Source organism: Bufo bufo, chromosome 5 (assembly GCF_905171765.1).
Source record: "Bufo bufo chromosome 5, aBufBuf1.1, whole genome shotgun sequence".
Classification (NCBI taxonomy): domain Eukaryota; kingdom Metazoa; phylum Chordata; class Amphibia; order Anura; family Bufonidae; genus Bufo; species Bufo bufo.
The window spans coordinates 337,893,674-337,965,762 of NC_053393.1; positions in this window are offsets into that span (position 1 = coordinate 337,893,674).

Sequence of the window (72,089 nt, forward strand, 5' to 3'; positions counted from 1 at the left end):
TCACAGTGATCGCGGGCGGGTCAGAGCTCAGATACAGCTCCTGCCGGCTTCTCTGGTTGCCTAGCAACCCCAGCACGCCGGCTTCACTGAAGCTTCAGCGCTTCGCTCCCTGCGCTGACAGTGAAAGCCGATCACGTACATGCACGTGGGGATGTGGTGAGGCACCACATTCCCCCACGTACATGTACGTGATGTTGTGTGAAGGGGTTAAAAAGTCCTTGTAAGATTTCATTCTGAACACAATTACAAATGTACACTAAATTCCCTAAAACCCTTTACAGCATTGGGGGTTGAATAATTTTGAACACAACTGTATATGTATGTAGCATGTATGTACGGACAGCAGAACCCATCAGCTACACTATATCACTATCTAACATACACTGACTATCTCCCACTAACTATCTGTATTATCTATATATAAGTTAACTAACTAACTAATTTAATGACACAGGAAAGCAGAGAGCACAGAAATAACAATTCTGTTTCTCTCAGATCTGCAAAATACTGCATACAATGGCTGCTGGGAAGGTTCTTATATAGTAAGGGGTAGGCAACTTTCCTATTGGTTGCTAGGGATGTTGCTAAGCTCAGACAAAGACATTGCAGCCTTCTCATTGGCTACAAGCAAGAAAGGAGGTTACTGATGAAAAAAAAAATCTAGAATATTCAAAATTCCGAATATATATCACTATATTCTAAATTATCACAAATTCTCAAAATGCCGATATTCACGATTAATATTCGGTATTCGAATATTTGCGCCCAACACTAATCTTGAGGACAGGCTATTCCCTGCAACTGGTAGGAATCCCTAATTGCCGATTTTATCCATCTGGCTAAAGTTGTCTTAGAAGTTGTTGTTTTTTTTTGTTTGTTTTGTTTTTGCCCTTGTTTCGGCCGGAAAATTGTATGAACCAATTAGTGTCTTGCCTAAATCCACTGGTAGCTTCTAAATAGATCAGAAGAACACCTGACATCTAGCAAGTGGAAGCTTTTTTCCCTGTCATTTTTTAGATCCGCACAAAAGGTATTTAATATAATTTCCTGATTTAGATGGAACGTAGAAACCACCTTTGGTAAAAAGGTTGGATCTAGCCTGAGGATGACTCTATCATTTAAAATTTTAAGGTAAGGTTCTCGGGTGGTTAAGGCTTGAATTTCACCTAACCTACGGGCTGATGTTATCGCCACAAGATAGACCGTTTTTTGGGATAGATGTTTCAAAGAGCTATCTTGCATAGGTTCAAAGGGTTCCTTTATTAAACCATTGAGAACTATTGTTAGGTCGCTTTTATAAACCTGCTTATCCATCTATTTTCTGCCAGAAAACTGTTTAGAAACCAGCTCAAGGCTGCTATCTGGACCTTTAGGGTGCTTGGTTTAAGACCCCTATCAAAGCCATCCTGTAGAAAGTTCATGATTTCCCCCAAATCCGGAATCAGTGGATTTCGATTTCTCAATGCTATCCATGAACAGAATTTTTTTTCCAAATTTGATTGTAGATGACAGCAGTTACTTGTTTATGGCCTTTTTGAAGAGTTGATATTACATTGTCCGAAAACCCTTGTAATATTAATAAGTCCCTTTCAGAAGACACGCTGTTAACTTTAGCCTGCCTATTTCCGGGTTCCAAATTGGACCCTGAGACAGCAGATCTGGTCTCAGGGGAAGCGTTATCGGATCTTCAAAGGCCAATGAGGTTAGTACAGGAAATCACGCTTGTTTTGGCCAGAACACAGCTATTAAAATCACTTTTGATGACCCCATCCTGATTTTTCTCAGAATAGCCGGAATTAGAGGGAACGGGGGAAATAATAGGCCAGCTTCATATCCCATCTCTGGGACAAGGCTTCTACCACAGTCAGATGCTCTGCTGGGTCCCGGGAGAAGAAGGAATTTGTTTGAGTATTTTTCCATGTGGCAAAAAGGTCTATTTTGGGATATCCCCACTTCATTGTCAAATCCAGGAAAACCTGTTTGTTTAGGGACAACTCGCTTGGGTCTAGGTAATGCCTGCTGAGAAAATCTGCTGATTGATTTTTTTGACCCTTTTAGGTGAACTGATGAAATTGATAGGATCTTCTCTTCTGCACAAGATAAAATCCTGTTTGAGAGACTCTGAAGTAGAGGGTATCTTGTCCCCCCTTGGTGTTTGAGAAACGCCACCGTCGTCATGTTGTCCGATAAAATTCTTATGTGCTGACCCAGCAGAAGATCTTGACCCCGTTGCAGAGTCTCCCAAACTGCTATTAGTTCTCGGTAATTTGAGGATTTCCCCCTTCATCTCTTGATCCCAAATTCCTTGGTAGAAACATAGAATGTGTCGGCAGATAAGAACCATTTGGCCCATCTAGTCTGCCCAATATACTGAATACTATAAATTGCCCCTGGCCCTATCTTATATGAAGAATGGCCTTATGCCTATCCTATGCATGCTTAAACTCCTTCACTGTATTTGCAGCTACCACTTCTGCAGGAAGGCTATTCCATGCATCCACTACTCTCTCAGTAAAGTACTACTTCCTGATATTACTTTTAAACCTTTGCCCCTCTAATTTAAAACTATGTCCTCTTGAAGCAGTTTTTCTTCTTTTAAATATTCTCTCCTCTTTTATCGTCTTGATTCCCTTTATGTATTTAAAAGTTTCTATCATATACCCTCTGTCTCGTCTTTCTTCCAAGCTATACATGTTAAGGTCCTTTAACCTTTCCTGGCAAATTTTATCCTGCAATCCATGTACTAGTTTAGTAGCTCTTCTCTGAACTCTCTCCAAAGTATCAATATCCTTCTGGAGATGGTCTCCAGTACTGCGCACAATACTCCAAATGAGGTCTCACTAGTGCTCTGTAGAGCGGCATGAGAACCTTCCTCTTTCTACTGTTAATGCCTCTCCCTATACACCCAAGCATTCTGCTAGCATTTCCTGCTGCTCTATGACATTGTCTGCCTACCTTTAAGTCTTCTGAAATAATGACTCCTAAATCCCTTTCCTCAGATACTGAGGTTAGGAGTGTATCCCTGATTTTATATTCTGCTCTTGCGTTTTTACGCTCCAGGTGCATTATCTTGCACTTATCAACATAAAATTTTAGTTGCCAGATTTTTGACCATTTAGTTTTCCTAAATCCTTTTCCATTTGGTGTATCCCTCCAGGAACATCAACCCTGTTACAAACCTTTGTGTCATCAGCAAAAAGACACACCTTACCATGGAGGCCTTCTGCGATTTCGCTGATAAAGATATTAAACAATATGGGTCCCAGAACAGATCCCTGAGGTACCCAACTGGTAACAAGACCATGGTCTGAATATACTACATTGACTATAACCCTCTGTTGTCTGTCCCTCAGCCACTACCTAATCCATTCAACAATATGGGCGTCCAAGCTCAAAGACTGCAATTTATTGATAAGCCTCTATGTGGGACAGTATCAAAAGCCTTACTAAAGTCTAGATAAGCAATGTCTACTGCACCTCCTCCATCTATTATTTTAGTCACCCAATCGAAAAAATCAATAAGATTCATTTGACATGATCTCCCTGAAGTAAACCTATGCTGTTTTTCATCTTTCAATCTATGGGATTTTAGATGTTCCACAATCCTCTCCTTAAGTATGGTTTCCATTAATTTCCCCACTATTGATGTCAGGCTTACTTGCCTATAGTTGCCCAATTCCCCCCTACTACCTTTCTTGAGAATGGGCACAACTTTTGCTAATTTCCAATCATCTGTGACGACTTCTGTTACCAGTCATTGGTTAAAAAAATCTGTTAATGGTTTTGCTAGTACACCGCTAAGCTCATTTAATAGCTTTGGGTGTATCCCATCAGGCCCCTGTGACTTATTTGTATTAATTTTAGACAGCTGACTTAGAACTTCTTCCTCTATAAAGACACATGCATCAAAAGATTTGTCTTCCTTCCTAACTGAGGTCCTTTTCCTTCATATTCCTTTGTAAAAACTGAACAGAAGTATTCATTGAGGCAGTCAGCTAGTTTTTTTTATCTTCTTCCATATACCTTCCTTCTTTTGTTTTTAATTTGGTAATTCCTTGTTTTAATTTTCTTTTTTCATTTATGTATCTGAAGAATGTCTTATCACATATTTTCACTGTCTGAGCTAATTTCTCTTCTGCCTGTGCTTTAGAAGCTCATAACTTGATTGGCCTCTCTCTGCCTAATCTTATAAATTTCCCTGTCATCCTCTTATTTTTGTGAAGGGTGTTTTCTTCACCAGGGACATAATTCTTCGGTCATCCACCACAGTTGTTTTCCATGGTCTTCCAGGTCTTTTGGTGTTGCTGAGCTCACCGGTGTGTTCCTTCTTTTTTAAGAATGTTCCAAACCGTTGTTTCGGCCACGCCTAATGTTTTTGCTATCTCTCTGATGGGTTTATTTTGTTTTTTTTTCAGCCTAATGATGGCTTGATTCACTGATAGTGACAGTTCTTTAGATATCATCTTGAGAGTTGACAGCAACAGATTCCAAATGCAAATAGCACACTTGAAATGAACTCTGGACCTTTTATCTGCTCATTGTAATTGGGATAATGAGGGAATAGCACACACCTGAGAAGCCAATTGTCCCATTACTTTTGGTTCCTTAACAAGTGGGAGGCACATATGCAAACTCTTGTAATTCCTACACTGTTCACCTGATTTGGATGTAAATACCCTTAAATTAAAGCTGACAGTCTGCAGTTAAAGCACATCTTGTTTGTTTAATTTCAAATCCATTGTGGTGGTGTATAGAGCCAAACATGTTACAATTGTGTCGATGTCCCAATATTTATGGACCTGACTGTATATTCTCAGATGCCATTATAGACTCAAGTGCGAGCATTTGTAGACAAAACTCTGAGCTTGTCATTTCTTAACCTATGTGCTTCTGACATCTTCTGGCATTGTTCCGGGGGCAGTCGGACTGATGAATTATTACTCTTTTGCCCCCCTATCCTAGTTTAAATGCTCCTTAGTAATTACGTTGAACTGTTCACTGAAGACATTTGTTCCCTTGAGAGAAAGATGCAAACCATCTTTCTTGTACAGTTCTTTTCCATTTCAACTAGAGCTAACATGAGACAAAGTCAAACCCTTGGTTCAGACACCATTCACCAAGCCATACATTGAATTCCTTAATGCACATCTTCCTGTGATGCTGAAGGTTATGCACAGGCAAAACTGCAGAGAATGAAACAGTCGATGCAACCTCCCGTATATCATTACCAAGTGTGTGAAAAGCTTCCTTCACCTTTGAAACTTCATTGCAAGCCAGATCATTTGTCCCAAGATGGACAATAATATCCACCTCCCTTTCCTGCTTTGCTTGCGTAACAATATTAAGGATATGTTGTCTGTCCCTGCTAGAAGTAGCACCAGGGAGACATCTCACAAAACCATTTTCCTCATACTTCACACCTCTTATGATAGAATCGCCCACCAACAGCTGCTTACGATCAGTCCTCACCTTATCCTTTTTGTCTTTAGCTGCAGTCTTGCATACCTTAGGCATAGGAGATGACTGTTCCTCACCCACTGTGCCTGAGCCATCCTCCATGTTGCTCTTGCACTCTGAAAGTGCTGCAAATGAATTATGGAGAGCCACAGACTGTGGACAGGTCTTCTATCAACAACTCTAAGTCTACCAGAACCTACAGTAACCTACAGAGGGCCTCTGTGGCAGTGGCATTGCAACATTTAAAGCCTGAGTTTGTTTAACAGTCAATTTACAAATCTCAGATTTCAAAAATGCAATTTCCTGCTGCATTACGGAGAGCAGTCTACAGATCAGACAGCATCCAAACCTCTGAAGACTGGAACATGAAATAAAAGCACAATAATTCCTGCACAGAACCAGGTCTGCCGTTTTAAAGAGGGGAAAAATTTTAAACAAACAAATCTTACTTTTTTAGATTGTTTCCACCTCCAGATTTCCTCCTGAGTATCTCCTGAATATCTCTAATGCACTTAGAAATGCTGCACTGAGAATGATGCAAGCTATATTTCCAATCTTTGCCCCCCATCCCTGCTGACTGGCATCTGTTTTTACAACAATATAGGGTCTTTGGTTCCAGGGAAATCCGTTTGACAGGTTGTCCATATTCTTCCACCATTCCAAAGATTCCTGAGCGTCTTCTTTTATGAGAATTTTTTTATTTAAGGATTGATGGTTCCCATCCCAAACAGAGGATTATCCTCTGAAGTGATTTTTCATGATTCTGGCTCCATGGCACTGTCATGATACAAGCTGTCATTAGGCCTAGAACGCTGTGTACAAACAGACACAGGCGCAACTTGGCAGAGAGTGTGGGTCACAAAAGGGTTGACGCGTTTCTGTGCTTATGTTTTGTGCACTTCATCAGGAGCCAAGGAGTATAGAAAAACACCGGAGAACAAAATCCTAGTGCCATCCTAGTGCCGAGGCTCACACTAGAGCCACTTAGCACGCCGACTCTCAACCTAGAGAAGTGTGGCTTAGCCAGGCTTTGTTCTCCGGTGCTTTTCTATACTCCTTGGCTCCTGATGAAGTGCACAAAACATAAGTACAGAAACGCATCAAGCCTTTTGTGACCCACACTCTCTGCCAAGATACGCCTGTGTCTGGTTGCACAATGGCCATACCAATGGCACACGTATACTGTCTTTGAGTTGGGCAATGTTTCTATGTATCACCACTAGTTAGTGCTGATGCTTGACTATCCATTAGCCACATCAGCAAGTCATTATACTGGTGCGAAGTGTGGCACCAATTTTTTTTACTATCCTCAGAGGGTGGCAAGGTGCACCGCCATCCTTTGGGTGATAGTCCAGTATCCAGCCGACAAATCCACGCTAATTACTGAGCTCGGCACCCCATCCCCATGGGCATCAGTGTCATGTACCGAGAGCCCAAGGCAGGCCTTCGGGATGTCTTGCAAACACAAAACAGACAGATACAGAGCAGGGACCAACAGAATACTTTATTACACATGTAATAAAGGAACATGACAGTAACATATGCAGGTTAGGCAATAGTGGTAGAACTACCACAGAGCAAAGTACACCCAAGAAAGCAAAGAGCCAGTGAGTCCCGTTCTTCACAGAGCCCCTGGTGGTGGGCATGAACTGGGCCGAGGGTTCACTGGTCACAGCTCCAGGAAGGTCCCGGTAACAAGCTCAGGACATGGAAGAGATGACAAATGGGAACCAGTACACTAACAGATGCCTGGACCCCATGTGGAATGGAAGCATGGTGGTCACTAGTAATGGCCTTGCGGTTCGCTGCAAACTTTGTGCGTTCGCGATCAGCCGAACATGCGAACATATGGCGCGCCATATTCCTTTACATTGCGTTGAACTTTGACCCATGACACATCCATCAGGTGGGACAGGACAGCCAATTGAGACGTTTCATGGACATCCCCCCAATCATATAACAGAACTCAATCTGGCAGCCATTTTACATTATGTGTGTTTTGCCAGTGTAGGATAAGGTTGCATTTTGGAGAAGGGACAGGCTGTGAGGAACTTGGGGGACACCAAATGCCAGCTAATAGTGCCACAAAAGTCTATTAAGGACTGGTAATGTTGTGCTATCGATAGGTGTGATACACAGAGGGGTGTGATATACGGTACTTATAATATACTTTCTAACATAGAAAGTATATTATAGTGCATTTGTATGCTTCCAGAAAATACTGATTGAGTGCTGCAATCTATCAGCTTCCACAAAATAGTGATTGAGGTTTTCCATATACCTGAGTCCACAATAATTACTGCTTGAGGGTGATATACCAGATTCAACTAACAACTGATTGAGGCATGCCATATATCAGCTTCCACAAAATAGTGATAGAGGTATTCCATATACCTGCGTCCACAAAATTACTGCTTGAGGGTGATATACCAGCTTCAAATAACAACTGATTGAGGCCTTTCATATATCAGCTTCCACAAAATAGTTAGAGGTTTTCTATATACCTGCATCCACAAAATTACTGCTTGAGGGTTATATACCTACTTCAACTAACAACTGATTGAGGCCTGCCATATATCAGCTTCCACAAAATAGTGATAGAGGTTTTCCATATACCTGCGTCCACAAAATTACTACTTGAGGGTGATATACCAGCTTCAACTAACAAACGATTAAGGCCTTCCATATATCAGCTTCCACAAAATAGTGGTAAAGGTTTTCCATATACCTGTGTCCACAAAATACAGATTGCGGGTTTTGATATACCTGCTTCAACTAACAACTTATTTAGGCCTTCCATAGGTATATCAGCTTCCACAAAATAGTGATAGAGGTTTATCAAATACCTGTGTCCACAAAATTACTACTTGAGTGTGATATTCCAGCTTCAACTAACAACTGATTAAGACCTTTTAAATATCAGCTTCCTCAAAATAGTAATAGAGGTTTTCCATAAACCTGCGTCCACAAAATACAGATTGCGGGTTTTGATATACTTACTTCAACTAAAAACTGATTGAGGCCTGCCATATATCAGCTTCCAAAAAATAGTGATAGAGGCTTTCCATGAACCTGTGTCCAAAAAATTACTTCTTGAGGGTGATATACCTGCTTCAACTAACAACTGATTGAGGTCTGCCATATATCAGCTTCCATAAATATTGCTCTTCTCTTGAGACTTTGGCACAGGGTCAGTAAGGGTCGGGCAGGTGCACCAGGTCGGAGCCTAAGTGGGAAGTTGGAGAAGGTGCGTGTGATTACGTCAAAGGACGCACCAGAGTTGGTTGAGTGGCTCACTCAGCCTTCCGCTTCTGCACCCTCCTCATCCTCTGTATCTGCACCCTCCTCACTTTCTGCTGTGTGCACCCCCAAAGACACCACCACCATAGCCCCTCCACTCTAGTCAGAGGATTTATTTTCCCATCCATTCCCAGACCTTACCGATGAGCAGCCATTCTTGGCATCGGATGAGGAAGAGGAGTTAGCAACGGCCGCCACTCAGTGGTCTGACGACAGTACCCAGATCAGCCCGAGGAGGGTGGTCCCCGCTGTTGCTGCCTACTTCGAAATCTCTAATGTCAGAGGTGGTGAAGGTGACGATGATGACGTGTAGATGGACATCATGTGGGTGCCCACTAGAGAGGAAGAGAAGGGGAGTTCAGAGGGAGAGACAGAGCAGCAGATAGGGAGGAGAAGGAGGATAAGAAGGCAGAACTCGCAGTGCACAGGAGGTAAAAGCACACTGCAAATGTATCTGGAGCAAGCCATCTACCATGCATGGTCACATCTTGCACCGGCACATGGCTCCACAGTGTGGGCTTTTTTTAACATGTCAGCTGCTGACAATAGTGTTGCCATCTGCAGCGTGTGCTGTCAACGCTCACCTAGGGATGACCACCTTAAGAAGGCACCTGGCCTCCCTTCACCTAGCCCAGTGGGAGAAACGCCGTCAGAACCCACAAAGCCACACTACCGACCATCCTGCCTTCTCTCCTTCTCCTCTCTCCTCCTATTTGTTCTCCACTCCACTTTCCACCGTGCTGTTGTCGCGCTCATCTAGCACAAGGCAGGCTTCAGTGGCTCAAATGTTCGAGCTTAAAAAAATGATGACGCCGGATAATCGTCTTGCCCAACGGGTGACCGCTGGCTTGTCGGAACTGCTAGCCTGCCAACTACTGCCATATAAATTGATGGACTCTGACGGCCATCAAGCATGTAACCCATGGCACCCGTGTGGATTTGGTGCTACCGCCAGGGAATTCATGAAGGGCTGCCTCTTCTTCTCCTCCTCCTACTCCATCCTCCGTCTTCTCCTCGGCTGACTCCTCCTTTTCCACTGCTACCGCCTCTTCCGCTGCACTCCCCAAGCTCCCCAGAAACTATTTGAAGTGACAGGTGAGACGTTGCCATGCTGTGCTGCGGCTGTTGTGCCTGGAAGTCAAGAGCCACAGCAGTCCTGCACTGCTTTCAGCTCTGCGGTCACAGACCAATCAGTGGGCGCTCATTTTGACAGTTGGTAAAGTGGTGTACGACGACAGTGCAAATCTGATGAGCGCACTGAAACAGGGCAAAATGACACATGTGCCGTGCATGGCACATGTCTTGAACTTAGTCGTGCAGCAATACATTGCAAAATACCCCGGGGTCCAGGACGTCTTGCGGTAGGCCAGGAAAATCTCTGGCCATTTTAGAAGATCTTACACGGCCATGGCTCGTTTTGCTGACGTTCAGCGGCGACACCACTTGCCTGTCAGACGTCTGATTTGTGACTGCCCGACGCGCTGGAACTCCCCCTTGTATATGCTTGATAGGCTGCTCCAGCAGAAACGTGCCGTTAACGACTATCTGTATGAACTTTGCAGCAGGACAGGTTCTGGGGAGCTTGGTTTCTTTTCACCGTACCAATGGCTGCTCATGCGCGACACATGCAGACTTCTGCGGCAATTTGATGAAATTACCAAACTGGTCAGTCGCAGCCAGGGTGCTATCAGTGGAATCATACCTTACGCCTTCTTTCTGGAGCGTGCATTGCGTTGTGTCATTGATCAAGCTGTCGAGGAGCAGGAGCTGGAAGATGAGGAAGTGGCAATGCTGAATGAATTCCCATGGGGTCTACTCCATCTGAGAAAAGTCAGCAGGAGTCTGAAGAGGAGTAAGAGGAGGTTGGTGACTGAAGGGAGGAGGAGGAGACGGAGCAATAATAACAGGCTTTAAACCTTTAGGGGATCCCTGGTGTTGTCCGTGGCTGTTGGGAGGAGGCCGAGGACGACATTCTCGGGGGCGATGAGCAGGAGCCAAGGCGCTCCACCGCTTCCAATTTAGTGCAAATGGGGGACTTCATGCTCCAGTGTTTGAAGAAGGACCCTTGTATAAAAAGCATAAAGGGCAAGGACCTATACTGGGTGGCAACGTACTTAGACCCCCGATGCAAACACAAAATGGCGGACATATTACCAGCATCACAGAGGGCTGTCATAATGCAGCATTTCCAGGCCTTGCTGCGAGAGATGCTGCATTCTGCTGTTGCAGGCACTGGCAGAGGAATTTCCACACACAGCGAAACAGATGCGGGTACCAATCCTATCGCGCCTGCAAAAAGAGGATGGTTTGAAGATATGTTGGACACTTCGGATATGTGATCATTCTTTCAGCAAACCCATTGACAGCTCCCCCCCCAGATATAGCCTCAGGGAATGCCTAGACCGACAGGTGTCCGACTACATCGGGTTAACAGCCGATGTGGACGCTCTGAGAGCAAGGAACCCCTTGACTACTGGGTGTGCAGGCTTGACCTATGGCCAGAGCTGGAACAATTTGCCATGGAACTCTTGGCTTGCCCCTTGACGAGTGTCCTGTCTGAAAGGACGTTCAGCGCAGCAGGGGGGATCGTGACCCATAAGTGCACTCGCCTAGCTCACGACAGTGTGGACTACCTCACATCTTTAATAATGGACGAGGCATGGATCTCAGAGGAATTTAACACCTGTGATGACCACATGTAATTGAATTTCCTCATGCCAGCCCACACAGAACAAAGAATGGTCCTGTACTGGTCAACAGTTACATATTTATCCTGTGACCGCCTAATGTACCTCAAGCCACAGAATCCAAAATTCTTTGCTGTCAGGTGAATGCCTATTGCCTAATTTTTGGGGCCTATACTGGCTAACCGTTACATATTTCTCCTGTGACCGCCTAATGCACCTCCAGCCACAGAATCCAAAATTCTGTGCTGTCAGGTTAATGCCTGTTGCCTATTTTTTGGGGCCTGTACTGGCCGACAGTTGCATTTTTTATCCCTAGCCACATAATCACACCCCTGTCTCACTCCTCTGCCTCTCATTATGGTGGCGTATGAACCACATTCACCATAAGGAGCTTTTAATGTCACAGGGTCATGTGACTGTGCCCCCAACCCCGTACTGTGTACCTCACCCCGTACTGTGCCCCCTTATACCCTGCATTGTGCCCTCTTACCACACCCTGTGCAGTGTCATTTCGCATTGAAAAAAATAAATAAATGGAGATCGCAAATTCAAATAATACATCTGGTATGTCACTGTCCATGTTGTGGAACTATTTGTGCCCTTCTTGTAATTATTTCTTGGCTGCAAATATTAGCTGAAGGTTTTTCAGGTTCGTCTGCCATTAAAATGAATACGACCCGCCGCAAACTTGCGGTTCGCGAACATTTGATTGTGTTCACGAACCATCCCGGCAGATGTTCATCCATCACTACTGGTCAATGTATGACGGTGATATCCAATAACTGGATTGCTATAACTGTATCCCTTTCCCTGCCCACGCCATCCTTTTTTAGATCTGGTATGAGCGGTAAAAATATGCAGATTGCGGTGCTAAGGACCTTTGTGCCACAATCTGTGTCAGAAATATGCCTAACATATATGTATTTCTATATAAAAAAAATTACCATCTAATTGTAATATTATTCGGGGGTAGGGCTAATATCTTTATATTAAGTAGATTCTAGTGTATTATATTGTGCCCTGTATTTCCCAGTAGAAAATGATCCTTGGGAAACACAGTCCTCATCCCTGACCATCAGGACCAGGTAGCGCTCTGTCAGTACATGGCGGCCTCCCCTCTCCACCACGCTGCTCAGCTGTGTACTGGTGCTTATTCTGACACTAGGGCTGGGTTCGCATCCTATTTTTGCCATCCATTAAATGCATACCAAAAATATATGCGTTAAAAGATGCCTCAGACTGATGCCGTACAGTGGCGTCCGTTCACCGTTCACAGTTCCATTGTGGCAAAAAAAAATTACGTTAACATGCATTTTTTTTTATGGACTCTTCCGGATACAAAAATGTGGAGTGCTGCACATTTGCATACATCAAACCGATAGGAAATAAAAAATTTCAGGGCACATTTTTGAGAGTTATCCTTTTAAGACGCATAAAGATGGCCCCTGATTAAAATACATATTTTTGTGGGAATTTTTGCCAATGATCCCACTCTGGTATATCACTGTCCATATTGTGGGACTATTTGTGTACTTCTAGTAAGTGTTTGCTGGCTGCAAATATGACCTGAAGGTTTTTCAGGTTCTCCTGACATTAAAGTGAATGGGGCCCGCCATCCCAGCCGATGTTCGTACATCACTAGTGGTCACAGGCAGAGCTGCACACAGACTAGAAATCCTCTCTCCGGAGAACCCAGGAGCCCTCTCACGAAGGCAGGAGATACACAGGACAGGGCCAGAAGCAGTAAGGCACTGCATGCAAGCCATGTAACAGACTGGATCAGAAGCAGTTTAGCACTGCCAAGCTATCAGACTCAGTTATAGCACTGTTAGGCTAAACATGGAACAGAGTGGATCAAGACACAGAACAGGTACAGAAGGTCAGACAAGGCCAAAACATCAACAACACTATACCAGGCGACACCACATAGAAGGGCAGATGCAAACCGCCCTCGGTCAGCAGCAAGTGGCTACACACAGCAAGGCAAAAGACAGACTGACCACAGGCCCCAGAGCTCACAGGTAGAAAGAGCTGAATAAGGAGGACACCTGATAAGCCACACTCAGGAACAGATCAGCGAATGTTAACCCCACCAGAACCAGGATTAATAAAAAGCACAAGACATGCAATCACAGGTGTCAGGTCACACCAGTCACAGAATGCTGCAACCAGCATGCCCTAAACGACAGCCAGAATACACAAGATAAATACGGAAATACGGAAACGGAATGCACACGTGGTACCTTTCACTGTTTTTGTGGACCTATCGAAGGGAATGGTTCCGCATACGGTCCGCCCAAAAAAACTGAACATAAGTGGAAAAAAAATATGTTCCTGTGCATGAGCCCTAAGAATGAGGATACAGGGCTCTTTACTCATTGTGTAGTGGTGTCCTGTAGGAAGATGACATGGATCGCGGTGAGAACACATGGAGTCTAGCTGTGTAGAGGATGGTGCAGGATGTAGGACCTTGTCGCATTGATGGGATTGGTGTAACCTATACCAGTGTTAATTTTTCTTACAGGATACTTATTATCCAGGAATTCAAGTGTAGACCATGTGGGGCAATTATGTGGGTATTAATCCGTTCAGGAGTATCGCTTTGCACGGAACTGCTATTTTTGAACATAGTCAGGTGAACATGTAAACGAAGAGAAAGTTTTGATTATTCTATTTTATTTTATTTATGAGTGTTTTACATATACAGTACAGAGCAAAAGTTTGGACACACCTTCTCATTCAAAGAGTTTTCTTTATTTTCATGACTATGAAAATTTTAGATTTACACTGAAGGCATCAAAACTATGAATTAACACATGTGGAATTATATACATAACAAACAAGTGTGAAACAACTGAAAATATGTAATATTCTAGGTTCTTCAAAGTAGACACCTTTTGCTTTGATTACTGCTTTGCACACTCTCGGCATTCTCTTGATGAGCTTCAAGAGGTAGTCCCCTGAAATGGTTTTCACTTCAGAGGTGTGCCCTGTCAGGTTTAATAAGTGGGATTTCTTGCCTTATAAATGGGGTTGGGACCATCAGTTGCGTTGAGGAGGAGTCAGGTGGATACACAGCTGATAGTCCTACTGAATAGACTGTTAGAATTTGTATTATGGCAAGAAAAAAGCAGCTAAGTGAAGAAAAACGAGTGGCCATCATTACTTTAAGAAAATAAGGTCAGTCAGTCAGCCGAAAAATTGGGAAAACTTTGAAAGTAAGGGCTATTTGACCATGAAGGAGAGTGATGGGGTGCTGCGCCAGATGACCTGGCCTCCACAGTCACCGGACCTGAACCCAATCGAGATGGTTTGGGGTGAGCTGGACCGCAGAGTGAAGGCAAAAGGGCCAACAAGTGCTAAGCATCTCTGGGAACTCCTTCAAGACTGTTGGAAGACCATTTCAGATGACTACCTCTTGAAGCTCATCAAGAGAATGCCAAGAGTGTGCAAAGCAGTAATCAAAGCAAAAGGTGGCTACTTTGAAGAACCTAGAATATGACATATTTTCAGTTGTTTCACACTTGTTTGTTATGTATATAATTCCACGTGTGTTAATTCATAGTTTTGATGCCTTCATAGTCATGAAAATAAAGAAAACTCTTTGAATGAGAAGGTGTGTCCAAACTTTTGGTCTGTACTGTATGCATATGAGTATTTCAATGATTGAGCAATATTGAAAACAGGCCCATAATAATGAGGAAATGTCATAAGGGCATTTTTAGCAATGAGATAAAAAGTGAGAGGATGTGACGTGGTGATAAATACCGCCCATACGCGAAAGTGAAACTGAAATGCTGCAGACGAAGCAGGAGTGAAACCCGGGTCGGGCTTTATCATATGTTCTATGTGATGTTTAAGATTACGATTTTATAAGTATAATAAAGAAGTGTGAACTATTTTACATGGGGGTCTGTGCTATGTTGATACTCTCTTTGAAGGCGTTAGAAGCATACCTACTACCGCTCGGTTGGTTCAGAGACAGAAGCTTCGAAGAAGGAAGAATAAGGAGGAGATTGGAGGAAGCAGCATAAAAAAAACTGTGATTTTTGTGCTACCTCTAAGCTTTCCTTTATTGCAGCACGGACCCTAACCCCTTTTTATACATTTGCAATGATGAATATGCCTTTATGTTTCTTGGTAAAAAACTGGAGGAAGCAATAGGGTAACTGCACACATTACAGATTACAAGCGTATTTTCAGCACATATTTTCGTGTGGAAAGAACACGGCATAATGGCGCAGGCACATGACCGTTGGGTGTTTTGTGGTCCTCAAATTGTAGATCCGCCATGCAGTGTGCATTTTGCATTTTTCGGAACCGAACGACTGGCTCTTAATAGAACAGTCCTATCCTTGTCTATAATGCGGACGATAATAGGACAGGTTTTATTTTTTTTGCAGAATGGCCATGTGGATATATGGACATGGAATTGACACAGAATCATTTCCGTTTTTTTTGGAGCCCCATTGAAGTGTATGGTTTCACATATGGGTCGCAAAAAAAAAAAGCGGACGGAAAAAAAATATGCGCTCGTGTGCATGAGTCCTAAGACAGTACCAGCAACGTGGTATTAGCGCTAAAATAATCGTAAGACCCTATTTTGTGACTTTTTAACTGCCTGTGCGCATGGATGGTTTTTTATGCCGTCCTTGCCACATATGAGATGCCCTCTAAGGCCACTTAATTACAGATGCCGATCTAGTAGCTAATAGCTGATCTGTTTCCGTCTGGGAGGAAATTAAAATAATTTTCCACAGTTGCATATGCAAATGAGTAGATGACATTTCAGCATTCTATGACATCACAGCGTTACATGGTATGACAGAGTTCCATGACCTAGCATGCTGTAGTTCTAGTGTTTTCTTTTGGACTTTATAGCTCAATTGATGTAAACGACTCATTTCTACACTCAAAATAAATTAATAACATAAATAAATAAATAAATAAATAAATAAATGTGGATAAATAGAACTGTAAAGAAGGCAATAAATGACAAAAATAAAGCATTTAAATCACTAAAACAGGAGACTAGTGAGGAAGCACTGAAAAACTATAAGGAAAAAAAATGAATATGTAAGAAACTAATAAAAGCGGCCAAACTAGAGACCGAGAGATTAATTGCCTAAGAGAGTAAAACTAACCCTAAAATGTTCTTCAATTATATAAATTGTAAAAAGTATAAATCTGAAGGTGTCGGCCCTTTACAGAGTCATGAGGGGGGAGTATTCACTGAGGAAAATAAACTGTCAGATGAAATGCAGAATGTAAAAGTAAATTCCCCATTAAAAGTTCCCTATCTTACCCAGGAAGAAGTACAGCGGTATCTTAAAAAGTTTAAAATAGACAAATTGCCAGGACCGGATGGCACACACTCCCGTATCCTAAGAGAATTTAGTAATGTCATAGCCAGACCCTTATTTCTGATATTTAAGGACTCTATACTGACAGGGAGTGTTCCACAGGGTTGGCGCAAAGCAAATGTGGTGCCAATATTTAAAAAGAGTCCCCAAACAGAGCCCGGAAACTATACAGTTGCAAGAAAAAGTATGTGAACCCTTTGGAATTATATGGATTTCTGCACAAATTGGTCATAAAATGTGATCTGATCTTCATCTAAGTCACAACAATAGACAATCACAGTCTGCTTAAACTAATAACACAAAGAATTAAATGTTGCCATGTTTTTTATTGAACACACCATGTAAACATTCAAAGTGCAGGTGGAAAAAGTATGGAAAAAGTGGAGATGGAAAAAGTATGTGAACCCTTAGATTTAATAACTGGTTGAACCTCCTTTGGCAGCAATAACTTCAATCAAACGTTTCCTGTAGCTGCAATTCAGACGTGCACAACGGTCAGGAGTAATTTTTGACCATTACTCTTTACAGAACTGTTTCAGTTAAAAAATATTCTTGGGATGTCTGGTGTGAATCGCTTTCTTGAGGTCATGCCACAGCATCTCAATTGGGTTGAGGTCAGGCGTATTTTCTTCTGTTTAAGCCATTCTGTTGTTGATTTACTTCTATGCTTTGGGTCGTTGTCCTGTTGCAACACCCATCTTCTGTTGAGCTTCAGCTAGTGGACAGATGGCTTTAAGTTCTCCTGCAAAATGTCTTGATAAACTTGGAAATTCATTTTTCCTTCGTTGATAGCAATCCATCCAGGCCCTGACGTAGCAAAGCAGCCCCAAACCATGATGCCCCCACCACCATACTTAACAGTTGGGATGAGGTTTTGATGTTGGTGTGCTGTGCCTCTTTTTCTCCACGCATAGTGTTGTGTGTTTCTTCCAAACAACTCAACTTTGGTTTTAGCTGTCCACAGAATATTTTGCCAGTACTGCTGTGGAACATCCAGGTGCTCTTGTGCAAACTGTAAACATGCAGCAATGTTTTTTTTGGACAGCAGTGGCTTCCTCTGTGGTATCCTCCTATAAAATGCATTCTTACTTAGTGTTTTACGTATCATAGATTAGCTAACAGGGATGTTAGCATATGCCAGAGACTTTGTAAGTCTTTAGCTGACACTTTAGGATTCTTCTTCACCTCATTGAGCAGTCTGCGCTGTGCTCTTTCAGTCATCTTTACAGGACGGCCACTCCTAGGGAGAGTAGCAGCAGTGCTGAACTTTCTCCATTTATCGACAATTTGTCTTACCGTGGACTGATGAACAGCAAGGCTTTTAGAGATACTTTTATAACCCTTTCCAGCAGAACTGAAATTGAACTCAGCGATCTACATAGATTTAGTTGTGTGGGTGCAGTGCACAATCTTTTTACCCTGCCCTGAGCCCAGTGACAGAGAAAAATAACTTTTATCCGTCTGTTAGGTGGGCGGCGGCAGCCATTTTATGCAAGCTCAGTGCACCAGCACTGCATATGTGCTTTTGTGAAATTCAAATCCAAGCTTGAAATACTGTAATAATAATCTGGGTTTAAAAAAAACACCCATTTTTGGCAATGTCCTACATCTGGTGCCTTTGCAGCATCAGTCAGTGTGCAATTTAAGCTAGAAATACAGCTATAATTTTCTGGGTTTTAAAAAACACCCTTTTTTGGGCAAAATACTAAATTTTACAGCCCTTGCTGCATCTGTACGTGTGAAATTCAGGCGTTATATACTGCTGTCATATTCTGTTAGTAAAAAAAAACACCCATTTTGGGCAAAATACTTAATATTGCAGCCTTTGCTGCATCTTTGATTGTTAAAAACAATCTTGAAATTCTTCAATAATTTTCTGGCTTTTAAAAATCACCAATTTTTGGCAATAAACTCAATCTTTGGCCTCAGCCGCATTAGTCAATGTACAATTTAAGCTAGAAATACAGCTATAATTTTCTGGGTTTTAAAAAACACCCTTTTTGGGCAAAATACTCAATTTTACAGCGCTTGCTCTATCTGTACATGTGAAATTCAAGCGTTTTATACTGCTGTCATATTCTGTTAGTAAAAAAAACACCCAATTTGTGCAAAGTACTTAATATTGCAGTCTTTGCTGCATCTGTTATTGTTAAAACGAGCTTGAAATACTTCAATAATTTTCTGGAATTTATTAAACACCCATTTTTGACAATACCCTCCATCTTGGGCCTCTGCCGCATTAGTCAGTGTACAATTTAAGCTAGAAATACAGTTTTATTTTTCTGGGTTTTAAAAAACACTCAATTTTATAGCCCTTGCTGCATCTGTACGTGTGACATTTAGGGTAAAGTTTTTAATTTTGCAGCCTTCGCTGCATCTGTCATTGTGAGATACACCCTTAACATACTGCTGTGCTATTCTGGTATTAAATAAACACCCATTTTGGGCAAAATACTTAATTTGCTGCCTCTTTTGCATCTGTACGTGTGAAATTCAAGCGTTATATACTGCTGTCCTTTTCTGGTATTAAAAAAAACACCCAATTAGGGCAAAACATTTTGCAGCCTTTGCTTCATATGTCATTGAGAGATACTCCCTTTAGATACTGTTGTTCTATTCTGTTATTAAAAAAACACCCATTTTGGGCAAGATCCTAAATTTGAGAAATATGAGGAGAACGTCAAATAAGGGACGTGGCCCCGGTCGTGGTGCTGCGGTGGAGCTCCTGTTGCAGGGAGAGGATGTGGTCGAGCTGTGCCAGCAACAAGCACAAGTGAAACACCTTACTCAGGTGCGAGTAGGCACCCGTCAAATCCAGGTGTCCACTCAACTCTATTTATGAGTAGAGTTGAGCGAACACCTGGATGTTCGGGTTTGAGAAGTTCGGCCGAACTTCCCGGAAATGTTCGGGTTCGGGATCCGAACCCGACCCAAACTTCGTCCCGAACCCCCTTGAAGTCAATGGGGACCCGAACTTTTGGGCACTAAAAAGGCTGTAAAACAGCCCAGGAAAGAGCTAGAGGGCTGCAAAAGGCAGCAACATGTAGGTAAATCCCCTGCAAACAAATGTGGATAGGGAAATGAATTAAAATAAAAATTAAAAAAATAAAAATGACCCAATATCAATTGGACAGAGGTCCCATAGCAGAGAATCTGGCTTCACGTCAGCAGAGAATCAGTCTCTTCATGCCATAGCAGAGAATCTGGCTTCATGTCAGCACAGAATCAGTCTTCATGTCATAGCAAAGAATCTGGCTTCATGTCAGCACAGAATCAGTCTCTTCATGCCATAGCAGAGAATCTGGCTTCATGTCAGCACAGAATCAGTCTTCATGTCATAGCAGAGAATCAGGCTTCACGTCACCCACCACTGGAACAGGCCACTGTCACACATTTAGGCCCAGGCACCCAGGCAGAGGAGAGAGGTCCCGTAACAGAGAATCTGGCCTTATGTCAGCGCAGAATAAGTCTTCATGTCATAGCAGAGAATCAGGCTTCACGTCACCCACCACTGGAACAGGCCACTGTCACATATTTAGGCCCAGGCACCCAGGCAGAGGAGAGAGGTCGCGTAACAGAGAATCTGGCTTCATGTCAGCACAGAATAAGTCTTCATGTCATAGCACAGAATCAGGCTTCACGTCACCCACCACTGGAACAGGCCACTGTCACACATTTAGGCCCCGGCACCCAGACAGAGGAGAGCGGTCCCGTAACAGAGAATCTGGCCTTATGTCAGCGCAGAATCAGTCTTCATGTCATAGCAGAGAATCAGGCTTCACGTCACCCACCACTGGAACAGGCCACTGTCACACATTTAGGCCCAGGCACCCAGGCAGAGGAGAGAGGTCCCGTAACAGAGAATCTGGCCTTATGTCAGCGCAGAATCAGTCTTCATGTCATAGCAGAGAATCAGGCTTCACGTCACCCACCACTGGAACAGGCCACTGTCACATATTTAGGCCCAGGCACCCAGGCAGAGGAGAGAGGTCGCGTAACAGAGAATCTGGCTTCATGTCAGCACAGAATCTGTCTTCATGTCATAGCACAGAATCAGGCTTCACGTCACCCACCACTGGAACAGGCCACTGTCACACATTAAGGCCCCGGCACCCAGACAGAGGAGAGCGGTCCCGTAACAGAGAATCTGGCCTTATGTCAGCGCAGAATCAGTCTTCATGTCATAGCAGAGAATCAGGCTTCACGTCACCCACCACTGGAACAGGCCACTGTCACATATTTAGGCCCAGGCACCCAGGCAGTGGAGAGAGGTCCCGTAACAGAGAATCTGGCCTTATGTCAGCGCAGAATCAGTCTTCATGTCATAGCAGAGAATCAGGCGTCATGTCACCCACCACTGGAACAGGCCACTGTCACACATTTTGGCCCAGGCACCCAGACAGAGGAGAGAGGTCCCGTAACAGAGAATCTGGCCTTATGTCAGCGCAGAATCAGTCTTCATGTCATAACAGAGAATCAGGCATCAGGTCACCCACCACTGGAACAGGCCACTGTCACACATTTAGGCCCCGGAACCCAAACAGAGGAGAGAGGTCCTGTAACAGAGAATCTGGCCTTATGTCAGCACAGAATCTGTCTTCATGTCATAGCAGAGAATCAGGCATCACGTCACCCATCACTGGAACAGGCCACTGTCACACATTTAGGCCCAGGCACCCAGGCAGAGGAGAGAGGTCCCGTAACAGAGAATCTGGCCTTATGTCAGCGCAGAATCAGTCTTCATGTCATAGCAGAGAATCAGGCTTCACGTCACCCACCACTGGAACAGGCCACTGTCACACATTTAGGCCCCGTAACCCAGACAGAGGAGAGAGGTCCCGTAACAGAGAATCTGGCCTTATGTCAGCGCAGAATCAGTCTTCATATCATAGCAGAGAATCAGGCTTCACGTCACCCACCACTGGAACAGGCCACTGTCACACATTTAGGCCCAGGCACCCAGGCAGAGGAGAGAGGTCCCGTAACAGAGAATCTGGCCTTATGTCAGCGCAGAATCAGTCTTCATGTCATAGCAGAGAATCAGGCTTCACGTCACCCACCACTGGAACAGGCCACTGTCACACATTTAGGCCCAGGCACCCAGACAGAGGAGAGAGGTCCTGTAACAGAGAATCTGGCCTTATGTCAGCACAGAATCTGTCTTCATGTCATAGCAGAGAATCAGGCATCACGTCACCCACCACTGGAACAGGCCACTGTCACACATTTAGGCCCAGGCACCCAGGCAGAGGAGAGAGGTCCCGTAACAGAGAATCTGGCCTTATGTCAGCGCAGAATCTGTCTTCATGTCATAGCAGAGAATCAGGCTTCACGTCACCCACCACTGGAACAGGCCACTGTCACACATTTCGGCCCAGGCACCCAGACAGAGGAGAGAGGTCCTGTAACAGAGAATCTGGCCTTATGTCAGCACAGAATCTGTCTTCATGTCATAGCAGAGAATCAGGCATCAGGTCACCCACCACTGGAACAGGCCACTGTCACACATTTAGGCCCCGGCACCCAGACAGAGGAGAGAGGTCCCGTAACAGAGAATTTGGCCTTATGTCAGCACAGAATCTGTCTTCATGTCATAGCAGAGAATCAGGCATCATGTCACCCACCACTGGAACAGGCCACTGTCACACATTTAGGCCCAGGCACCCAGGCAGAGGAGAGAGGTCCCGTAACAGAGAATCTGGCCTTATGTCAGCGCAGAATCAGTCTTTATGTCATAGCAGAGAATCAGGCTTCACGTCACCCACCGCTGGAACAGGCCACTGTCACACATTTAGGCCCCGTAACCCAGACAGAGGAGAGAGGTCCCGTAACAGAGAATCTGGCCTTATGTCAGCGCAGAATCAGTCTTCATGTCATAGCAGAGAATCAGGCTTCACGTCACCCACCACTGGAACAGGCCACTGTCACACATTTAGGCCCAGGCACCCAGGCAGAGGAGAGAGGTCCCGTAACAGAGAATCTGGCCTTATGTCAGCGCAGAATCAGTCTTCATGTCATAGCAGAGAATCAGGCTTCACGTCACCCACCACTGGAACAGGCCACTGTCACACATTTAGGCCCAGGCACCCAGACAGAGGAGAGAGGTCCTGTAACAGAGAATCTGGCCTTATGTCAGCACAGAATCTGTCTTCATGTCATAGCAGAGAATCAGGCATCACGTCACCCACCACTGGAACAGGCCACTGTCACACATTTAGGCCCAGGCACCCAGGCAGAGGAGAGAGGTCCCGTAACAGAGAATCTGGCCTTATGTCAGCGCAGAATCAGTCTTCATGTCATAGCAGAGAATCAGGCTTCACATCACCCACCACTGGAACAGGCCACTGTCACATATTTAGACCCAGGCACCCAGGCAGAGGAGAGAGGTCGCGTAACAGAGAATCTGGCTTCATGTCAGCACAGAATAAGTCTTTATGTCATAGCAGAGAATCAGGCATCACGTCACCCACCACTGGAACAGGCCACTGTCACATATTTAGGCCCCGGCCCCCAGACAGAGGAGAGGTTCATTCAACTTTGGATTGCCCCGCAATATAATGGTAAAATTAAATTAAAAATAGTATTGAACGAGGAAGTGCCCTGGAGTAGAATAATATATTGTTAAGGGGAGGTAGTTAATATCTAATCTGCACAAGGGATGGACAGGTCCTGTGGGATCCATGCCTGGTTCATTTTTATAAACGTCAGCTTGTCCACATTGGCTGTAGACAGGCGGCTGCGTTTGTCTGTAATGACGCCCCCTGCCGTGCTGAATACACGTTCAGACAAAACGCTGGCCGCCGGGCAGGCCAGCACCTCCAAGGCATAAAAGGCTAGCTCTGGCCACGTGGACAATTTGGAGACCCAGAAGTTGAATGGGGCCGAACCATCAGTCAGTACGTGTAGGGGTGTGCACATGTACTGTTCCACTATGTTAGTGAAATGTTGCATCCTGCTAACACGTTCCGTATCAGGTGGTGGTGCACTTAGCTGTGGCGTGTTGACAAAACTTTTCCACATCTCTGCCATGCTAACCCTGCCCTCAGAGGATCTGGGCGTGACACAGCTGCGTTGGCGACCTCTTGCTCCTCCTCTGCCTTCGCCTTGGGCTTCCACTGGTTCCCCTGTGACATTTGGGAATGCTCTCAGTAGCGCGTCTACCAACGTGCGCTTGTACTCGCGCATCTTCCTATCACGCTCCAGTGTAGGAAGTAAGGTGGGCACATTGTCTTTGTAACGGGGATCCAGCAGGGTGGCAACCCAGTAGTCCGCACACGTTAAAATGTGGGCAACTCTGCTGTCGTTGCGCAGGCACTGCAGCATGTAGTCGCTCATGTGTGCCAGGCTGCCCAGAGGTAAGGACAAGCTGTCCTCTGTGGGAGGCGTATCGTCATCGTCCTGTGTTTCCCCCCAGCCACGCACCAGTGATGGGCCCGAGCTGCTTTGGGTGCCACCCCGCTGTGAACATGCTTCATCCTCATCCTCCTCCACCTCATCCTCAACCTTGTCCTCCTCTTCCTCCAGTAGTGGGCCCTGTCTGGCCACATTTGTACCTGGCCTCTGGTGTTGCAAAAAACCTCCCTCTGAGTCACTTCGAAGAGACTGGCCTGAAAGTGATAAAAATGACCCCTCTTCCTCCTCTTCCTCCTGGGCCACCTCCTCTTCCATCATCGCCCTAAGTGTTTTCTCAAGGAGACATAGAAGTGATATTGCAACGCTGATAACGGCGTCATCGCCACTGGCCATGTTGGTGGAGTACTCGAAACAGCGCAACAGGGCACACAGGTCTCGCATGGAGGCCCAGTCATTGGTGGTGAAGTGTGTCTGATCCACAGTGCGACAGACCCGTGCGTGCTGCAGCTGAAACTCCACTATGGCCTGCTGCTGCTCGCACAGTCTGTCCAGCATATGCAAGGTGGAGTTCCACCTGGTGGGTACGTCGCATATAATGCGGTGAGCGGGAAGGCGAGCAGCGGCAGGGTGTGCACGCCGGAAGCGCGAACAGATGGCCCGCACTTTATTCAGCAGCTCTGACATGTCGGGGTAGTTGCGAATGAACTTCTGCACCACCAAATTCAGCACATGCGCCAGGCAAGGGATGTGCGTCAAACCGGCTAGTCCCAGAGCTGCAACGAGATTTCGCCCATTATCGAACACCACCAGGCCGGGCTTGAGGCTCACCGACAGCAACCACTCGTCGGTCTGTTGTTCTATACCCCGCCACAACTCCTGTGCGGTGTGGGGCCTGTCCCCCAAACATATGAGTTTCAGAATGGCCTGCTGACGTTTACCCCGTGCTGTGCTGAAGTTGGTGGTGAAGGTGTGTGGCTGACTGGATGAGCAGGTGGAAGAAGAGGAGGAGGAAGCTGAGTAGGAGGAGGAGGAGACAGGAGGCAAAGAATGTTGCCCTGCGATCCTTGGCGGCGGAAGGCCGTGCGCCAAACAGCTGTCCGCCTGGGGCCCAGCCGCCACTACATTTACCCAGTGTGCAGTTAGGGAGATATAGCGTCCCTGGCCGTGCTTACTGGTCCACGTATCTGTGGTTAGGTGGACCTTGCCACAGATGGCGTTGCACAGTGCACACTTGATTTTATCGGACACTTGTTTGTGCAGGGAAGGCACGGCTCTCTTGGAGAAGTAGTGGCGGCTGGGAACAACATACTGTGGGACAGCAAGTGACATGAGCTGTTTGAAGCTGTGTGTGTCCACCAGCCTAAATGACAGCATTTCATAGGCCAGTAGTTTAGAAATGCTGGCATTCAGGGCCAGGGATCGAGGTGGGAATTTACGCTTTCTCTCAAATGTTTGTGAGATGGAGAGCTGAACGCTGCCGTGTGACATGGTTGAGATGCTTGGTGACGCAGGTGGTGGTGTTGGTGGTACATCCCATGTTTGCTGGGCGGCAGGTGCCAACGTTCCTCCAGAGGCAGAGGAAGAGGCCGAGGCGGCGGCAGCAGCAGCATAAGAGGCCGAGGCGGCGGCAGCAGCAGAAGAGGCCGAGGCGGCAGCAGCAGAAGAGGTAGCAGGGGGAGCCTGAGTGACTTCCTTGTTTTTAAGGTGTTTACTCCACTGCAGTTCATGCTTTGCATGCAGGTGCCTGGTCATGCAGGTTGTGCTAAGGTTCAGAACGTTAATGCCTCGCTTCAGGCTCTGATGGCACAGCGTGCAAACCACTCGGGTCTTGTCGTCAGCACATTGTTTGAAGAAGTGCCATGCCAGGGAACTCCTTGAAGCTGCCTTTGGGGTGCTCGGTCCCAGATGGCGGCGGTCAGTAGCAGGCGGAGTCTCTTGGCGGCGGATGTTCTGATTTTGCCCACTGCTCCCTCTTTTGCTACGCTGTTGGCTCGGTCTCACCACTGCCTCTTCCTCCGAACTCTGAAAGTCAGTGGCACGACCTTCATTCCATGTGGGGTCTAGGACCTCATCGTCCCCTGCATCGTCTTCCACCCAGTCTTGACCCCTGACCTCCTGTTCAGTCTGCACACTGCAGAAAGACGCAGCAGTTGGCACCTGTGTTTCGTCATCATCAGAGACGTGCTGAGGTGGTATTCCCATGTCCTCATCATCAGGAAACATAAGTGGTTGTGCGTTAGTGCATTCTATCTCTTCCACCCCTGGGGAAGGGCTAGGTGGATGCCCTTGGGAAACCCTGGCAGCAGAGTCTTCAAACAGCATAAGAGACTGCTGCATAACTTGAGGCTCAGACAGTTTCCCTGATATGCATGGGGGTGATGTGACAGACTGATGGGCTTGGTTTTCATGCGCCATCTGTGCGCTTTCTGCAGAAGACTGGGTGGGAGATAATGTGAACGTGCTGGATGCACTGTCAGCCACCCAATTGACTAATGCCTGTACCTGCTCAGGCCTTACCATCCTTAGAACGGCATTGGGCCCCACCAAATATCCCTGTAAATTCTGGCGGCTACTGGGACCTGAGATAGTTGGTACACTAGGACGTGTGGCTGTGGCAGAACGGCCACGTCCTCTCCCAGCACCAGAGGGTCCACTAACACCACCACGACCATGTCCACGTCCGCGTCCGCGTCCCTTATTAGATGTTTTCCTCATTGTTCCCGTTCACCACAATTTTGAGAATGGCAAATTTGGGAATAGTTTTTCAACCCAGAAAAAAAAAAAGGCTTTTACGGTCGCTACAAATAACTTGACCAGCTAAAACAGTACAGATTTGCTTGAATAGAAATGTGAGACCTGTTTTTTTTTGCACTGTGTGACAGGTATAGGTTTAATCACAGAATCAGACTTCTATCTGCACGGTAGCGTGTGTCTTGGGTTTTTCTGAATGACACTATCAGTACCTTCAATGTAAGATATCCTTTTTGGGATAGATTTCAAGTAGGCCTCAAATACCAGAAACTAGTTATTTTGAGAATGGCAAATTTGGTAATAGTTTTTCAACCCAGAACAAAAAGTGTGCTTTTACGGTCACTACAAATCACTTGACCAGCTAAAACAGTACAGATTTGGTTGAATAGAAATGTCAGGTCTATTTTTTAGGCGCTGGGTGACAGGCTCAACTTGCCCCTGATGTAGTATATGGCCAAAAAATAACCACACTGTTGATGGTTAAATGCACTTGGGTGACACAGGCTCAGCCTGCACCAGATGTAGTATATGGTCAAAAAATAATCAGACTGTTGATGGTTAAATGCACTTCGGTGACACAGGCTCAGCCTGCAGCTGATGTAGTATATGGCCAAAAAATAACCAGACTGTTGATGGTTAAATGCACTTCGGTGACACAGGCTCAGCCTGCAGCTGATGTAGGATATAGCACAAAATAATCACACTATTGATGGTTAAATACACTTGGTGATAGCTTGTGCTGGCGCACCACAAGTCACAAAATGGCCACCGATCACCCCAGAAAAAAAGTGATCTAAAAAAGCTCTGGGCAGCCTCAAAAAAGTGAGCAAGTCAATACTAGCACTTCAATGATCCACAGCTGCAGATCGATCACAGAATGAAGTCTTTTGGAGGAGTTAATCACTGCCTAATCTCGCCCTAACGTCGCAGCTGCAACCTCTCCCTATGCTTCAATCAGCAGAGTGACGTGCAGCGTAATGTGACCCAAGCTTATATAGATGCTGGGTCACATGCTGCACTGGCCAATCACAGCCATGCCAATAGTAGGCAAGGCTGTGATGGCCTCTTGGGGCAAGTAGTATGACGCTTGTTGATTGGCTGCTTTGCAGCCTTTCAAAAAGCGCCAAGAAAGCGCCGAACACCGAACCCGAACACAGACTTTTACAAAAATGTTCGGGTTCGGGTCCGTGTCACGGACACCCCAAAATTCGGTACGAACCCGAACTATACAGTTCGGGTTCGCTCATCCCTATTTATGAGGGATCGGTCATGTCAAACTAATTTGATCAGTTTCTATAAGGAGGTAAGTTCTAGACTGGACAACTGCAAATCAATAGATGTCGTATATCTGGACTTCTCCAAAGCATTTGACACTGTACCGCATAAAAGGTTAGTATATACAATGAGAATGCACGGACTGGGAGAAAATGTCTGTATGTGGGTAAGTAACTGGCTCAATGATAGAAAACAGAGGGTGGTTATTAATGGTACACACTCAGATTGGGTCACTGTCAATAGTGGAGTCCCTCAGGGGTCAGTACTGGGCCCTATTCTTTTCAATATATTTATTAATGATCTTGTAGAAGGCTTGCACAGTAAAATATTTTTTTTTGCAGATGACACTAAACCATGTAAAGTAATTGACACGGAAGAGGACAGTATACTGCTACAGAGGGATCTGGATAGATTGGAGGCTTGGGCAGAGAAGTGGCAGATGAGGATTAACACTGACAAATGTAGAGTTATTCACATGGGTAGGAATAATACAAGTCACATGTACATACTAAATGGTAAAACACTCGGTAAGATCCTCCCTTCCAAATCACACAGACTTCCTTGGATATGGGAAAGCATTCAGGTCACTTGGATTCACTTTCCCCTCTCCTTTGTGAACCTCTGTGAAAGATCAAGGTTGCCACAAATAGTGAAGCACAGTCAGATGGGTTGAACTGCAAAGGTTTTTTTTGTACTTACAGGATAAAAGAAGGTAACAAGCAGAGTATAAAAATCAATCACCTGACCCGGGTTTCGCTTCAGAATGCTTCGTCAGGGGTATATCCTCCGCCCACTTTAGGGCGGTCTTTATAAACCCACAGGTGGGGATCCACCACACCTCTATAAAATAGTCATAGCCAATAAGGCTCATTACAAAAGTTAAAACCCTTATAAGGTACATAAAATACAAATAAATAAAATAAAAATTTACATCACATAAAAACCTCCTTAAATTGCCTAATTCCATAATACACAGGGAATCTACCTCAAAAACAGTTAAATAGTATTCTCCTATTCAGAAGTATCCACCCTCCCCACGCGACCCATATTCCAACCAATAGGGAAATACACACCCTAGGACCGCCTCCTTTCATTCATGGATTGCAGAACACGTCATACCCCACATGATCCACTCCGGCCAATCACAGTCCTCTAGCAGTACTACCAAAGGTTCTCGAATGGCTCCAGTGGATATTGCGGTACGGGATGTTCTCTCAAGTGAGGCAAGGTTTCAGATCAAACTCCACGTTCATCCCTTTAGGTTGTAGCGTATCCATCCTATAAATCCATTCAACCTCCCTCCTATTAATCCGCTCAATGGAATTCCCTCCTCGCCAATGCAGTTTAGCCAGCTTAACCCCAAAAAATTACAGGCCACTGGGATCTTTCTGATGTTTCGTTTTAAAGTGCATAGAGACACTATGCGTCTCAAGTCCCTTTCTAATGTTCCGGACATGCTCTTGAATCCTTACTTTCAATTTTCTCAAAGTTCGGCCCACATATTGGAGGCCACAAGGGCACTCCAGCATGTAAACCACCCCTACACTCTCACAGTTAATAAGCCCTTTTATTTTATGGTCCTGATCTTTCTGGTTGGAATGCACAATTTGTGTATCCCTCTTTCTCTTTTCTTTCTTTCTATTATGGCACGGCAGACAGAACCCACACCAGGTGAATTTATTCCCTTTTCTTACACCCTCAGAACGTATTGAGGTATGCACCAATTTGGTCCGTAGGCTCGGTGCCTTTCTAAAGATCACACTTGGTTGATCCGGAATATCTTTCCCTAATACTGGATCATTCTTTAGGGTTGACCATTTCTTTTTTATCACATATTTAATAATCCATACATGCACATTAAATTGAGTAAGGAAGGAAAACGGAAATCTTTTTTTTTTTGTGAATCTCCCTCTCTTTCACTTTCTTTCTATTTCCTTCCTACATTTCACTAGGTCCTTTCTACAATATCCCTTTTCCACAAAACGCTCACTGATAGCCTCACTCTGAGTCTTAAAATCTTCTTCCTTTGAACAATTCTGGTGAACTCTTTTTAATTGCCCCTTTGGTATGTTTTTAAGCCAGGGAGTATAATGACAGCTAGAGGTGTCTATATAACCGTTAACATCGGTCTCCTTAAAGAACGTTTTAGTCTTCAGGTGGTCATCCTCTACAAAAATAGCTAGGTCGAGGAAATTGATAGTATTTTTACTGACTGTACTTGTGAAGAAGAGGTTCCACTGATTCACATTCAGATCACCTATGAAGTCCAGAAGACCCTGTCTCTCTCCCCTCCAAACAATTAAACAGTCATCAATAAACCTCTTCCAAACAATAAGCTCACCAAAAGCTGTAACTTTATTCAGGACGGGGCCGATGTTCTCTTTTTCCCAAGCCACCATAAAAATATTAGCGAAACTGGGGGCGAATATCACCCCCATCGCTGTCCCAGTGCGCGGGAGATAGTAATTGTCCTTATACCAAAAGTAATTGTGACAGAAGCAAAAATCCAAACAGTCGAGGATAAACCTCTCCTGTTCCTCTGTCATCAACGGGTCCTGTCTCATCTCTTCTTCTATTGCCCTAAGGCCCAAGTCCTTAGGGATCATGGTGTATAAGGATGTTACATCAACCGTGGCTAGCCACATGTCAGCAGGGCAAACACCAAACCCTTTAATTAGATGCAAGACGCTGCCTGAATCCATCAGGTAAGAGGATATCAGTGGAACATACTTTTGAAGAAAGTAGTCCACATATTCTCCTAATCTACTTGTGAGGGAATTTATCCCAGACACAATCGGTCTGCCAGGGAGGTTGGTCAGACTTTTGTGTATTTTGGGCAAAAAGTATATTACCGCCGTCACCGGGAACTTGTTATTCAAATATTCAAACTCTTTTTTATTTATAATTTTATCTGTAAAACCTCTAGTCAAGAGTAGATCAAGTTTCCCTTTAAACTCAATTGTTGGGTTATTTTTTAAAACCTGGTATGTCTCCCCATCTGACAGCAACCTGAGCATTTCTGCCTCATATTTCTCTACATCCATGACAACTACCCCCCCCCCCCCCCTCCCTTGTCTGCTGGCTTTATGATAATTTTGTCATTGTCATTTTGACTCTTGAGTGCATTTCTCTGTTCCTGTGTCAGGTTGTGCCTCCTTGGTTCCGTGCCTATTGCTTCTATTCCCTTCAAAACTCCTCTTCTAAAGGCTTCTACACACTCATTATTTTTATTTTTTGGGAAGAAGGTAGATTTTTCTTTCAAATGTGTGTGGACAAACCTACCATTTTCCTCACTATTACTCAGAGGGGCTTGATTGAATAAACAGTATTTTGCAATATTCAATTTTCGTATAAACTTATATTCATCCAGAAAGGCCTCAAATTTGTTAACCCTCAAAGTGGGTGCAAACTGAAGGCCTTTCCCCAAAACCTCTCTTCTCAAACCGCTTTTTTTTGGGTTTGGGCTGGTGCTTCCTCCCCCCTCGTTTTAATCTACATGGATTCTTTTTAGTGGAGTTGTCTGTTTTTCTGTCTCGGTTCTCTGTACCCCCTTTATTCCTCGGTGAGGAAAATTTTGGGCATCTGTAACCACATTCTTCTGCATCTCAGAAGGTCCTATCCCCTCCCTGTTATCCGATTGCTCACTTCTTGGCATCGGTTTCCCAAAGTTTCCTCTCTCATGATTCTTATTCTGCCTAGGGGGATAATAACCCCCTTTCTGTGCAGGATGATAGTTTTCATGGTGATAGTTGTTCCTATAGTTATGCGGTCTATAATGTCCATCGTGATTCTGGTGTGTTCTAAACCAGGGCTTAAATCTCTGTGTACTGTTATTTATCCTCTGGTCCCAATTAGAATCCTCTACTCTCTCCCTGTGACTGCAATAGTTGTTTCTATTCTCATTCACATTGGTCTGCATATACCTTTGATTACCTGTGCTATATCCCTTCGTTGGTAAACCCATACCCTTGTCTGTCAAATCTGTCTTAGTAGTTTTCTGTTCCTTCTTATTTTTCCATTTATATACTCTATTTGGTAGTACTGCTAGAGGACTGTGATTGGCCGGAGTGGATCATGTGGGGTATGACGTGTTCTGCAATCCATGAATGAAAGGAGGCGGTCCTAGGGTGTGTACTTCCCTATTAGTTGGAATATGGGTCATGTGGGGAGGGTGGATGCTTCTGAATGGGAAAATACTATGTAACTGTTTTTGAGGTAGATTCCCTGTGTATTATAGAATTAGGCGATTTAAGGAGGGTTTTATGTGATGTAAATTTTATTTGCATTTTATGTACCTTATAAGGGTTTTAACTTTTGTAATGAGCCTTATTGGCTATGACTATTTTATGGAGGTGTGGTGGATCCCCACCTGTGGGTTTATAAAGACCGCCCTAAAGTGGGCAGAGGAGATACCCCTGACGAAGCTTTCTAAAGCAAAACCCGGGTCAGGTGATTGATTTTTATACTCCGCTTGTTACCTTCTTTTATCCTGTAAGTACAAAAAAACCTTTGCAGTTCAACCCATGTGACTGTGCTTCACTATTTGTGGCAACCTTGATCTTTCACAGAGGTTCACAAAGGAGAGGGGAAAGTGAATCCAAGTGACCTGAATAATTTACCATATCCAAGGAAGTCTGTGTGATTTGGAAGGGAGGATCTTTCTGTTTGCTCTGGAGCAGCGCGGTCCATTTGAACAAACCCACCTGTATATGTGAACAGTACCCACTTCACAATTGGAACTCACGACGCACCATAAAAAGGCAACGTACTAACGGCTGTTAATTTTCATTTTTATTTCAAAACACTCGGTAACACTGACATGGAAAAGGACCTAGGGATTTTAGTGAACAGCAAACTAAGCTGTTAAAAACAGTGTCAGGCAACTGCTGCCAAGGCCAATAAGATAATGGGTTGCATCAAAAGTAGCATAGATGCCCGTGAAGAGAACATAGTCCTACCACTTTACAAATCACTGATCAGACCACACATGGAGTACTGTGTACAGTTCTGGGCTTCTGAGAACAAGGCAGACATAGCAGAGCTGGAGAGGGTCCAGAGGAGGGCAACTAAAGTAATAACTGGAATAGGGCAACTACAGTACTCTGAAAGATTATCAACATTAGGGTTATTCACTTTAGAAAAAAGACGACTGAGGGGAGATCTAATAACTATATATAAATATATCAGGGGGCAGTACAGAGATCTCTCCTATCATCTATTTATCCCCAGGACTGTGACGAGGGGACATCCCCTGCGTCTGGAGGAAAGAAGGTTTGTACACAAACATAGAAAATTATTCTTTACGGTAAGAGCAGTGAGACTATGGAACTCTCTGCCTGAGGAGGTGGTGATGGTGAGTACAATAAAGGAATTCAAAAGGGGCCTGGATGTATTTCTGGAGCGTAATAATATTTCAGGCTATAGCTACTAGAGAGTTATTATGATTGCCTGATTGGAGTCGGGAAGGACATTTTTTCCTTTTAAGTGGGGAAAATTGGCTTCTACCTCACAGGTTTTTTTTGCCTTCCTCTGGATCAACTTGCAGGATAGCAGGTCGAACTGGATGGACAAATGTCTTTTTTCGGCCTTATATACACTACTATGTTACTATGTAAATATGAGCTATATGTTTAATACAGAGATAGATAGATAGATAGATAGATAGATAGATAGATAGATAGTATAGGTACTGAGTAACTTTGTCTTTCACATGTTTACATTTATATCTGTATAGAAAAACAGACAGATTATATAAGTTAGATGTAACTAAATAAAACTTATGTCATTATAAATTTACTATAATTTATTAGACTTACACACAAGGCTTTTTTCTGCTAAAAGGTTCACAAAGCATAAAAATACAAGCAACTGCTCTTGGAAATTCTTGACAATTTGAAATAGCAAGTCAATAATGTGCCGAGATTATAGATGCCCGAGTCTGTAGGGAGCTTTATTCAGGGATAGAAAGACCATATTTTAATCTTCAAGGACTAAAGATTCAATTTCCTTATGTTGAGCACCACAAAAAAATAGAAAATTGCTTCACTGGATTTTTTTTGTTTGCTTTCCTCTAGATCAATATAAAGGATATATAGCTAGCATAGATTGAACTTGAGAAACCCGGGCTCTTTTCAAACTCAAAATTCAGAGATGCGGTAAACATAATTGTGTATTTTGTATTCTACTCACTTTTATTTGTTTGTTTTAATAAAAATAAAGATAATTGTAAAATAGATTGTGTTATTTCATTATGAAATTCATTTTTACAGTGTTTATTCGCAGTAAATTGCAATGATGTGGAAGAACAGGTGATTGAATCTCTATTGTTAACATACAGTATATTGGTGCAAACAAATACTGGATTCAAGCCCATGTCTCTGCTATAAAGTGAAGATTACTTTTATACTAGATAAGGGTTGCCAACCATCCGTAAATTTACGGACAGTCATCAAAAACCAAGTGTTTTCTTCTGCCGTCCATAGCGTCTGGCAGAAAAAGAAAAAAAAAAAAAAAACACCATCCATGAATCTATGCCCTAATCTTCTGAAGCATCACTGCACACAGTACATAGGGCTAGAAAATCTGCAGCACTGGAGTGCAGGAGGTCAGAAGGAGTCCCACCGATCACCAATGAAAGCACTGCTATCTTGCCCTTGCTGCAGCGCTATGCCAGGCGTTCAAAGTCACTTCCATGGAGGCTGGCGGCAACCGCTCTCCTCTGGAAGAAGGTGCAGGGAAACGGGGGCCCAGGAGCAGTGTATAGCGCCAGAGATGTGCTGGTGGATTGTGTGGGCATTGGAAGGTGAGGAGAAGCATACTGGGAATGGTCTTGAGAAGGGTTGTGGCAGATTTCTACACGTTGCTTGCCATGACATGCCCAGAGCCCAGAGCACTTACTGCAGTGCCTCTGATCCTGGTCAAAGTATCTAATCGGTGTGGGTCAGACACCCAAAAACCCTGCGAATTAGCAATTTGAGAAGGCAGCAGTGCTCGCAGTACTACCATCGTTCACATGGTCTCGGCGCAACTCAGCCCCATTGAAGTGATACCAAGCACAGCCACATACAACGTACGGCGCTGTGCTTGGTGAGCTGTGAGAAGACTTGTCAATCTGCTGTACTCTTACACTATGTTTACATCTGCACTGTGAACTCTGGCAGTCTGTTCCAGCGAAAAAGAGACTGACTGAGTTCACTGTATCAGGCATAGCCAATGGGGATGTGGAGGTGTACGGCCGCTATCCAGCATATATGTATTTTTTGTATAGCCGAAACCCGACATACACTGTATATGACGGATACTGTGACCAGAACGAGTGCCAGAGTTCACAACGCAGATGTGAACCTGACCTTCTCAGCCAGCTGTGTAGTGTTCTTCAATTAAATTGATTGTCCATATGATCACTATTTTACCTTGCATGGCTACATATACAGCACTTAAAGGGGTTATCCCATCAAAATGAATAGGTTTAAATCAGTCCGCAATGCGATACTGTGAATTTTCCTAAATATAATTATTTACCTAATTTGCACCATATTCAATATAATCCTCCCCCAGTTACCTCACTGTTGTTGCGTGTTCTCCCTTAGTTACGGCCACCTTTCACAAGCCCAAAGCAATGGCCGTGCATGCGCGGCGGCCGAAACAACCTCGATATAGACTGTGGATGCCTTTCTTCCATGAACGCGCATGGCGCTCGGCGGCCGCGCATGCACGGTTTTTCAGTATCTTGTCTTGCTTCTGAATCGTAGCCGCCCATGCTCTGTTTGTTGTGCAGCACTAGAGCGAACCTAGAGTAGAGACTGCAAGTCCGGGAGCAGTGAGAGTGTCAGCACTGCTATGTAAGTGAGAGAGTGCAAGCGATGATGCCTAAAACCGCCTGTTTCAGTGTCAAATGTCACTGCACATGTTCACAGGTAGAAGTGGAGGTCTGGCCATTATGTTACACATGGAAAAAAAATTGAGAATTCATTGTGGAGCACATGGGATCGGGGAGCATGAAGGGAGGAGAGTATGAGGTGCTTGCTGGCAGAAGGTACGGCTGACACGGGAGCGCGCACGCAGGCAGGGTAGGCGGAGTCAGTGGAGCTGCAGAGCGCTTATTCCGCTGTCAGTAAATACAGAGGACAATTCCCCATGACTGAGCGGGTTGTAAGGTCAAAAAGGGGCACCCCAGCATCACGTATAGACGTGGTAAAAGCATCCGTGATATGATGGTGCATAGCCACTACACACCAGTGCCTCACAAAAAAACATGGCTTGAGAGAGGCATCAGTGGTAACTTCAGATGTGGAGGATGTGTGGCGTGTCCCTTTATGGCCAAGGCAAAGTCGTTCAGGAGTAACAACACTGGCAAAATATATACAGTTAATTATATAAATAACTGTAAAAGCATGGGAGTGGTGTACAAAATGACATGTAAATGTGGAAAGGAATATGTGGGGCAGACAGGGAGAGAACTGAGGAGAAGGATAGGAGAGCATGTGAGCGACATCAGAAATGGCAGAGATACGTCGGTGGCAATACATGTGAACACTGAACATGATGGCAGGCTGGACTGTCTTTCCTTTATGGGGATTGAAAAAATCAAGCCAGGAATTAGAAGGGGCGATTTTGATAGAAGGATCCTTCAATGTAAAGCAAAATGGATCTTCTATTTGAAGACAGTTCACCCTTCCGGCCTAAACGAACAACAAAATTACTGCTGCTTTATATGAGTAACCTTTACTCCTAGTAGCGGTTTAGTTTTGCAAGAAGTAAAATGGCCAGATCTCCCTCCCACTCACATTGGCTCATCCATAGTGATGAGCATGTGAGATGTGATGGATGATCTGACCAGAACACTGATGATCTACTGGGATAGAGTAGAAACATCATATCTCATAATAAAAATGTGAGATGTGATGGCCGACTCGGTATAAATATGGATCCACTATCTGGGTGGAATTCTAATATCGTATGTCCCCCAGGCCTATTTGGTGACGGCTATGATGAGTGGGAGATCGAGTTTGGCAATCCTGTCTAATAAATCTGGTTTGCGATTGTGCATATAGAAAAGAGCAGGCAAATTATCATATGCCTGGGAACTGGCCGTGCGTTTGGAGGTTGCTATGTAACTAGCGACGCTTAGATGCAGGTCTTTACCTCACTTCCGGTCAGCCCGACCCATGTGATTCCAACTTCCGGTCCGGTGGAACGCATGCGAGCGGCGTGCGTTCCACCTGCAGCGACATGCACCACAATGGATACGGACAGGTGAGGTAGGTAATTAGGGGGGGCGTACACTAACCGGAAGGTGAGGTATATAAGGATGAGGATAACAACTGTTGAATGCTCACCCAAATCATTGCTGTTTGTGGTGAGACACTGGCTGTCATGGGACACTTCCCATTGTACAGCATGGATAGGAACAACTGAATATCCTGAGTGAAGACACGAGGCCAAAACCACCTTGATCTTTAGTAAGTAACTTGAGTCTGCTGATGATTATCTCATATGCGGTACTCAGTAATATATGTGACCTGTATTTAGTGTATGTTTGTGATTTTATTTCCAGCCTCCCTTGAATACATGTGTGAAGTCCCCTGATGATGTCTCAAAAGAAAGACAAACATGGCATGTAGGGCTTTGTAATTAGGGCCATATCGAACACTAGACCCATACTGAGGGAAAGGTTCGGTGTGGGGTCGCCCCTGTCGGGGCGGGTGCTCCATGTGTGGTAGGCAGGCGCTGCCGGTAGCCCCTGACCCATAACGAGGTAGGAAAGGCAGAATAGGGCCTACTAGGAGTTATCTACAGTGCCAATACCGACGCAAGCACCCTGGTCACACCGGTTCCTGGTACCATCCAAGACCAGGAAATTTTTCCATTGATTGTGGATCCCACAGAATGGGGTAAGATCCACCCTTTTATCATGCATTTGAAGTGGTATATTGGAGATATTGTTGTTGTCCATCACCTTGCAGAAACCATTATTTTAAATGACTTAGTAAATGTTTATGTTTTAAATTAATCCCAGTTTACAAAACGAATCTGATAATTATTTGGGTGTAATCAGATATTACCACAGATTTATCCAGTGTGGTGATATAATTAATTTTACTTGTGACCATTTAGCCACAAACGGTGGAAGATAGTCCTAACGAGGGGCTATCAAGGACTGATAACATTCAGAAAGGGGATGTCTATAGGCGTCTACCCCAACACAAATTTTTTCAAACGAGGTGAGAGCCCTGTCATACCCCGTGGAGGTTGGAATAGAAGAAAGAAAGTGCGTCAATTGCCTAGCTCTCCAGAAGCCCAAAGAGCAGGGATCTGTTATACTTAGAATCTCGTCATAAGTGCGCCATCTGCCTGAGGTTCTGAAGAAGGGAGCTCGGGACCTACCATTAGTCCTCCACTGCAGGAACGGACTGCCCTTTCATCCCGCTGGGAAAGTGGGATTCCCCAAGATGGGAAATAAAGGTGAGGGGGAGGGGGAGATCAGAGGATTATCTCTAATTCTATGGAACTGGGAGATAGTGGGTCCGATTGTGGGATGATTAGCCAGGGCTGAAGGTGGTTTCAAAGCCACCCAGGGCAGGGACGCTAATGGGCAGTTCGAGCATAATTGTTCAATTGATACCCACTGCTTGAGCTGTAAATGCCTACACCAATCCACTATCCTCTGGAGCAGGGAAGCTGAATGGTATTTACGTAAGTCAGGTACTCCTAGCCCACCTTTGTCCCTCGGTATGTGTAAGAGAGATCTGGCAAGTCTCGGGCTACCCTTTGCCCAAATAAACCTAAATATGTCTCCATGAATCTTGTTAAAGAAACTAGCGGGTAGTTTGATGGGAAGAGTCTGAAAGAGGTATAACACCCGTGGGAGAATATTCATTTTGAAAATGGCACATCTTCCAAACCACGTGTGCAGTCCTTTCGACCACTTCTTAAGATCTTCCCTAATCCGTTCCCGGAGAGGGATAAAGTTTCTGTGGTATACCTCTTTCAGATTCGTGGGGATATATGTACCTAAGTATTTCACTGCCCCAGAAGTCCACTTGAAAGAGAAGGAGGCCACTAGGTCGGCCACGAGCATAGCAGGAAGGGAGACTCCACACTACATTAGATAGATACTTAGATAGCTTATCTACAGTATATAATACAGATAGTTAGTGGGAGACAGCCAGTGTAGGTTATATCCTGATATAGAGTAGCTGTTGCAGTGCAGGATGTTAGGTAGTGTAATAGGTTCTGCTGTCCATACATACATGCAGACCTGCTAAAATGTGAAGTTTCACGTATTGCACCAAAATATTTGCATCATTAGTGCCGATTAGTGCAATCGCGAATATATTGGAGCACTCTAACTGCATATAAAGCCATTGTTAATGTTCTGCCATGCCAACCATTTTCTCCAGTATCAGGAAACTTGTAGCAGCTTGGAAAATATACCAAAAGTGACCCACGCCTGTATTTCGCACGCATTACGCGAATATTACATTGTCGATTTTTGCAATCAAGAAAATAATCTTGAATTTGCGAATATATGACGAATATTCGCCCAAATATTCATGAAATATCGCAAATTCGAATATAGCCCCTGCCGCTCATCACTATTCACCATAAGGACCAAGCCACATTTTGCAAATCTGACATGTTTCACTTTATGTGGCAATAACTCTGGAACACTTTTACTTATATAAGCAATTCTGAGATTGTTTTCTGGTAACATATTGTACTTCATGTTAGTGGTAAATTTGAGTCAATTTGCTTCACCTTTATTTATAAAAAATTCCAAAATTTACTGAAAATTTTGAAAAATTCACAATTTTTGAAATTTGAATGTCTCTGCTTTTAGAGCAGACTGTGATATCTCATAAAATAGTTGTTACTGTACATTTCCGAGATGTCTACTTCATGTTTGAATCATTTTGTAAACATCATTTTATTTTTTTAGGACATTAGAAGGCTTAGAATTTTAGAAGCAATTCTTAAAATTTTTAAGAAAATGCCCAAAACCCACTTTTTTAGGACCAGTTCAGTTATGAAGTCATTTTCTGGGGCTTACATAGTAGAAACCACCCATAAATGACCCCATTTTAGAAAATGCACCCTTCAAGTTATTCAAAACTGATTTTACAAACTTTGTTAACCCTTTAGGTGTTCCACAAGAATGAAAGGAAAATGGAGGTGAAATTTCAAAATTTCACTTTTTTGCTGATTTTAATCGATTTTTTTTCCCTGTAACACAGCAAGGTTTACCAGCCAAAGAATATTTCTTACCCTGATTCTGCAGTTTACAGAAACACCCCATATGTGGTTGTAAACTGTTAGATGGGAAAGGAGCGCCATATGGATTTTGGAGGGGAGTTTTCACCTGGATAATTTTAAGTTGCCATGTCACATTTGAAAACCCCCTTAATCACCCTTAGAGTAAAAAATCCCAAAAAGTGACCCCCATTTTGTAAACTACGGGATGAGGTGAAAGTTTTATTGGTACTATTTTGGGGTACATATGATTTTTGATAGCTCGATATTACACTTTTTGTGAGACAAGGTAACCAAAAAATATCTGTTGTGGCAGTTTTTATTTTTTGTTTTTTACGGAGTTCTCCTGACAGGATAGATCATGTGTTGCTTTTATAGAGCAGGTTGATACAGACGCAACAATACCAGATATGTGTATTTTTTTTTGTTTTTTCAGTTTTATATAATAAAGCATTTTTGAATACAAAAATAATGTTTTTGTGTCTTCCTTTTCTGAAAGCTTCTTTCTTTTATTTTTCTGCTGATCGCCTTGTGCAGGGGCTCTTTTTCTGCAGGAAGAGCTGACATTTTTATTGGTACCATTTTTGGGTACATATGATTTTTTGATCATTCAATGACATTTTTGGGGGGCAAGGTGACCAAACAATGGCTATTTTGGCACAGTTTTTATTTTTAACAGCGTTCAACTGAGGGGGTAGATCATGTGATATTTTTATAGAGCAGATTTTTACAGATGCGGCGATACCTAATATGTCTACTTTAAATTTATTTCAGTTTTACACTATAATAGAACTTTTAAAGAAAAAAAATCATGTTTTAGTGTCTCCATTTTCTGAAAGCCATATTTTTTTATTGTTTGGGCGATTGTCCTATGTAGGGGCTCATTTTTTGCCGGAAGAGATGATGGTTTGATCACTATATTGTGGTACATATGTCCTTTTGATCACTTGGTATTACACTTTTTGTGATGAAAGGTATCATTTATTTCAGTTTTACACATTAAAAGCATTTTTGAAGAAAAAAAAATGTTTTAATCGTTTGGGTGATTGTCCTATGTAGGGGCTAATTTTTTGCGGGAAGAAATGACGGTTTGATTGATACTATATTGGCATTGGCATTGGTACTTGGTATTACACTTTTTGTTATAAAAGCTGACCAAATAATGGTATTTTTTGCACAGTTATTTTTTTATGATGTTCACCTTAGGGGGTAAGTCAGATAATAGTTTTATAGAGCAAGAAATTATGGACGTGGAGATACCTAATATTGTACCCAAAAGAAGGCTGAAACAGCCAACATATATACCGCACGGCCGCAGAATATGAACTCCTATAATTGCACAACACACCAGCGGTAATGTTCATACAAAATCTTTATTTAACATATATGCATACTGACACAATTGAATAAATAGTATAAAATACAAACTCAGTGGGGAAATGCAAGAAAATGTGGATGAAAAGCCCCCCAGACCAGTACATATATAAATAAATAAATAATGTTTGTATCAAATTGCCACTGCCCATATGCTACACTGGACACTGTATGAATAAAGATGAAAAAATTAAATGCGCACATGTATCAGTCAGCTCATTCAATACACAACCTCACCACAAGCTGCGGCAGACACATCTGGGTGGATTGAGGTGACTAAGGAGCATATAAATATATAGAAAAAAACAGCATCAACCCAGTGACACAGATAGGCAGCAAGTGGCATATGCAGTACATAACACATATAAATACTAAACCTGGTGGATGGGGGGCAGGCCCGACGTCCGTTTCGCACGCTGGCTTTTTCACAGGGCACAATGAACCTAAACTATGACCCTCCCTTTTATACCCTGAAAGTCTGCCTGAACCGAAAGGGGATGCGGCTGTAAATTAATTGATGGTCTACACCTGCAACATACTGCCCTCACCCCAATCACATTTGTCCGGCAGATGCCAGGTGTGACCTCACCATCACGCATGCGCTCTCGGTCCCGGCATACCGTGCAGGAACAAGACTGTCCCGCCCCCATCTCACATCAGATCAGCGCTGCATATCAAGCCGGATGTGACCACACACCCGGAAGTAGGTATGACGCAGCGGCGCATGTCACATGATCGGGGCATAGCGTCCACAGCAGCCCAGCAACAATCGTCAGCTGACCAGTAGATGGGCGGAGCCATGTCTCCTGTTCCTATACTCATTAAAGCCCATACATCTCATAGCACATAAATACAAATTTAGCGGGATACTCAGCTACTTAATCATTGTGCAACCATTAAAAAAAAATAAAAAAGGGGGGGGGGGAAGAGCATATATATATATATACATATGATAAAGACAAGAATAACAATAATAATGATGATAATATAGTGAAATAGAACTAATATAATAATGCATGATTTACCATATAAATCATGGAATAAATACATAGTGAAACACATGATATCACATAATAAGTCTATATACTATAGAATGTAGGAATGAATAAATAAGAATGCCCATCTTCATGAGCATAAACAAATACAATAATAATTTTAAAAAAATATGAAAAATGTGCAGACAGACAATACGAAAAGTGCAAGTGCTAGTGATAGTGCGCAGTGCGAAAGTGCAAGTGCAAGTGCCATAATACACATGAAATATACATGCAGGTGGGTTGCTACACCCACATATCCAACCAATACAGTTATTTATCCGTGCACAGATAAAGACATCTACTATATAAAAACATATTCCGCATCACTCCAATGGTATTTGCACGACCACATATATACCGCCAGATAGGAGAATACAGTGTAGATGAGTCCATAGTACGCACAATGTGCGAATTAAAAATCAAGTATCCCACGATGCTTATATCTCTACATGGGCACACCATTGTTGGAACAGCATCATCTCATAATACTTTTTAAGGGCCACGGCGCACAGTCCACAGGGTCTAGAAATAACTAAAAAATACAGGATTAGGGTCATATTCAGGTCATCAGACAAAACACTAGACTGATAAAAACAAATTAAGCAGACAAATAGATTAAAAACCATATACTACTAAAAATCACCACTTACCTAGTGAATGTCAGGATCACAGCAAGCGGAGCACGAGGGAGTCTACAAGAAAGGCACAAAACTATTATGATCATTCAATCCTTCTGGTGCAAGGCAATTGAGGGTGAAAATCCACCGGGATTCGCGTTGGGCCAGAATCCTTTTCCAATTTCCCCCCCTAGGCAAAATTTGAACATGGTCAATCCCCCTGAATCTTAATAAGGAACCATTGCAACCATGTACTTCCTTAAAGTGTCTCGGTATGGTCGTGAGAAGATCATCTTCCGTGATATCAGCTGCAGCCGTGATCGCCAGTACGTGTTCACGCATATGTTTCTTAAATTGGCGTGTTGTTAGCCCCACATAGATTTTTTTGCGTGGGCATAAGGCCCAGTATACCACTCCAACAGTGGCACAATCAATTGGGTAGGTAATTCTGTATTCCTTCCTATGTGCGGTGTCCCAGAAGGTATCTGCCCTATCCATATTGCAACAGGCAACACATTTTCCACATGGTTTGTTGCCCCATCTGGGACCCTTGCACCCAAAGAGTCTAGGTTGTCTCACCATGTGATGGCTTCGTACCAGATGGTCTTTGAGGTTTTTTGAACGTCTGAAAGTTACACGTGGGCGGGCCGATAACAATGGTCCCACGTAACATTCCCCAGTATTTAAGTAAGACCTCACCTATTTCGGTGTAGTTGTTATTATACGTGGTGATAAAACGTATCTCATCCGGTACATCTCGCCGTATTCGAGGTTGTAGGAGATACCTAATATGTATACTTTTTTTAAAATTTATTTCAGTTTTACACTATAAAAGCATTTTTGAAGAAAAAAAAAATCATGTTTTAGTGCCTTCATTTTCTGAAATCCATATTTTTTTTTATCTTTTGGGAGATTGTCATAGGTAGGGTCTAATTTTTTTGCGAGAAGAGATGATGGTTTGATTGGTACCATTTTGGGGTGTGTATGACTTTTTGTTCGCTTGGAATTACATTTTTTGTTATGAAGGTGACAAAAAAAATTTCATTTTTGACAGAGTTTTTATTTTAATTTTATTTTTTTACGGCATTCACCTGAGGGGATAGATCATGTTATAGTTTTATAAAGCAGATGATTACGGATGTGGTGATACCTAATATGTCTATTTTGTTATATTTATTTAAGTTTTACACATTAAAAGCATTTTTGAAGAAAAATAAATAATGTTTTAGTGTCTCCATTTTCTGAAAGCCATATTTTTTTATATTTTTGGTGATTGTCTTGAGAGATGACGCTTTGATTGATACTATTTTGGGGTACATATGTCTTTTTGATCGCTTGGAATTACACTTTTTGTGATGTAAGGTGACAAAAAAATTGCATTTTTTGCTCATTTTTTTTTTTTTTACAGCATTAAACTGAGGTGGTAAATTATGTAAAATTTTTATAGAACATGTCGTTATGGACACAGTGATACCTAATATGTCTTTTATTTATTTATTTATTTATTTAAACACTATTTTATGGTGAGGGGGCTTTTTTTACTTTATTTTTTTTTATTATATATTATATAAAAACACTTTTTTTCAATTTTTTTCTTTTATATTTGTCCCACTGTGGAACTTCACCTTTTCAGGGTTTGATCCCTGTTTCAATTCAGTAATATATTATGTATTGTACTGAATTGAACTGTCAGAGTCTTACACAGTAAGACGCTGACAGTTGCCTAGGAGGCCCAGCCCTCAAGCTGGATCTCCTGGGCTTCCATAGCTGGCAGGCTCTGATGCCTCTGGAAGGCATCGGGGCTGCCATGGTAACCATCGGCCCCCTGTCAGGGTAGCGCGAGGGGCTGATGGAATCAGAGGGAGCCCCATCCCTATGTAAACCCTGCGCGTGCCGCGGTCAGTTCTGACCGCGGCATGTGAAAGGGTTAATCCACCGGCATCACCGCATACAGCGATGCCAGCGGATGCATGTACACGGATACATGTACGTGAAAATGCGTGAAGGGGTTAAAGGAGGACGGAGGAGTAATTATTTCTCTAGTTTCTCAGGAGAGATAATTATTGTAGCCACTTGGTGGCAGTATCGCACGGCGATGCAGGCTCCTACTGGTGTAAATTGTATACTAAACTTACCGTCTGCTGGCAGTGAAGAAGGAGAAAACATATCTGGCCATCCTCCTGCCCTCTCTGCTGTCAGAAAACTGGCTGCTGGAGAGAAGGACTCCTCTGCGGAGCTGGGCTGATTTCTAAGGTTTGTGACAGTAGTGAGCTATAGGAGGCTGTAAGGGGGAAATCTGGGATTTGTTTATAGGAGACACAGATCTATGAATGTCTGCTGCTCTCTACACTCTAAATGCACCGCTAATATTGCCTCTTCTCCAGTTACCCCTGCTCCAGGATCCACACTACTACCCTGCCTCAGGTGACCCTAATGCCTCTGTTTCAGTTATGACCCTCCGTTTGTGCCCTTTGCTCACGTTGCTTCTCTAGCACCTTTGCTTGGGTTTTGTTAAAGATTATGACCTGCAAAGGGGGTTGGACTTATAACAGAAAAATTCTGCACAGTGCATCGCATTCTCCAGTATTGGAACAAATGTTTTACATGGTGGTAGTGATGATATTCCATATTTACAGGCATCACTGCTGCCATGTAAAGAGATACTGGTGGAGTGATGGAAGATTTAAGCGGGTTATCCAGATTTTCAAGTTATCCTCTCCACACCATAGGGCATAACTATATGATTAGGGGGGTCCGATTCTGCAACCCCCACTGATCCCAGGAACGGGTCCTATTTCCCCTTTTTGATGGTGTGGCAGGCCACACATATGCCCTGCTGCTCCATTTATTCTCTTTGGGACCACTGGAAATGGCCAGCACTGTACTCTGCCATCTCCAGTGACGCCATAGAGAATGGATGGAGAGGCAGGGCATACAGTATGCTCGACCTGCCACTCAATCAAGAAGGGGGATCAGTGGGGGCTCCAGCGTTCAGATCCCCACAGATTACTTAGTTATCCCCGATCCTGTGGATAGAGGATAACTAGAAAAGTGGACACAGGACCTTTAACAGGCGAGCATTTCTATATTGAGTTTGACACATATTTTGGGCCAGATTTTAAATTTTTATTATTTTATTTTTTTTACACCCAAAGAAAACCTTTAAAGATAAGGAATGTGAAAAGGTCCAACAGCTATGACACGACAGGTAATAAGTGTCTGATCGATGGGGGTCTGACTGCTGGGTCCCCCATGATCAAGGGAACGTGGTCTTAAGACCCTTGCGTACATAGATTGGTGGTAATGTAATTGAATGTCTCAGGACCCGTTTTTTCATGATCAGTGAGTGTTCCAGCAGTCAGACCCCAGCAATCTGATATTTATCACCTATCCTGTAGATAGGCAATAGGTCATTATGGTAGGACAACCCCTTTAAATATTCTGTAGATTATGTGCAATTTGGTAAATTTCATGCCAGACATTTATGCTTAAAGGGGTTAAAGGGTTTGTCTCACTTCAGTAAATTACATTTATCATGCAGTTGTGATTGTCCATATTGGCTCCTTTCCATCACATTATACACAGCACGTATCCGTGGTAATTACCACCGTGCAATCCAGAAGTGGTGGCCGTGCTTACACACAATAAGGAAAGGCTGGAAGTGCTCATAGGCCAACACCTTTACCTATAGTGTGCAAGCACGGCCACCGCTGCTGGATTACACAGTGGTAATAACCACGGATACGGCTGTGTATAATTTGATGGAAAGGAGGCAATATGGACAATCACAATACATTGTATTAAGTGCCTTGTATTAACTTTCTCTCCATGATAAATGCCAATTGCTGAAGTGAGACAACCCCTTTAACCCCTTTAAGTGTGCTACACTTAAAGGGATTCTGTCAACTCGTATAACGAAAATTCTGATTTTAAACTTGTCATGATCCACAGCTTACCTTGAATCGGCTTTGCTGTTTGTTATTGTAATCCGTCGAGCAGTTTACCAGAAAAACGACTTTTATAAAACTCTGAAGGTGCCCAGAGGGGCATTATGTTCCCCTTTGTGTGCCCAAAACGCCTTCCTCCAGAATCCCTAACCGCCCACAGCGTCTCATCCCTCTCCTCCCCCTCCCTGACGGCCGAGCGAAGTCTCGCGTGAGCATCGGACGTCACTGGGCTCGGCGCATGCCCAGTGACGACGATGAAGCTCCTGCCCTCAGTCTCCTGCAAATCGCACTGGCGCAGCCCTCAGTGGGTACTGCGTCTGCGCGAGACTTCGCTCGGCTGTCAGGGAGGGGGAGGAGAGGGATGAGACGCTGTGGGCGGTTAGGGATTCTGGAGGAAGGCGTTCTGGGCACTGTAAGAGGGGCGTTACTGGGCACACAAAGGGGAACATAACGCCCCTCTGGGCACCTTCAGGGTTTTATAAAAGTCGTTTTTTTGGTAAACTGCTGGACGGATTACAATAACAAACAGCACAGCCGATTCAAGGTAAGCTGTGGATCATGACAAGTTTAAAATCAGAATTTTCGTTATACAAGGTGACAGAATCCCTTTAAGTGTAGCACACTTAAAGGGGTTAAAGGGGTTGTCTCACTTCAGCAATTGGCATTTATCATGGAGAGAAAGTTAATACAAGGCACTTAATACAATGTATTGTGATTGTCCATATTGCCTCCTTTCCATCAAATTATACACAGCACGTATCCGTGGTTATTACCACTGTGTAATCCAGCAGCGGTGGCCATGCTTGCACACTATAGGTAAAGGTGTTCGCCTATGAGCACTTCCAGCCTTTCCTTATTGTGTGTAAGCACGGCCACCACTTCTGGATTGCACGGTGGTAATTACCACGGATACGCACAGCCGATTCAAGGTAAGCTGTGGATCATGACAAGTTTAAAATCAGAATTTGGGTTATACGAGGTGACAGAATCCATTTAATAGAGTTAGGCATAACTGTCTTGGTGTGTGCATTGCGTGTTTCCTATGTGTGATTGGTGTGTGCTATATATGATCTATGTATCAGTGGTGTATGTGCAGCATGTGACATATGCATCAGTGGCATGAGAGACATGTATGTTTCTTGTGTGCCACATGTGTCCAGTGAGTGATTGGTGTGCGCTGCATGTGTCTTGTTTCTGACTAACTTAAGTGCAGGATATCCAGATATGTGTAAATGCTGACACATATGTCTGTGCATTTTGCTGTGAATGTCTGCCATCATACTTCATCTTTAATATTTCTGTTATCACTGTAAGTGCACACGAACATGACCGTTGGATGTTTTGCAGTCCGCAAATTGGGAATCCGTAAAACATGAATACCGTGTTTGTGCATTCCACACACGGTATGCGGAACAGAACAACCGGCCTCTAATAGAACAGTCCTATCCTTGTCTGTAATGCCGACAATAATAAGACATGTTCTATCATTTTGCATAACGGCCATGCAGACATAGAGACACAGAATGCACACAAAGTCATTTTTTTTTAGGGAAGTGAAGGGAATGGTACGGACATGGGAAAAAAATAAGTTTGCGTGCAGAAGCCCTAAGGTGGGCCCCCAGAATCAGTTACACTGGTAGGCCATAAGTACCCCAGTCCGACACTGTCTGTATTTGTGAGTTATACCTCCGTAATGCTTCTCATCTGACCAGAACTCAGACTCACCAACTGACACAGCATCTTATGTGTGGACAGGAAGTCAGTTCCTCTATGTACTCCTATGGGAGCCTCAATCTCAGTCTCATAGGAATGAATAGAGAAGTAACTGACTTCCTGTCCTGTGTCAGTTGGAGATCAGAGAGTTGGTCACATGACAGAGCTACAATTAGAAGAGAGGGGATAGCAAATACAGTCACTGATGAGAAGATTTGATTCACTACAGATTACATAATGCACCTTTCTAGCAGGTCAATTGATGCGTTAGTTTTAAATTCTGATATATTCTGTTATAACCCTGCTATAACAGAATGGTATAACGGAATATACAACACATGTGAAACCCACTGTAACAGTGACATCCACAGTGCCCTCATAACAGTGTCATCCACCATGGGCAAAGACAGTGACATTTACAGTGCTCCTATAACAGTGACATGCAGAGTACCCCTATCACAGTGGCACCCACAGTGCCTTCATAATAGTATCTTCCACAGTAGGCCAAAACAGTGACATCTACAGCTCCCTGTCAGAGGTCGGGTGCCTGCTATTTGATTCTGCTGCACCCGCCTCCTGTATCTGTATCAAAGGTTAATTATCATTGGTGGCATAGTGCACCCTCCCCCTCACCCCAGTATTAAAAACATTGGTGGCGCAGTGCCACCTGAGGGGTTAACTGCCGCTGATCACAGCTCCCTGTCAGATGTCGGGTGCCGGCTATGTGATTCTAACGCACCCGGCTCCTGTATCTGTATTAAAGGTTAATTATCATTGGTGGCACAGTGCACCCTCCCCCTCACCCCAATATTCAAAACATTGGTGGCGCAGTGCGCCCTTACACCCCCCAGTATTAAAAACTTTGGTGGTGCAGTGCGCCCACCCAACCCCCACCAGTATTAAAATCATTGGTAGAAGTGGCCACGGGGTCCCCTCTCCCCCTCCTCATTGGTGGCAGTGGCAGCTTCTGATCGGAGTTCCAGCAGTGTAATCCTTGGGCTCCGATCAGTTACCATGGCAGCCAGGAAGCTACTGAAGACCTGGCTGCCATGGTAATCTCCCTGCTGCTGTGTGTACTAGGTACAGGGCAGCAGGGAGAGTGTGAAGTCCTATTCACCCTAATAGAGCTCTATTAGGGTGAATAGGACAAGGGAAGAAAAGATCCCAGGTTCTAGCCCCAAAGGGGAGAAATAGTTGTTAAATAAAAAGTAAAAGAAAAGAAAAAAAAAAACACACCAAAATATTAAGTATAAATCGCCCACTTTCCCAATTTTACATATAACAATAAATAAATAAACATTTGACATATTGCCACCTCTTAAAAGTCAAAACTATTAAAATTTTAAAAATATCTCCTATGCGGTGAACACCATAACAGAAAAAAATAAATAAATGAAAACCTTGCGATTTCTTCAGTCATCTTGTCCCCCAAAAAAATAAGATAGGACTGTTTGATTATGGACGTTCCGCTTTTTTGGTGTTTTTTTCGCGTGGTATCGAATGGTATCGAGTATTGCAATACTTTTTTATGGTATAGAAATCAAATCAAAATTTTGTCATAGTGACAACCATAGTCTGCTGCAGCCTGCCCTGCTGTGCTCCAAATTATTATCCATATTGATATTTATTGGGCATTGGGGGCATAGGGGCAGGCAGCAGTATAGTGCTATCAGCGTTCATATTGAAATTTATTTTCATATTCAATGTCTGTTTCTCTTTAGAGGGTGTACAGTAAAAATGGAATACTGAGTAGACCTGAGGGATTAAAACACTGGGTAGGGGTATAAGGATTGATTCACAATGGTCACATTGGTCGTGTGATGGTGTCATGATAACTTTTTTTGTGAATATCTCAAGAATGGTATTCCCTAGAGAGCTAAAACCTGGTATAAAACCTTTATAAGCACCTGATATAGCTATATGCCAAAATTTGCCAAATTTGTTTAAATATAAGACATTTATATTGTGGCTTTAGTTTTCTTTTTCAAGCAGTTTAAAATGTGAAAATTAATGTAAAATCACCTAGACCTGTTTCACACTGCAGGCATTAGTTATGGCAAGCTATTCCAGAAGAGAACAGCTTGCCAGAGCTATCTGGATTGGCATTGTCGGATGTTACCAGAATGCCCACCCACCCCATTGACTATAATGGGGTCTGGCAAAGATCCGGCCACCAGGGCCGGTACAAGGCAGGGGCCGAAGAGCGGGTGCCCTGGGCGCTACCATTTGCGGACAGGAGGGGGGCGCAGGTGAAGTGCCAGCAGCAGTGGCGTCGCCAGGGGGGGGCCAGAGCGGGCCATGGCCCCCCCTACATCATGCTGTGCCCCCCCATGTGCCCCCCCAACTAAAATGACCCCCCCCCCCCCCAAGTGAGCAGCCGCCACCGGGCACAGGGAGATGAGCGCTTCCATTGCGCTCATCTCCATTGTAAACTGTCTGTGCCAGCGGAGGTGCAGGGGAGGGAGAGGCGTGTCCCTTCCCTTTCCTCTGATAGGCTGCAGGCAGGCACCGAAGTGGAGGAGAGGCCCCGCCCCCTAATTACTCCTGTTTACCTTTCTAAAGCTAAAGGACCTTTGATGATGTCATCACAGGTCCTGTAAGGGAACTGCACAGTGTAAAGTGTAGTTCCCAGGTTAGAACAGTGCATCTGCCAGGACCTGTGATGACATCATCTTCAACATCACAGGTCCTGCAGAATCTAGCAAAGGAACTGCACCAAAAATGGTGTAGTTCCTAGGTTTCAAAGGTACATCTGCCAGGACCTGTGATGACATCATCACGGGTCCTTCAACCCCTAACAGCAAGTATTAAAAGTTCACAAGCAGCTCTGTATTGATCCATACAGACTGGAATGGAGAGGTAAGAGGAGGTCCTCCACTTTTCATCATTTACCCCCCCCCCTCCATGCCCTGTTTTTACTCATTGCTCACTCATGTATACTACTTCAGACAGTTACCACTACCTCATGTACCTCACAGTGACTATAATGCATAACTGACCACATATTTCTATAAACACTGCATCTACAGTATTATACCTTCTATGTGTCACATCAATACACTGCTCTGTATATATATATATATATATATATATATATATATATATATATACACACACACACATACATGCACACACACTGCATATATTACACAGTATTATACATGCAATATGTACAGATATATAGTATATACCGCAGTGCACTGATATGTGAGGTATGAGGTATAATAGATGCTGTGTGTACAGATATCAGTACACTTCTGTATATACTATATATGTGAGGTACGAGGTATAATAGATGCAATGTGTACAGATATATAGTATATACAGCAGTGTACTGAGGTGTCAATACACTGCTGTATTTACTATATACCTGTACACACTGCATCTATTATACCTCGTACCTCACATATTACACTACTGTATATACTGTATACACTGCATATATTATACCCCGTACCTCACATATCAGTACACTGCTGTATATACTATATACCTGTACACACTGCATCTATTATACCCTGTACCTCACATATCAGAACACTAGGGAATATACTATATACCTGTACACACTGCATCTATTATACCGCATACCTCACATAACTGTACACTGCTGTATATAATATACATCTGCATCTATTATACCTCTTTTGTGTGCCAGGGCTGTTTTGTAATCCCATTCCGGCCCTGATGGCATAAATTATAGAACGCAGCAGCAAGAATAGTTCATGGAACAAAGGGAGGGGCTATAAAAGGGGAATGGGGGCCCAATTTAGATTCCTGCTATGGGGCCCAGTGATTTTTATGTACGCCCCTGGCTGCAGGCACTAGGCCGGCAGCCTATCAGAGGCCGGCGCAATGACGTCATCGTGCCGCCTGAGCCTTACATTACAGCGTGGGACACAGGAAGAGGCTGCATCGCATCGCTGACACTTAGGTAAGTATAAGTGTTTTTTTTTTGTTTTTTTTTACAATAGTGTTACTGGCACATTGGGGGGGCTTATTACAAAACTGGCACATGATGATGGGGGGGACTTTATACTGGCACATGATGATGGGGGGGAACTTTATAGTGTCTGTGACTTTCAAAGTCCCACAGTCCTTTGTTCTATTGCTTTAAGTATATTCTTGTTTTGAAACAACATTGATTCTTTCTTAAAAACGGGGGGGGGGGGGGGGGGGGGGGGCGCAGTTTGCCATCTTCGCCCTGGGCACCAAATGGCCTTGTCCCAGCCCTGCCGGCCACTACCCTTTAGCCGGACAAATACTGCAGGGATTTGTTGCTAAAAACGACATTACATCCTTAAAAAAAAAAAACTTTAAAAAATTATGCCATCATATTCTGACACCCATAACTTTTTTGCATTTCCATCTACGGAGCTGTTTGAGATTTTTATTTTTTTTATGTGGGACAAGATATAGTATTTAGTGGTACCTTTTTAGGGTACATATGACTTTTCAATCAGTTTTTATAATATTTTTTTTTTGGGGGGGGAGGTGACAAATAAAACAGCAAATTAACTGTTATTCTTGAATTTCCATTATGCATTACACACAGTTTTCTACTTTAATAGTTTGGACATTAGCACAAATGCAAATTAGGTTTATTTTTTATGTTTATACATAAAATTGGGAAAGGGACATGATTTGAATTTTTTATGTTTTCATTAAATTTATTTTTTACTTTTATTTTATTGTAATTTTTAGCCCCATTAAGGTCTTAAAAGTGTGATCTTCTGATTGCTTGTACCACAGACTGCAGCAGAATACTATTGCAGTCTATGAAATTTTGACAAGCATTATATTAAGCCCTGCTGCAGGAAGCTCTTAACAAGTATTTTATATTGACATGCCTAGGAGCCTTCACAAGGTCCCAGACTGCCATAGTTAATGTTCAGAACCCTGCAATTTTACTGCAAGAGCTATGATCACCCCTGCCCCTGTTTAAGGGCTCATGCACATGACCGTATGTATTTTGCGGTCTGCAAAAAACGGATCCGCAAAACATACAGATGACATCCGTGTGCATTCCGTATTTTGCGGAACGGAACAGCTGGCCCTTCATAGAACAGTACTATCCTTGTCCATAATGCGGACAATAATAGAACATGTTCTATTTTTTTGCGGAACCGCCGAAATACGGACATACGGAAACTGAATGCACACAGAGTAACTTCCGGTTTTTTTGGCGGACCCATTGAAGTGAATGGTTCTGCAAATGGTCCTCAAAAAAACCCGGAACAGACACGGAAAGAAAATACGTTCGTGTGCATGAGCCCTAACTCCTCAGTTACTTCTGTCACTATTGATTGAGGCATCTTAGGGGATTAATGACTGGGATGGGATTTATCTCTAATACTGGACTCACAGGTGTCAAATGTGTTACACCGCTGGCACCCGCCACATATGAAGCAGGCTAGGCTCATGATCCCATGCCATACATTCTTTATGTGCAAATAACATACAGTTGCTCTAGAATTACTACAAATATTTTCAAAAAAAATAAAACATGTCAGGAGTGCTAAGAGGTCTTCTTTAATATATATATTTTTTTTACTTTGACAGAAGACAGTGCACCATCCCAAAGTAGTGATACCCTACAAAACTGGGGTTAAAATATATTTATGTATGGTAAATGCATGTCTATATATTTATAAGTATGTGCAAGGTATTAGTAGGTCATTATTGCACACACTACTAAATGAGGCTGTCAATATAGAGAGGAGCAACATTCTAAAACAGGTCAGTCAATTTTAAGCAAAATGTAGTGCTAACACACAAGCCACCCCTGGACCTAGGTACCACCCAGGGCAAGGCCAGAAAGAACTCTACTTTTAAAAGCAAACCAGATAAAAATAGGAAGTTTAGAGTTTAAATCTTTGGAGTTTTGCTGTTGTAAAAGGACTACTGAGTCTTCATTGCATGTGTTCAAGAGTTTCCTTCGGATGCCTGGACACACTGAGAGCAAATTGACTATCTGCATAAAATATCTACATCCCGCAAAGTACACTGTGGATGTGTACATTGTAAGTATGGCAACCTGTTAAAAAAATGACAGAGCATAGTCTAATGTTTATGGTCTACCCTGTGGTTGCATTGTTTAGACAAGAAGTGTTACACCCCATGCCTGGATGCTTAAGTACAAGTCAGCTGGAGAAGTGCAGTATAAAGAAGACTGCTCTGGACAAATATTTTGGTCTGTTAACTACCTGTGCAGCTGTGTCACCTGTAAGAACTGTGAAAAGTGCATTTGTGTAATACCTGCCAGCCCACTGCATGCTGAGAACTGCAACTGATGTGCTTCAACTTAATCCTTTAGTAAAGAACTGTTCTGCATTTAACCTATCATCATTATTTCCTGCACCACTACACTGCACCAAGCATGTGTGCATCCCCCCACGGAGAACCCTGCTTTGTGATTTTTCTCTTTTTGCAAGGCTGATGCATAGTGTTAAATTATTAAGCCATTATTAGCTATAAATATTTCGTAAGTTTATTACACATTTGGCTTATTTTCAAGCTTTAGCCCTATGAATGCCTGAAGCTATAGTATTAATTATTGTTTAATAAAATATATATTTTCTTTTTAATATTAAAACATAGGATATATGCCAACCTTAGACTCTGTTTCTTGACTACTTATTTGTATGTAATAGAAAGTGCCTTTACATATGCTAGATAAAGCGTACAGTACTCAACAACCCAGTGAAATCCATGTTCCTTCTCCCTTCTTTCATAATGCATGCTGCATCTGTTAGCCCATTCAGCATATGTAGTTCATGTTCCAGCTGGGACATTCACTGTATTTTTGGTAATTGCTACAGATAACTAGGAGACATTGATATAGCAAAATACAGTATGTTGAACATGTCATCTCTCGACTGCTGTATTTACCTTATATTACCCATTTTATCAAACTATATTGTGAGGCTGGCAGACCGTGTCTGCCGCTGTCTTGCATGTATTAGCACTAGTGCTTAGTAAACTTCCTTACAGCACTGCTTGAGCTAATCCTTCCCTCTTGCCCTCTGTCCAGCTGCTGAGCAGTCTTCCTATTTAGCTGGGCTGGTGGTTTTACCACCTTGCTTGAGCTTTAAGATTTCTTTCAGTGTATAGTAACCAGCAAAGATGTGATCCCTTGTCTGACTACTCGTGTACCATACCTAGCCTGATTACCAATACTGCTCCTTGCCACATGCCCTGACCTTGGAATTGCTATCTGGATTATGCATGTACTCAGCCTGCCCTGACCTTTGTATTCAGCCTGTACAGACTACTGTCCAGGGGTTAAAAAGTGACTAGGGAACCACCGGGAAAATGGCTTAGGTTTAGCCCAAAGTCAGACTGGATAGTTGGAACAGTGCGTCTACACCCACTATCTGTTACATTCTTTTATTATTGGTAGAAATGACACAAAGCAAAGTAAAACTGTTCAGGATGAATTGCTCTCTGCTTTATATAATGAGATTATTTAAATTAAATAGTGGTCTCTTCAGCTGTTAATTGTTAATGACTCTGTCAAGACAATGAATAATATAAAATGTATTTCAAGAGAATACTTTGCTTGATAAACAGTTTTCCTGTTTGATATGGGTAGAAGTTTCAAATACTGGAAATTAACAGGGTTTATTCAAACAAGGAACAATGATGAGTAGGTAAAACTATTCTGTAATGAGAAAAATAACAAAAGTGATTTAGAGGTGACATCTTTAATACCTATTCAGTGAGACACTAAAAGAATCACCTTTAAATCATTTTGTTATTTCTCTAATTACAAAAGTGCCGACCCACTTGTCTGTTTTATAGCTTTGTCAGTACAGCCCATACCATGAAAATAATGAGAATTGTGTAGTCTACAATTGCTCCTTTTGCAAATATTGATAAGTCTAATTAATGAATACACATAGTGTGAGAATTGCCATTGTACACAGCTGCAAAGAAAAGGAGATAGAAGAGAGGAAAGAACATAAGGGGTCTATTTATTAAGACTGGCGTTTTAGATGCCAGTCCTAAGGCCCTGCACTGGTTGTGGAGGTGCCAGCCTCTAAATAACTTTGGAGGATCCACCACTGCTTATAAATCTGTGCCAGCTTCCTTGCTGGCATAGATTTATACCATTTTCTATGCCTAAAAGAGGTGTAGAAAATCCACTACTGGCCCGTCCCGTTTCCCTGCCCACGCCCACAATCGGCGCTAGAAATACGCCTAATATAGACATATTTCTGTTAGTAAATATCTCGCATAGTTTCGGATTTTTTTTACTGAAAACTTAAATCCTCTGGATACATTTAAATCAATTTTGTATTATTATATTGTACTTATTCTAAGTTAAAAGCATTTTTCCGATAGCTCTTTATTAAAAATGTTAAATTGTTTGCCCTCTACAGCCTATATGTTTTCACATATATTCCAGTCCTCTGTCTTGTTCATAGTTATATCTGTCATATAATCTGTGATGGCTCATTCTGTAACCTTTTTTTCTGCAAGTTTGTTAAGAATTCATTTTAAATGAGCACTTAGGAATATACAGATAAGAGCTACAGATTGAGTCACCGTACAATTTCTCTGATGGATTTCCCTCTGAAGGGGTCAAAGCAGCCTGCAATGTATGTGAAAACATGCAATCTGCAGAAGAAAAACTGTTAAAAACTTTTAAAAAGACCTACTAGAATTTTCTCATCCCAAAATATTGCAATGATTTCAAAAATATCCCTAAAGGTGTCCATAGCTTAGATGTTTTATGTTAAGAAATAAGATTACCGTGACAGATTATCAATTCTAGAGCAAAAAAGGATAAAAAGCAGGTACAGCGGTACTACTGGGATAGGTAAATTTATTTAAAAAGCAGTGTCTATGTACCTGCTTTTTGTCCTGTTTTGTGCGGTTTCATGGAGACTCAACATGGAGCCACCTACAGATGGGAGCAGCAGCCAATTTCCTGGATTTATCTGTACAACACCTTGATCAGTGTTGTGCTCAGAGCACAAGTCCTCCAGGGTAAGCAGCTGGATTTTACCTACAGTACAGACCAAAAGTTTAGACACACCTTCTCATTCAAAGAGTTTTCTTTATTTTCATGACTATGAAGGCATCAAAACTATGAATTAACACATGTGGAATTATATACATAACAAACAAGTGTGAAACAACTGAAAATATGTCATATTCTAGGTTCTTCAAAGTAGCCACCTTTTGCTTTGATTACTGCTTTGCACACTCTTGGCATTCTCTTGATGGGCTTCAAGAGGTAGTCCCCTGAAATGGTTTTCTGTACTGTATATATTATTGGTCTAAAGGTACCACACAAGGAGCGTGCTTGGTCCTCTTTATTTTGTTCCTATGGATTACCAGTTCTACCATATATAATGCATGCTAGCCATATTCTTTGAGAAGACTACCCTCTAGAAAACCACTTTCAGTTCAAATTATGGTGGTTGTTTTCAACATTATTATGAGTTGGAGCAGATAAGATGACTAGTACATAGCAAATGGTCAAAATGAAAACCAAGAAACAATAGACTTATAATTTTACCTCTACTGTGGGTTTCATGGAGACTCAACATGGAGCCACCTATAGGAGGGAGCAGCAGCCAATTTCCTGGATTTATCTGTACAACACCTTGATCAGTGTTGTGCTCAGAGCACAAGTCCTCCAGGGTAAGCAGCTGGATTTTACCTATATATTATTGTTCTAAAGGTACCACACAAGGAGCGTGCTTGGTCCTCTTTATTTTGTTCCTATGGATTACCAGTTCTACCATATATAATGCATGCTAGCCATATTCTTTGAGAAGACTACCCTCTAGAAAACCACTTTCAATTCAAATTATGGTGGTTGTTTTCAACATTATTATGAGTTGGAGCAGATAAGATGACTAGGTCATAGCAAATGGTTAAAATGAAAACCAGGAAACAATAGACTTATAATTTTACCTCTACTGTGGGTAAGACTACTTTCACACTCGCGTTTTGTGCGGATCCGTCTTGTATCTGCACAGACAGATCCGCACCAATAATGCAAACTCTTGTATCCATTAATAACGGATCCGTTTGCATTATTTATTTAAAAAAAAGTCTAAGTCAAAAGGGATCCGTCTTGACTTACATTGAAAGTCAATGGGGGATGGATCCGTTTTCAATTGCACCATATTGTGTCAATGAAAAACAGATCCATCCCCATTGACTTACATTGTAAGTAAAGACGGATCCGTTAGGCTCCGCATAGTCAGACGGTCACCAAAACGCTGCAAGCTGCGTTTTAGTGACCGTCTAAAAAACGCAACGGAGGCCAAATGCAGCCAAACTGATGCATTCTGAACGGATCCTTATCCATTCAGAATGCATTGGGGCTGAACTGATCCGCTTTGGGCCGCTTGTGAGAGCCCTGAAACGGATCTCACAAAGGGAGCCAGAAACGCCAATGTGAAAGTAGCCTAAATCGTATGAAGGTTTTCTAAAAGGTATTTTACACAGGCCGATGCATAGACAATAAATTGGGATCAAACCATTTCTTCTAGATTTACCTGCAGCAGTCATCTTCTCTGATTGCTACTGCAATTGTTTGTCCGTACACAGATTTGTCGTTTACACAGGGCAATCTGCTGCCAGCAAATGATGATTTTATGTGCCATATAAAAGATGGGATCACCAATATACAAGCATTTTGCCCATTTGTCAGTTGATTGGTGGTACACTCATCCACAATAATTGTCACAATCCTAAGCTTATATAAACAGGCCATGAAGTGGACTGAAACCATTGCTGAAATCACAAAGCTGCAGCAGACAGTGGCGTACCTCCAATAGAGGCAGACCATGCAGCTGCTATGGGGCGCCAGGGGGAAGGGGGCCCACAGTGGAGGATAGGCCCCGCCCACCAATTCCACTTGTATGGCTACCTGAGAATGTAAGAGGTGGAGAAGGACCTTTGGTGATGTCATCAACCATGTCACCAGTGCAGTAAGCCAAGGAATAGCAGAGCAGCAGAAGTCTGAACGACCTTTGGTGATGCCATCATCATGTGACAGTGCAGCAGACTGGTGAATGACCTGTGGCATATCCCTGTGAGGGGGCGGAGCTTCTGTGTGGCGCCTGGAGGAGGGGTTAGTGGTGTTCTGGGATAGCCCATTGTAACGGAATGCCTAGCACCCCGACCGGGTAACTCCGTTGATAAATGCTCCTAGTGCTTCCAGAGGACTCCAAGCACTCCACTTGACACCGTCAGCACTGCAGACCCCACGAACCGCCGAAGCTTGGTGGAGGTCTCGCCGTCTCCTACCGACCTTGGACCTACGCCAAGGCTCCAGGCTCCAGTGGGTGAACCTCTCCTAAATGCAGAGACAGGAACCAGGAACAAGCTCTTACAAGAGCTTATACTCAGGGGAGTATTTTGATATAGCAATCCCCAAGAGTGTAGTTATCCCATCCCCCAAACATGAGCCAAGACTTCATAAAGGGGCAAAGCAGGAACTCTTTAATGGGTTATTTATCAGCCTTTTATGCAGGTCTCCTAGCAAGGGACACTCCCCCTGGGGCCCTTGTAAAAGACTGACAGTTTATATTTTAGCCAATCACATGCATTTACAGTAGTGAAACCGTCCCAGCAATTGTACACAAAATCCCCTTCCCTCTGTCTGTAACGCAATCAACAAAATACAATGAGCATTGTCTGAGACGCAATTAACTAACACACTGGCATTGTCTGAGTGAGACGCAATCCACATAATACAATTACCAAACGTAATGGGCTAACTTAATCACTACCAGACAGAAAACACACATTTTTCCCAACACACAGAAAACACCTCAAAACCCCACACATCCCCATAATGTATACATCCATAGATAGCTCTGATCTGGGTGAACAACATATCAAAAAATCACCCAGATCCGAGCAGGGGTTCCCGAATTCCATGGAAGTCACATTTGGCCGGTCTGTCTTCTCCTTCAAAGTTAGTATGGGCCATAATCCTGGGGCAGGAGGCTGGCAAACAGCCCCCTCCAAAACACCGTGGCGAGGTTGGTTTCGCCACACCCATATAACATCCTATAAAAGCTATGAGTTGTAGTTCTGTCCTATTATATCCCTCTCTATGTAATTTAAACATATGCCCTAATACAGTCTAGTAATGCTGGGCGTTATAGTTATTCTGTCCTATTGTATCTCTCCCCGTGTAATTTCAAGTTGTAGTTCTCTCCTCTTATACCTCCTCTCTGTAATATATATTGATGCCCCATAAAAAGTCTGGCCATTCTGGGGGTTATAGCTATTTCCTTTTAAAGCTGTCACCTAGTACAACTGGATGATGCCCTATAATAATCTGGACATGCTGGGAGCTGTAGTTCCCTCTTTTTAAGCTGGGTTCACATCACCGTTTAGTTTTCCGTTTTGCATGCAGGACTTTTTCCTGCCTAAAATAACGGATCTAAGACGAAAATGGCTCAAACGGATGCCAAATATGCAGAACTGATGCTTAATATTACAGGATCAGTTTTTTTCTTTATTTTTCTGTTCTTCTGACGGATCAAAAATACGGAAAACTAAACGGTGATGTGAACCCGGCCTTATACTCTCTGTAGCAATATCCACTTGTATCCGATAATAACAGCCTGGACATGCTGGGAGTTGTAGTTCTCTCCATTTTACCTGTCCCTGTGTTGCCCCTTAATTTACAATAATAACAATCTGGTGATGATGAGACTTGTAGTTCCCTTGTCACTATTATAATGTTCTGCAGCAGCTGAGGTGTGTATTAGGCTTTGTTCACATCTGTTCTGGTGACATTCGCTGTTCTGACCTGTCATAGGAGCAAAACAATGAAAATCACTGTAGTCCTGGATCTGGCGCTTCATTGACAACAACACCTGACGGTTCCGTCGACTATGATGAGATCTGACAGGTTTCCATCTGCCAGGCTATAAAAAATTGTGTCCAGAATTTATGACCTGATCTGCGAATGAGGCCCCAACACAGATGTGATCAAAGCCTTTTATGTTCTCTAGCATCAGATTATGATGTTCTGCAGCAGCTGAGGTCTTATGTGTATTAGGAGATTCTGCAGCAGCGGAGGTGTGTTTTATTAGGTTCTGCAGCAGCTGAGGTATATATTATGAGGTTCTGCAGCAGCTGAGGTGTGTATTATGAGGTTGTATAGCAGCTGAGGTGTGTACTATGATGTTCTGTAGCAGCTAAGGTGTGAATTATGAGGCTCTGCAGCAGCTGAGGTATGTATTATGAGGTTCTGCAGCAGCTGAGATGTGTACTATGATGTTCTGTAGCAGCTGAGGTGTGTATTAGGAGGTTCTATAGCGGCTGAGGTGTGTATTAGGAGGTTCTATAGCGGCTGAGGTGTGTATTATGAGGTTCTGCAGCAGCTATGGTATTATGAGGTTCTGCAGCAGCTTAGGTGTGTATTAGGAGGTTCTGCAGCAGCTGATGTGTGTATTATGAAATTCTGCAGCAGCTGATGTGTGTAATAGGAGGTTCTGCAGCAGTCAGAGGAACATCAGTTGTAACTGGATTAAATCCTTTCATTTTCGGTGTCTGCACTTTATACAATGTCCCTCTCCTGTTCCTCTGCCAGCACATGTCACACTGTGACATAACTGACCAGTCCAGACCTGACCTGATCCAGCAGCGTCACCAGTCCAGACTCCAGACCAGCTCCGAGAGGATCTGCTCCAGGCCCTGACTGCGCTCTGCCAGCAGCACAACCAGTAGGTTAGCATTGGGGAGGAGGTGAAGCAGGAGCAGGCACAGTCCATGGGGGAAGGATGACACTCTATATAAAAAGTAGCAGCAGCGGGCACAGTTCATCGGGTAAGGCTAGGTAATCAGATTTTGGTATTCCGTTCCAGCATACCAGCAGAATAACAGAATTTTCAGATCTAGCATATGCCAAACACGGCTGCCACCTGCCGGATCCCATTCATAATAATAGGGCCATTCAAAATTGTTTTGTCCTTTGTTTTTGCCAGAAACTGCAATGGAGGCTTCTGCTGGAACCTCTGCAGCAGATGTGCACGTAGCCTAAAGGGGTGTGATGGGTCACTCACAAGGAGGCACAATTCAGAATTTTGCCATGGGGCCCAGTGATTTCTATGTACACCCCTGACAGCAGAACTTACCAGAAAGCCTTTGTGTCATCCACACTGCTTAGCTTTTGTACCATGTGAAGTATGGATTCCATATCCATTCTGTGGATCCATCCTCCACATGCTGGAAAAGCTGCGCAGAGTCAATGAAAGCCAAAATTGAAGAGCTACTGCACCTTTTTTGTTTCAGCAAAGGTTTAGACCAGGGATGGCCAACCTGCGTCTCTCCAGCTGTTGCAAAACTACAACTCCCATCATGCCCAGGCTGCCTACAGCTATCAGCCTACAGCAGGGCATGGTGGAAATTGTAGTTTTACATCCCTGGTTTAGACCTCCTTTAATAGATTCTATCCTGTAGTATCTCAATTGAAATAAGTCTATAACTGTATCAACCTGAGTTTATGAGACATAATTTCTGTCAAACAAATCTGATCAGTTTCTATTCTATACTAGACCAAGGTGAGTCATTGGGTCATTTAATATATTATGTTTCTTTCAGTAAACTGTTGGCACATAAAATGAGAATGCTTTGACTTGCGGTGAGTATGTGAGTTGATAATTAACTGTCTCAGTGATAGAAAACAGGGTGGTGATACATACTCAGACTCGGTCACCATTAGTAGTTGTCTAACATGGGTTCAATATTGGCCTTTTTTCTTGTTTATATATAAAATAAATATTTTGAAGAGATGTAGTACCCCAAATCTGCAAATTGTATATAGTTGTGTATTGTAATGTTATGTATTTTCTTGTTTTGGTCATGCCTTCCAGCAGAGGAGGTCATAGTTGGCAACTGTTGGCAGGAACATGGCTAACAGCCTTATTTCTCTGGTCCTGCTTTCTTCCAGGAGGGGGAGTTCCAGTCTAGCTAGAGAAAGGACAGGAAGCCTATGTTAGTGCTCCTACTCATAGGATATTCTTCTCCTGTGAGACCAACACTCCAGAGAGATTAGTAAATTCTGTTTTCAGAAAGCACCAGAGAGACAAGAGTGAAGAATAATCAGTGAAATACAGCTTTTTAGACACTGCTGCAAGGAGAGTCACTACAGATCAGATATCCATCATCTACAACATCACTAGGCATGGCAAAGCTGGTGTGAATCTTATAGTGGACACCTATACCCACAAGTGTGTTCTAGTGCCAATCTATAGTTAGCCAACCTGCCACCATACAGTACCTCTGGTGCCAGAAATTGCACTTTGTATATACTGGATGTACCACAAGTAATATTTTGCATTAAAAAAAAAAGAAGAGAGTTACATATTTACTTCTGGCCTAATTCTTGAAACTACATTTCCACTGCACTTATCCCCAGGGAGCAATGGCCTGAGAGAGACACAACATCTCATCAGGGCCAGGGGTTGTCACGGGTAGTACGGGGAAGGAAGGACAACCAAAGGTAACCACAACAAAACAACAACAGACTAGGACCCAAACCTAGGAAAAGAGGTCACCTCCTAGCAATCCCTGAATATCTCTCCCTAAGCTGCTAAAATCATGTGCAAATCTCAAAGGTAGAAATGCACATGCACTGGAACCTGAGGCTGCTAATACACTGCACCAAACCCTCAGCTTAGGGAAAAGGGAAAGAGGCAACCAGCTCCTTCCAAACTGAAGGAGCTAGTGTCTCCCTGAGGCCTAGTCAGAACAGGCACAACAGGAAAGGGAAAAGTACTTAGCTTGAGAAGCAACTGGAACAGGAGAACCACTACACAAGCAGAGCACTCACAGAAGAGCTATTAGCTGCAGGGAAACAAGTGAGAGGCGGAACATATAAAGAGCCACCTGACTGATAATGAGCAGCATCTGAGAAGGGGTGGAAGCCTGTCAGCAACAATAAAAACAAGAGAGATCTGTCAGATAGATTCCTGAGTCTTCCGTCTATCTGAACTTCTAAGGCTACTTTCACACCTGCGTTTAGGTGCGGATCCATCTGGTATCTGCACAGACGGATCCGCACTTATAATGCAAACACTTGTATCTGTTCAGAACGGATCCGTTTGCATTACCGTTTGTTCATGATAATGCAAACGGATCCGTTTTGAATTACATTGAAAGTCAATGGGAGGCGGATCTGTTTTTAATTGCACCATATTGTGTCAGTAAAAACGGATCCGTCCCCATTGACTTACATTGTAAGTCAGGACGGATCCGTTTGGCTCAGTTTCGTCAGACGGACATCAAAACGCTGCAAGCAGTGTTTTGGTGTCCACCTCCAGAGCGGAATGGAGGCTGAACGGAGGTAAACTGATGCATTCTGAACGGATCCTTATGCATTCAGAATGCATTGGGGCTAAACTGATCCGTTTTGGGTCGCTTGTGAGAGCCTTGAAACGGATCTCACAGGCGGACCCAGAAACGGCAGTGTGAAAGTAGCCTAAGATCTCTCCCAGGGCCGGCGGTGACAGGGGTGTTGCTAAAGGCTCATGGACCCTGGTGCAAGAGTTTAGCTTGGGCCCCCCTTTCCTTGTGGCCAGGGGCAGGGAAGCACATTGCCCTTGTGCTGTCTGAGGCAAAAATTTAAATGGCACCCCCATGCCAAATTCTTGACCTAGCCCCTTCCCTCCAGCCAGAGGTGTAACTTGACCAGCATGCACTCTATATAAGGCCCCTTGCAGACGAGTGTGAGCGGATTGGGTCTGGATGTGTTGCGGATGCGTTCAGTGAAAAATGTGCAATTTTATTCAGTTTAGTATGCGATCGTGTTCAGTTGTTCAGTTTTTATCATGCGGGTGCAATACGATTTAATGTGTTTTGCACGCGTGTGATAAAAAACTGAAGGTATACAAACAACATCTCTTAGCAACCATCCGTGAAAAACACATCGCATCCGCACTTGCTTCCAGGTGCGGTGCGATTTTCACGCAGCCCCATTCACTTCTATGAAAAACGCAGAATATAGAACATGCTGCGATTTTCACGCAATGCAGAACTGATGCGTGAAAACCAACGTTCATGTACACAGACCCATTGAAATGAGTGGGTCCTGATTCAGTGCTGGCGCAATGCGTTCGCATCACGCATTGCACCCGGGCGGAATACTCTCTCGTGTGAAAGGGGCCTAATACTGGTGTCTTCTTATGCAGCACAAGGGTCTTTGGGCCCCCTCAGGCTCCAGGGCCTGGTAGCAACTGCTACCTCTGCACCCCCTATAGCTACACCCCTGATCAGGGCCACTACCATCCTCTGCACCAGCTCCTCAGGGACTCGCTGCATATGGATTACACAGCAAAATGTCAAACTGTACAGTAATTATAAACAAAAGAGGGGCAGTATGAACCATTAATGGGAAGTCAATGAAAAATGTGTGCTTATGTAGGGCAGACATATTAAGACTAGTGAGGTCTGTAATTGACTTCATATCTGAGATGTGATCTTGTGGTCAGATTTCAACTCTTGCCCGATGGCTATTAATTCCTCATATTAACATAACTAATATAAGAATTAGAGATGTGTGAACCTTTTGAGATTTGGTTCAGTTTCAGTTCCAATTCACCATATTTTAAAAAAAGTTTGGTTTGGACGCAAATTGATTCATCCCGAACTATTGTGTCTCCAATTGCCCTGCTAATTGGTATATGACACCCTCTACAGGGAGTGCAGAATTATTAGGCAAGTTGTATTTTTGAGGATTAATTTTATTATTGAACAACAACCATGTTCTCAATGAACCCCAAAAACTTATTAATATCAAAGCTGAATATTTTTGGAAGTAGTTTTTAGTTTGTTTTTAGTTTTAGCTATTTTAGGGGGATATCTGTGTGTGCACGTGACTATTACTGTGCATAATTATTAGGCAACTTAACAAAAAAACAAATATATACCCATTTCAATTATTTATTTTTACCAGTGAAACCAATATAACATCTCAACATTCACAAATATACATTTCTGACATTCAAAAACAAAACAAAAACAAATCAGTGACCAATATAGCCACCTTTCTTTGCAAGGACACTCAAAAGCCTGCCATCCATGGATTCTGTCAGTGTTTTCATCTGTTCACCATCAACATTGCGTGCAGCAGCAACCACAGCTTCCCAGACACTGTTCAGAGAGGTGTACTGTTTTCCCTCCTTGTAAATCTCACATTTGATGATGGACCACAGGTTCTCAATGGGGTTCAGATCAGGTGAACAAGGAGGCCATGTCATTAGATTTTCTTCTTTTATACCCTTTCTTGCCAGCCACGCTGTGGAGTACTTGGACGCGTGTGATGGAGCATTGTCCTGCATGAAAATCATGTTTTTCTTGAAGGATGCAGACTTCTTCCTGTACCACTGCTTGAAGAAGGTGTCTTCCAGAAACTGGCAGTAGGACTGGGAGTTGAGCTTGACTCCATCCTCAACCCGAAAAGGCCCCACAAGCTCATCTTTGATGATACCAGCCCAAACCAGTACTCCACCTCCACCTTGCTGGCGTCTGAGTCAGACTGGAGCTCTCTGCCCTTTACCAATCCAGCCACGGGCCCATCCATCTGGCCCATCAAGACTCACTCTCATTTCATCAGTCCATAAAACCTTAGAAAAATCAGTCTTGAGATATTTCTTGGCCCAGTCTTGACGTTTCAGCTTGTGTGTCTTGTTCAGTGGTGGTCGTCTTTCAGCCTTTCTTACCTTGGCCATGTCTCTGAGTATTGCACACCTTGTGCTTTTGGGCACTCCAGTGATGTTGCAGCTCTGAAATATGGCCAAACTGGTGGCAAGTGGCATCTTGGCAGCTGCACGCTTGACTTTTCTCAGTTCATGGGCACTTATTTTGCGCCTTGGTTTTTCCACACGCTTCTTGCGACCCTGTTGACTATTTTGAATGAAACGCTTGATTGTTCGATGATCACGCTTCAGAAGCTTTGCAATTTTAAGAGTGCTGCATCCCTCTGCAAGATATCTTACTATTTTTGACTTTTCTGAGCCTGTCAAGTCCTTCTTTTGACCCATTTTGCCAAAGGAAAGGAAGTTGCCTAATAATTATGCACACCTAATATAGGGTGTTGATGTCATTAGACCACACCCCTTCTCATTACAGAGATGCACATCACCTAATATGCTTAATTGGTAGTAGGCTTTCGAGCCTATACAGCTTGGAGTAAGACAACATGCATAAAGAGGATGATGTGGTCAAAATACTCATTTGCCTAATAATTCTGCACGTAGTGTATTTATCCCCAGGACTGTGACTGTGACGAGGGGACATCCTCTGAATCTGGAGGAAAGAAGGTTTGTACACAAACATAGAAGAGGATTCTTTACGGTAAGAGCAGTGAGACTATGGAACTCTCTGCCTGAGGAGGTGGTGATGGTGAGTACAATAAAGGAATTCAAGAGAGGCCTGGATATATTTCTGGAGTGTAATAATATTACAGGCTATAGCTACTAGAGAGGGGTCGTTGATCCAGGGAGTTATTCTGATTGCCTGATTGGAGTCGGGAAGGAATTTTTTATTCCCCAAAAGTGGGGAAAATTGGCTTCTACCTCACATTTTTTTTTTGCCTTCCTCTGGATCAACTTGCAGGATGACAGGCCAAACTGGTGTCACGAGGGTGTCAAGAACCACGCCTGACTCCGTTATACCCGGGGTCAGGAAGTCGCAGCGGTTGGCTGCGCGCTCTATGTAAGATAGGGCTGCTTCCTTATGGTAGCTTTCTGGGTTTGCTTTGCAAACCCTTTTGGCTCACTCAGGGATCCATAGCTCCTTCTCCTCAGCTGTTCCTTGTCCAGCACTCCCAACCTCCTTATATTCCCCTCTCACACTTCTCTGGTTGCCAGATATAGAGCTTCCTGCCTGGACATCTATTCTGACCCTCTGGAGCTGTGTTGCTGCGTTCTCTGGTTGTTGGTCCAGAACGCTACCCTCCGGATCCCTGTTGGACCTTTGTGGTCTGCTGTGGTCACCCACCTGGGTGTATGTGTTTGTCTGTGTTGTCTGTCCTCTCCCTGGTGTTTCCCTCTTAGTGTCAGTGGTGCGGACTAGCGATCCCACCGGCCCGTTCACTATCTAGGGCTCATTTTAGGGAAAGCCAGGGTTTAGGCACGTGATCGCCGCACGGGTGAGGAACCCGTCTAGGGACGTCAAGGCAGTCAGGTGCCAGCCGCAAGGTGAGTCAGGGGTCACCACCTTACCCTCTCCCTTGGGCAGGGCTTTCCCTTTTCCCTCCCTGTGCGTGACGCCGGTCATTACATTATATCTGGCCCTTATTTTGTGTAGGTAAAAAAAAAAAATAATAATAATTTTACCTACTTAGAATCCAGTATGGATCAAATTGCTGCTCTGTCCAAACAATTTCATGGCCTGTCTTTGGAGGTGGCAGGATTGAAGGCGTCGGTCCTCGCGTCGGTCCTCCAGCAACAGCAGCAATTACAACAGACCGAAAGCCCAGCGGTTGCTACTGGTAACCAGGTTGTTGCGGAACCCAAGGTCCCTCTCCCTGACAGATTTTCTGGGGGAAGGGACAAGTTTTTGACATTCCGTGAGGCCTGTAAATTATACTTTAAACTGCGCCCTTACTCCTCTGGTAATGAAGAACAGCGGGTGGGGGTTGTTATTTCCCTGCTGCAGGGGGACCCGCAGTCCTGGGCGTTCTCTTTACCTACTGATTCCCAGGCTCTTCGGTCAGTGGATGAGTTTTTCGGGGCCTTGGGTCTCATATATGACGACCCTGACCGAGTTGCACTGGCTGAATCAAGATTACGGAGACTCCTACAAGGAGAGCGGCCGGTAGAGGAGTATTGCTCTGACTTCCGTAGGTGGGCTACGGATACCCAATGGAACGACCCGGCTCTCAGGAGTCAGTTCTGCTCTGGGTTATCCGAAAGGGTTAAGGATGCGCTTGCATTATATGAGACCCCCTTTTCCCTTGATGCGGTTATGTCCCTTTCTATCCGAATAGATAGACGCCTTAGGGACAGGTTGAAAAAACCGGAGCCATTGGTAACCCCTCCCAAGCAGCAGTTAGTCTGTACGGACTTAGACGAGCTTATGCAGCTAGGAGGAACTACTCGTCAGGTCCGTCCTCCTGAGGCTCGCCGTAGGCGTAGGGTTTGTTTTTTTTGTGGGGAGAGGGGTCATTTCATTAATGTCTGTCCTTCTTTCCTTAGAAACAAAAGACCGTCGGAAAACTACTAACCCTAGGCTGTGTGGAGGATGTCAGCCGGGGGGGGGGGGTATACGTTTCCTCCATACGTACATCGCAATTTGTGTTGCCAGCGGTTATTGTTTTTGGTGATAAGACGGAGACTATTTCTTTCTTTCTAGACAGTGGAGCAGGGGTAAATTTGATAGATGCCCATTTTTCCCGCACTATGGGTTTGTCTCTCTGTACGCTACAGAGACCTATTCCCATATTCGCTATTGATTCTGCTCCTCTGTCTCAGAGAAAACTCACCCACATTGTTCATAATTTACACCTTCGGGTAGGGGACCGCCATAACGAGATGCTTTCATGTTATGTTCTGGAGGGGCTTCCCACTCCGGTAGTGCTGGGTCTTCCCTGGTTGGTAGCGCACAATCCAGTGGTGGATTGGCAGCCCAGGGAGATATTGGAGTGGAGTGAGCAGTGCAGAGAAAATTGCTTAAATAGCAATTGCTTAGTCGCCTCCATAACTACCCTACCTACATTTATTTCGGATTTTGAGGACGTTTTTTCTGAAAAGGGTTGTCAGAAGTTACCACCTCATCGTCCTTATGATTGCCCGGTTAACCTTATTCCTGGCACAAAATTACCCAAGACCAGGTTATATAATCTTTCAGGTCCAGAGAGACAAGCCATGAAAGATTATATCTCCGAGATCTTCGCTAAGGGACACATCAGACCCTCTTCTTCACCCGTGGCTGCAGGGTTTTTTTTCGTTAAAAAGAAAGATGGGGGCCTGCGTCCTTGCCTAGATTTTTGCAAATTAAATCGGATAACCATCCGAGACCCATACCCTCTTCCTCTCATTCCTGACCTGTTTAACCAGATTGCGGGTGCTAGGTGGTTCTCCAAACTTGATCTTAGGGGGGCCTACAATCTGATTCGTATTAAGGAGGGGGATGAGTGAAAGACAGCTTTTAACATCCCTGAGGTGCATTATGAAAATCTAGTTATGCCTTTCGGTCTGACCAATGCTCCTGCCGTCTTTCAACATTTCGTTAATGACATTTTTAGTCATCTAATCGACAGGTTTGTGGTAATATACCTAGATGATATTTTAATTTATTCGTCTGATCTGAGAACACATGAGGTGCATGTCAGACAAGTACTGCAGGTCCTACGGACGAATAAATTATATGCTAAAATTGAAAAATGTGTCTTCGCCGTTCAGGAGATACAATTCCTAGGTTATTTTTTATCTGCTTCAGGTTTCCGTATAGATCCTAGGAAGGTCCAGGCAATTTTAGATTGGGATCTTCCTGAGAACCTCAAAGCACTACAACGGTTCTTGGGCTTCGCGAATTTCTATAGGAAATTCATTAAAAATTATTCACTTATTGTAAAACCCCTTACTGACATGACTAGGAAGGGGACTGATTTTTCTAAATGGTCTGACGCCGCTAAAGTTGCTTTTTCCTCTCTAAAAGAGAGGTTTACCTCAGCACCTGTACTAGTCCAACCTGATGTCTCTCAGCTTTTTATTGTTGAAGTCGATGCGTCAGAGGTGGGAGTGGGGGCGGTGCTGTCTCAGGGTCCGTCTCCTGGCAAATGGCGTCCTTGTGCTTTCTTTTCTAAAAAACTATCTGCAGCAGAAAAGAACTAAGATATTGGCAATAGGGAACTATTAGCTATTAAACTTGCGTTTGAGGAGTGACGTCACTTTTTAGATGGGGCAGTCCACCCCGTCACTGTGATTACGGACCACAAAAATCTTCTGTACCTCGAATCAGCTAAGCGTCTCAC